At 40.3% G+C, this 58585-nt stretch overlaps 1 protein-coding gene across 1 annotated transcript; it reads right to left on the bottom strand.

The window, feature by feature from the left end:
- Positions 1-2110: 2110 nt before the first annotated feature.
- Positions 2111-38337, bottom strand: HECA (HECA ribonucleoprotein granule regulator). The gene is made up of 6 exons (XM_090279919.1): positions 38026-38337; positions 13748-14788; positions 8337-8491; positions 5417-5597; positions 4593-4620; positions 2111-4071 (listed from the first exon to the last, which is right to left on the bottom strand). Exons 1-4 carry the CDS (start codon positions 38294-38296, stop codon positions 5433-5435), a joined length of 1632 nt encoding a protein of 543 aa, XP_090136045.1. The 5' UTR covers positions 38297-38337; the 3' UTR covers positions 2111-4071; positions 4593-4620; positions 5417-5432.
- Between the last annotated feature and the right edge of the window lie 20248 nt (positions 38338-58585).

Raw genomic sequence — 58585 nt, 5'->3', positions numbered from 1 at the left:
GAGGGCTACTGTACCTTTTAAATGTACTGCATTGTCACAATAAGCCCCAAGTCATCTCTCAACAAAAATGAATATACCCATTCATTGATCTCATTTTGAGGACTAGGAGAGGAAATCTAGGCTTAATTCCCAGCTAGCTATTAACTACTTATTATTTAAAGTGCTCTGGGCCTCAGTTTCTCTTTAAAATGAGGGCAAAATTCAATGAAATCTTGAAAACATATTATTGTGAGTATAACAAAAAACTAGCTGTTGCTCTAAATTCTGGCATCTCTAAATTGTGACTATTACGGCTAAGATTTTTTAACTTTTAGGTTTATGAAGCATGTAATTAGGTTGTTCTAAACTGGATTTTAAATACGATCTAAATTTTCAATCAAGTTTTTCAGAACCACTTGGCATGGTGTCCATCACCAGGAAATGGTGCTGTCGTGACCAACCCCATTTGCACCCTGATAAATGCAATTAGTGTTGTTCTACTGAACTCCGTAAGACAAAGTGCTTTGTTTATTTTTATTTTTGCTCTACCTAAAACCTACCAATACCAGATCAAGCTTATATAAAGTAATTATCAAAATGCTAAAGACTACCATTAGAAAAAAAAAATCTGCCTTAAAATACGTTATTTCAAATAGTACTACTGTATAGCACTTTAGTATTTCCAAAGATACTTGACATTCATTAGATAAGGTTTATCCCAGGAGCAGAGCTGGGAGAACAAGAAACAAAAACTCAAGGAAAGCTTTTTCCTTCCAAAATTTAACTCTTTACTAGAGATACAGTGTAGCCTACATAATTAATCAAATCGCTGCCAAATTTAAGTCAAAACAATATAAGCAAGATTAAAGAAATGAAAACTACTAAGAACAAATAAGATTTTTCTTCCATTAAACTTAATTCTTAACAATTACTGTTTAACTGTATTTTCTCTCTACTACAATAAGAACTGTAATTCCCTTAGAACTGCAAAGAAATTTTGTTGACATGAATTACACTAGAAATCATAATATCCCAAGTCCTTGAGCTTTTAAACAAAATAAAATATACGCCTCAGATGTCTGTAGTAAATGAGACAGACTTCCAATCCACTGGAAGACTGGACTCTTTCCTCACCTACGTTTCCACATCTTAACCCGTGTTCTAATGATTGTGTGGATTTCGATCCATTGGCTGAGAATATTTGAAATGAAGGGCAACAGCATGTATGAACCTATATGATACTTTGGAAGTGAAAAAAAATCAGGCAGAGAAAGATAAATAATGTGTGATTTCACATATGTGTGCAATGTACAAGAACAAAATAAAACAGAAACATACCCATAGATAAAGATAAAAGGCTTATGACTGCCAAAGAAGATAGGGTGGAGGAATGGTTGAAGACAAACAAACAAAAACAACTTTTTGAGCCCTGGCCAGATAGCTCAGTTTGTTAGAGCATCATCCTCATATGCCAAGATTGTGGGTTTGATCCTTGGTCAGAGCATACAAGAATCAACCAATGAATCCGTAAATAAGTGAAGCAACATATTGATCTCTCTCTCTCAATCAATAAAAAAAATTTTTTTTAAGTTTTTGAGCATATATCTAGGCTTTAAAATATACTTGCTGAACGTTACTCAATGTCTCAATAACTCATTAGGGTTTAATATAAGAGAAATGAAGGGAACAAGGAGATTTGAAAGATAAACTACACTTGAAGTGCATAAAGTCAGTAAGAAGTTTAATTACAACTCAATTTCCGTTTTCTTATAATGAAGAAGCATATGATCAAATCTTTTCATTATAAAATGTTATAGGCCTAGAAAGCAAAGGAAACATTTGCAGAATAGAAATATATATTTGATAGAATTCCCTATAACTAGAACAATAATTTTAGATTATTCATAGGGAATCAACTCTTATATGGAATGCTGATTTTGTTGCAAAGGGAGTTCACATGTGACAAACCACTTTCAAACAGCATAAAAAGTTCATAGTTTTTAACTGGAGCAGTGACTTTGAAATGATTACCTGCATAGTGAACAAAACCTCACAGAGTCTTCTCTAGTATGATTCCTGACAACAATTCCAAGCTCAAACAAGAAAGTGACACACTAAAGAGAGTACAAGGTTAAGTTTTTGAAATTTTATTATTTTTATTACATACATTTCACAAACAGAAGCCTCCTACCACCACACACAATTCCATAACCAAATGTTTCAATTTTATCAACATTCTTTAACTATTTACACTGTCTTCCCTCCACAAAAGTGCAATCCAAGAGATCTTGACAAGAAACCTTTACTGACAAGAATATATTTTGAGATGGTTTTAAAGATGTCCACCCATTACATCTTCTTTCAATTACCTGGAATAGTAATAAAGTCAACAGGACATGGAGATGAGCTGAGTTATGCAGCATCCAGTTATAGGAACGAAAACACTGAACAAGAGAACTTTCCCCTCACTGCCCCCCGAACCTCCAGCTAAAATTACTTAACAGCTGCTACCATGAGACTAAAGAGAAAAGCAAAGGAGAGACTGACCCTGGCACAGGAGAACAGACTGTATGTTAAGCACTGGTTTTATAGGACAAAATTAAAGATTTTAGCAGGTTAGTTTTGGTGGTCTATCTGTTAGTTTTAGTGTTTAAACACCTAATATTATTATTTTCTGATTAATTAATTTGCCCCAAACAGATAGGAAAATACTTATTATGCTGAAAATGAACTTCTTTTACATAAACTACAAAATAAAGGCTGGAGAAAGCTCTTTCTTAATTAAAATGGGATACTTGACCCTAGTCCCCAATTCCATGGCCAATATCTATCTTTTAAGGTATAAACCCAGTATATTAACTGCATCAAATGTAACCAGAAGAAATTGGATAACTGAGCTGGCCTAAAGATAAAATGATGAGATGCTGAGAAATAATCTTCTCATTAAACTAAAGTAGATAATTTTATTTGTTCAAGGTATGTAACTCTTAAAAATAAATGAAAAATTGCTTTGAAATTCTAAGTCACTTAGGAGTGTTCCATAGTATTGAGCACTATTCATAAGAAAAACAGAAAATAGATCTCTTAGGTGACTGCTATGTTTTAATACACAAACCACAACAAAAATAATCATATTTTTTGACATGTTCCAATTTCCATCAAGGTATTCAGAGCAAAGTACTTTGAGGAAGCATGGGGAAAATATTAAGTTCAGCAGATTTTCAAAACAAGTCATATTCTTTACCTTATTGCATAATCAATTATATTTTATTCTCAGATCAACCAAATTTTCCATTTTAGAAGAATGCAATGCCTTGAAGGCAAAAGATATTCTTAGATATAATACCTATGCCTCTCCTTTTACATAACTGGAGCATCCACAGAATCCTAATTTTGTCATTAAAATAAAAGAAATAAAAGCCAAAAGCAAATTTTACCTAATTACAGTGAAACCTCATCATACTTATGTTTTAGGGAGTAGAAACAATGCAAGGAGAAAATATTGGATGCATTGGACACTACACTCACCACAGTTTTAGACCGAGGAGCTTGCTGAATGCGATCTATACATAAACTTCAAGTTTGAGAACAACAATAGAAACAGGTTTCGCTACAAAAATGTAGGTGGGTTAAAGAATAGCATTACAAGTATTTTACTATTTGGTTTAAATTCAGAAGTAAAATGCAAATGGTACTCTGAAGACAAGAGAAACTTTTGTACTTAGTTACATGAGAGAATCCATAGGGAACCAGTTAACTCACAATTACAGCTTTGCATATTAAAGACAAATGTACGAGGGGTATGTCCTATAGACCTCTTTCAGTTGCATCAAATACTGTCAGATCAGTAACAATTTTCTGCTTCTTACTGGCATTGAGCATTTCCCCTATCCTGAAATGTTTCAGATCATCAAACACCAAACCAGATGCACTAAACTGAAGTACAATCATCCAAACTAAAAGATGAAGATTAATATAATGGTTCTTTTTAAGGCTGTGTTGTTTCAAACAAAACATCAAATATTTCATGTAGAACTGAAGCTCACTTGCAATGATGCCTAAACACTTCTGAGAGGAAGAACAACTGTTTTTCTGAAGGGAAAAAGAAAATGGTATAAACCAAGTGAGTAACATAAACGTTCACATAACCCCAAATTTGGCTACCCATAAAATGATATTTTAAGCATTCATTTAACATGTATTATATAATCTTTGAAATTAATCTAATTCATTTTTAAGATATGGTATTCCAATTTCAATTCTATAAGGGAATAGGGTGTATATCTATTTAAATCCCCAAGACCTAATGAACAGAAAGCAGTATTTTGAAAAGCCCAATGCTCTGACGAATTAAGTATATAAATTATCATCTCAGTTATCACCAAGATCTTCTGAATGGTTTGTTTTCAAATCAGTGATCTTCCAAAATGAAATACACTTAAAACAGAAACATTAAAATTACTATTTTCCTCATATTCCAACAAATAATTTTTTTTCCTTTCCTTCCTAGGGTCAAATCTTTGATTTTGGAAACTCAGCATTAAATGGGTAAAAGGTCACTGTAAGTGCTTTTGGGAAAGATAAGTGTGGCCATGATTGGTTCTGAAACTCACCGGTGAGGTCTGTGGCTGTGAGATTTACCTGTAAAGAAGGATATGACATGAAATGGCACTTGGACAGTGCAACCTATTATAAGTCAGTGCCACCCTAATCATGTTATTTATGGAGTCTCCTTAGGAGCTAATGTGACCAAATTCATATCACAAGTTCTGCTTTTTTGAATCAGTGTGCATCATTTCCAAACTCACTTAGTAGTATTCTCTCTGTTACAGGTCAGCTTACCGAAAAATATTTGCAATACCAATAGCTTTCATATGTCTCATAATTTGGATATTGTTATGAAAACTGTTACAACAGCGATGGAAACAGCACTCATGTTCGCTTTCAAATACTCTGTCAGTGGGCAATGTGCGCTGCAGAAACTAAGCCAAGGTGGACTGACACACTATCAACTCCCCAGGCACAAACTTACATTCACTTGTCACATCTTCCCAAGGCCCAGAGAAGATCTAAACGTGGGTCTTTAAAACAGTTAACTGTTAATAAGAGTGTGCTCCCAACTCCTACCATGCTCTTAGTTTATAACTACATAACCCCTTTCCTAAATTCGCCCCATCCTCCCCACCGCCTTAAAAGCTGCATGAGAGACCCTCTGTGATGGCGAATCAATGATCCAGAATTCACAGGACCCCCCCTGGGCTCTGGTCATGACCACAGAGAACACTCAGGAGTCAGCCGAAGGCAAGGGCTGCCCCGTTTTAGTGGCGCACATACACAAAGGAGCCCTCCTTTACATTAGAAAAGAAGTTAATGTCACAGAACGTTTGCCTAGAAAAGATATGTAATAAAGTAATAATATCAATAAAATAGCTATTACCAAAGCAAAGCTTTCATCAATAAGCTTCGAGAACTTTAAAGGAGGAAAATGGCTTCACAAAATGGTAGTCCAGGTTCCCACAGTGTGGACACTGCTGGACGTTGCTGTACTCGGAGAAGTACTGCATCCCGACCCGCACGTCGATCACGGGCTTCCCGCAGTGCTTGCAGTTCAGCCGGGCCTGGGGGGAGACAGGGCACCGTGAGCCACACACCCTCCACGCCATCCCAACCCAAACACGAGACCGTCACAGCTGACCCTTTACTAACCAAGCACAGGGTATGCACAGCCTAAGGCTTGCATAAGCTGTATAGTCTAGTACTCATCATTAGTCTGAAGGGTTAAATCCTCATTTCTTTCCAGATACGAAGCACCACTAACTAGTTTCTCCTACTTGGAGGAAGAAAATGTAAACTTGTACTGCCCTGAATTTCTCCATTAAAGTCCCCCTAACAATAGGACATGCCTTCCTCCTGGATTTCAAAATGTGGCTGAAGCTGATTGCCCCCACCCAAATCCATATAAACTTCTTTGAAGATTCTTTTTATTTTAAAAATTCATATAGATTTTTCATTCTACTCCTCACTAAATTTTTTGTGTAAAAATAAATTTCCCTAAAATGCTCAAGCAACAGTAACAATCCAGGAAGCAGTGCTAGATTTACCCTGAGGCTCTGGAACCTTCTAGCATGAAGTATCTTGATCAATACCCGGGCACAATACTAGAGGCTTGCCCCAACAGGCCTTAAGTGAACAACCAGAAATAATAAATACAACAGACTCTCAATTTAGATTCATTCCAAATTGTAACAGAAAAGTATAACCTCATTTTGCCCTCAAAACACTCCTGGGAGGTGAGCAGGACTCTGTGAAGGCTTAGATATGAAACTGAGGCACACGGGGAGAAGTAAAATGTCCAAGATCACACAGTGACGTAGGAAGACTGAGATTTGAGCCAAAGGAACTTATTCCGGAGCCCATGCTCCTGGCCGTCACACAGACTACCTTTCTGTATCCTGAGATAACATAACCTCCCTTGCAAATGACTAATACCTCTTTGGACAACATTAAAAGTGAGAGCAAACAACTCTCTTTAACTCATTACTCCTTTATAACAACTAATCATTGCTTATTTTTAGCTCAAAGTTTTATCAGAGGACTTGGCTTAATCCCTTAGTCATGTCTGACACTTGCACCTCCACAATAAATACAGGTAACAGGGTTTTTTTTAAAGCCAAACAACACTCAAACATGTTTTCCATTTCACTAGGGAGGGGGCAGAAAATAAAGGTCTGGGCTTACATTGTTTTAAGGAAGAAAGACTGAGCAAGCACCAGCAGGCTGGGCGTGACAGGACGCCACTTTGCGTTTCTCTCTGAGGAAAGGAAATAGTCCCACTGCCTGTGAGCGGTGAGCTGGAACAAGCACCAGCCTGGGGGCCACAGGTTTTAGTCCTGGCTCTGACACATCGATGGAAAACATTCTAATTTTCTAGGCCTCCACTGTGTGTGGAGAACAAGGAGTCTGGGCTAGGAGTCCCAGGTCCGTCAAAGCGCTAACGTTCTAAGAGTCACGGGCCCAGACATTCTTTTATTTCCTTGTTTCTCTGGAAGATAACCTCTCTGCAGTGTGTGTGAAGAGAGAAGAGTCACTTCCTTTTGTTTGTCTCACCTCAAGAGCTGGCATTAAAGCACAGTGTTATCAAATGCTCCAGTAAATAACTAAAGACTGTGATATCTCATTTCCAAGGCCAAGTTTTAAAACAGAAATGTGGCCCATGTATTAGAATAGCATGAAAGTAGTCAATTCTATCTGGCATCCAATGACAGGCTATGGATGGCCATTTAGGTCTGTCATGGCTCCAGTTCACTTTTAAGATCACTAGTATAGAGAAAGTACAGCTGAAATACCAACTCTACCAACACTTAAATTCAACCGACACTGGGAAGCTTCTGAATAAACTGCGAATAGTAAGTACATCCTCTTTACAAAAACCAAACCATATGCCAAAGATGCAAAACTGGGTAGTACACTAATGAAGTGTTTATCACTGTATTTTAAAAGCAGGCTTGGCCACTGAAGAGCAAGGAAGATTTCTCTCCTATCCATAAGGATCAAGGAATTATGTAACAAGTGCTTGCTTTTTCCAAGCATTTGAAAATACAAATAAACCAACATATTTCAAAGGATTCTGTTGTCTCCTGTGTTTCTATGGATGTATTTAAAGTTCGGCATGTTACTATCTCCCTCTTCTCCTGATGACAGCTGGATTCCAGAGGCCCTCTCAGCAGTGCTGGAAGGGTTACAAATCTTTCACGTCAACCTCAAACACTGTGCAAGGCAGGCGGTTCCTGTGTAAATGTACTGTCCCACGGAAAGGAAACCAAAAGGAAATCTCATCTATTAAAGAAAGTGAAACTCTCTGCTTCCTTTTAAATAACAACTTTTGCTTATTAAAAATCAGTATATGTTCACCATATAAAACATTAGAAAATAAAAGTAAGCAAAAAGAAAACTAAAGAACCACTCAGCATCCCACATCCAGAAACCACCTGATAACTGGTTAGCAGATCCCTTTTCATGTTCACTTTTTACAAATGGAAGGTTTTTAATCTATTTATATGCCATTTGTAATCACAATTTTTACTTAAAATACTGAAAATATTCCCCACCTAATTATACATTATTCTACAATATCCCTTTTCATGACCGCACACTAGTCCAGTAATAGCTGCACCGCCAACCGCCATCGGTGGACTGCGCAGGAGCCTCAAGGATGCTCACTGCTGAAGCACTGTCCCCGTGCCCTGCACCCCTGCCTCCCCCACGGTAACTGCAATGCTGATTCAAACTCCTCTGTGTTCACTTGGGGACAGAAGTCTGATATCACCCACTGCTCGTTCTGTGGGGTCAATACCAACCTGACAGCACGGAGAGGCGGCCAGGATGTCGTAGGTGTACATGGTGCCCAGCTGGTGCCAGCTGCCGTCCCACCGCGACTTACACTTGATGCAGATGATCTTGTGAACCCCTTCCAGGCAGTCCACACACACCGCGTACAGGTGCATGAGTCTCCCTGTGCACAGAAGACACAATGCAGAGAGTGGCATCAAGGAAATCACGTATGTCTCCAAAGGGGATTAAAAATTGGCTCATCTATCAATTGTAAGCACACATTTTTATCGCTTGGATAAATATAAAAAGCAAAACAGGTATCATATATTCCCAAGTTGTCCTTCTAGAATAATGATAAATCACAACTACTGTCAATGAAATATGTACCTTAAGTTCAATCTTATTAAATATTGCTTTAATTCACTTTTCTACAAGTGCTGCCAGGTTTAAAATCTGGACATCCAAACTCAAAGGAACCAAGCCTCAGGCGCTCCAAACAGCCTGTGATTATGCAGGACTTTCTGCTCAGAAGCCTCTGTGTGGCATATAGAGACTGAACCAGCAACCTTGGTCTGTATTCATGGGATCTCTCATCTAGTAACAAGCCCCATGATAAAGTCAAAAGTCTCTCCTGGTATTGGTAGCCCAGAATTATACGAGAGCCAAAATTACTATGTTAACTATCCTTGTCTCTTAAAATTTGCTCAGCCAACATCATGTCTAATTTAGGAAGCAGAATTACATCTTACTTGTAAGCGGTATTTTAAAAGGAGTCTAAAGTTTTGTTAATTATTGGGCTCTTAGAAGTGACACCCCCATTCCTCCATTATTTATTAACACCTAAGGAAAAATGCCACCCAGTTTATATGGAAGGGTCAGGGTTCAAATCACGGGGAAAGTCAGAACGATTGGGATCTGCCTGGACAATGTATAACAGCAATAATGCTGCTCTCTGTGTGGGGATCACGAAGTCCCACTATGCTAAAAACTACTATCAGAATATATAGACTCCTAAGTGGCTTCTTATTCAAAATGTGCTGCTCACTGCCATCAGCCAGACCATGGCTCTTCACCTTTCGGTGCTAAGGACCAGCATGCTCCTTACATTGGAGAAGGGTATACAGTACTTCAGAGATACCTTTTATAGCATTTTCTCTCCCTCTTCGAGGACTAGGTCTTACTCATCCTTGTAGGCTCAGAGCCTAACACAGTGTCTGAAATGTGGAAAGCACTCCATAACTGTATATTGGATGAATGGAAGGGTACGAGAATAGCCAAAGACACTATAGCCTTGGGGGCCACTGTGTCAAAAATGGGAAGGGTGACAAGAGCTTCTTGCATGACTGTCCACCTCCGCCCTAGGGCACTAACAGTAAAAAGGTCCCACTTTCAGGGTGTCAAGAATCCAGAAGATACTAGAAAACACCTCATCTCCAGTCTTCCTCCTGGACTTACTCACGACAATTCTCAAATATTCAGACACCCAGGCAGCAGGCAGGAAGTGTCCAGGCAGGAAGAGACGCAGAGGTCAGGTGCCATTACCATCTGATGAAGTCGACAAGAAACCTTTACTGAGGGCTTACCAAGGTCCTGGCACTGTGCTCTGAGCCTATTCAAATCATTTCACTCACCCCTCACAGCAACACTATAAAGTAGGTACTTCTGCTATTCTCACCTCAGACAGAAGGAAGTGAAACTGAGAGAGACTTCAGTTCATATCTGCCTCACTCCTCACCTCTAGCAAACTCATGGGAACTACTGGTGTGGACTGAGTCTCTAGATTTGTTTCAGTTACCATTAAACATTGTCCTAAATACAGAGAAGTATACAGTTCTGAACTCTAGGGTTATGAGATCAAACAAAAACCAGATTCCTAAGAGAACAGTCATCTGTGGTTCTAACTTAGATCAATCTTAATAAATCATTAAAATCAAACAAAAACACCTTAATCAGAACTAGAGTCAGAGAGCAGAGGCTAGAGCTGGAGGCTGGGGTGGGCAGTGAGACGTAAAGGGAATGGCAATGGAGTGACAATCCCCACAAGCCAGCCCTGGAAGTCAGAAGTTATTTCAGCAGCACATAATCAGCTGCAAGCTGCAATCTGTGGCCTGGAACATGGCCTTTCTATTAGAGTTGAACATGCTTTAAGGACTCCGATGGGAGAAATGACCTACACTAGCTTGCGATAGAAAGGACTGCATGGCCTTCTCTGAGATGTGACAATGAAAACCCTGGCACATGTCAAGGCCCCATAAAGAACTTGGTCAAGCTCTTTATCATGGCTCCAAAGTCATCTACTATCTGTTCTCCACCTACCCATTCTTCATTCTAGAACCTCTGCTCAACCGAATGGTTCTCTGCCATTTTCTCACTATCTCTTCCTTTGCACACTGTTCCCTCTCCTCTTATAACAAATGCCTGGTGTGGCTAGAATCTCTACCTAAATATATGCCTTCAGATTGCCTCTGACTACTCAGGCCAAAGTGGCCCTTCCTCCTTGGAAATTATAGGACCCTTAATGTACATAATATCCTGATGATACTAGGTCCCCTGGTGGTACTAGGGTCATATGTCTGGGAGTTATACTTTTATAACAGCATCATACATCCTAAGATCATAAGCTAATGAACCCAGCACATGAAATTCATAAATCTGACTGGTTGATGAGTGGATTAAAAGAAAAAAGTTTGTCCATCAAGAATAGAAAAAGAACACTACTCTCATGTACCCTCTTACACTTGTAGCCTCACATTCATCTTCATAAAGAACATTTCCAGACTAAAAATGGTGAACTAAAGGTGTTTCGACTTACTACCCTCTAAAATTATCCCCAAACAGTACAAAGCATGAGAAAAAACCCCACAAACTCCACCTTCCATGGCCTCGAACCTCAGGCAGAAGATGAGATCAGAAACTGGAAGACTGGTCAATGATTTACCTCTCAAACTAGACAGCAAGCATGGGGGCAGTGGGCAGAGGTGCTGAAAGGGGAACAGTGGGGCAGCAAACAAGTAACCACACATTCTGTGCAACTTTTTCCATCACGAAGCAGTCTATTTTATCAACCCCTGAATCTCAGCTGGTCTTACAACTCATTTTGAGGAACAAAATGTGACAAGCGACATTACTCAGGTCCAAGCTTAAGTTTCTAGAGAGAGAGACTCCCACCCTCCTGAATGGTGTCCTAAGAATGCCACATGTAGCCCGGGCTGGCCTGGGAGGTAAATGGCTGTAGAGGACAGAGACGAGCAATTCTAGCTGAGGCTCCTGAGGCCAACTTGCCTGCCAGTGCCAGAGGTGTGAGAGAGGCCATCCTAACCAAACAAGCCATAGAACTGTGAGAAATTATAAATCCTCGCTGCTTTAAACTGCTAAGTCTTGGAGTGGTTTGCCTTATAACAAAGACTAAAAAAGACACAGAGAATGAGGTGAAACACTAACAAATGAATGAGACCACTCCCTGCAACTTCAGCTCTCTTTCCCTGCTGAGAAAGGGAAGAAACTGCATCCATGAAATAAACAAGAGCAGAACATTATTAAAAAGAGCTCTTGGAAATTATGAGAACAAAATCTTTAAATTAGGTTAAAATACTGGAATATAAAGTCAAAGAAATCTTCCAAAAAGCAGAATTAAAATAGAGATAAACAATAGGGTCAAAAAACATATAATAAAGATAAACCAAAAGGAAATTTCCCCAAACTTGACCAAAGTCAAAAAGCCAAGAAAGCACCCTGTACAATGAAATAAATAAATAAATAAATAAATAAATAAATAATAATAATCACCCATATCATGGTGAAATTTCAGAATATTGGGGACAAAGAGAAGAGCTTAAAACCCTTGGGGGACACAGAAGATAAAGGAACAGGAACAGTATTATGACTTTTCAAGAACAACATTAGAAGACAGTGAAAAAAATGCCTTAGAACTTCTAAGGGGAAAATAATTGTAACTTGGAAAACTATACCCATCCAAACAGTAATCAAGTGTGAAGACAGACTCAAGATATTATCAGACTTTCTAAGTATTAAAACATCTATTTACATGCTCCCTTTCTCAGAAAGCTCCTAGGGGGTATTTAACAAATTAAGGGAATAAACCAAGGGGAAAAAATATGGGGTCTAGGAAACAGAAGCAAAAAAACAGAAAAGAACTGAAGAAATTCCTAGAAGGACAACTATGTAGCATAGCAGGACAGACAGGAGCAGGAAGATAAAAGATTCCATGAGGGAACTTTGTGGGAAAAAAATTCATTAAATGTTATAGGTATGTGGAAATGTTTTTGAAAGGTAGTTTGTATTGCTGCTGCAGAGTGAGAACCACCAGCCAAAGATTCAAAAAAAGGCTAAGCAAACGAAATGTGAAGCAATGGTTAACTTCAATAAAAACAAAAGGTGGGCTAGAATATACTGTACTCTTTACAGGAGATATATGCACCTATACTTCTTGGTTCAACACTAAATATTTCTACACTAATATAAAAAGAAAGAAATTCCAAGAATTGCAATTATTATCCTGAGAGAAAAGGAAAGATGAATGAAAGCATAGTCATCCACTTTAAAAGTAAGTTGACAGGTAATACCTAAAATCAGAAAGAAGATAACAGTTTTTAAATTATGGTGGTAAAAACCTAAAGAATCAGCTAAGATTGGAAAGTGTTTGTCTCTGGAACTGAGACAGCAGGGGCCGGTGGGAAGAAGACAGGTGGAGATGTATCATTTTCACTACAGGCTTTTTTAAGCACACTTTTAAAGTTAAAAAGATATGACATGCATCCCATGTGGCCCATCTTGACATAAATTCAATAGTCACAGATTGCTCCCCCTCTGTCATTCAACTCATGGTTGAAATGTCACTAAGTCCTTCTATGTCATCCACAGCATTAACAAGCTCCCACCCTTCACCACCAAGGTAATATATTGAGTTTTCAATAATCCTCCATTTTCCTTTTGTTGTTATCAATAAAGTCTCATATATCATAACTGTCAATATTAATTCAAATAATCTAAAAACACCTTGGCCCTCCCTGACCCCTACATTCATATGCTTACAAGGATCAAAGAGAATACATAGCTTGCTGGGCACATTAACACAGGTTTCAAAGGCAACTGTTTTACAGTGAGTAACATTTTCAAGCAATTTCCTCCCAATTATGAAAAATTCTACACCAGGAATCCTCTCTTCTAAGTAGAGTGGAACAAAAACAAACTTGCCCACCAGGACAACTATACTATTGGTACAATGACATCAGGGTGAAGCAGACCCCCACCATCTTCACCACCTCACTGGGCAAAGCTGAAATATTCAAATGGTACCATGCACCTGACTAGAACAAAAAAGCACCATCAGCTAAAATTGAGCCAGAAGAGAGTCCCATTGCGTTTGTTTTCCAGCTCTCAACAAACAGAAAGCAGGCAAGGTGAATTACACCTGTACCTTGAAGGTGACAAGGAACATCGTATTCAATCTCATCATGTCTCGATGGGCTTAAGAACAGAGTTCCATCCACCAGTGGAAACTGTTCGAACACCGGGAGCGCCCGGTGGCACAGGGCACAGTTTACAACATTTCTGTGGCTGGCACTGAGGGCCGCAAGAATGAACTTGCGCAGATCCTCGCCCTGGCCCATTTGGGCATCGTCTTCCATCCTCACATGGAAAGTGTTCAACTTATGCCTGGGGATGTGCGTGAGGAGCTCGGAGAGGTCCAGCCGCCGCAGGAACTGTACAGGCGTGTCAAAGTGGCCACCCCTGTGAATTGATAAACCGGTCGCACTGTAATCAAGGTGGGTGTTTCGGAACACGTGGCCCCCAGCCATGGCCTTTTTGTGAGGCTCAAGATGAATGGCATTCTTTAAGAATTCCCCAAGGTATCTGGAGGAGCGGGGGCCGCTGAAGTGGGCAGGGGAGAGAATGGAGTAGCCAGTGGGCGGGGACTGGCCAGGGGAGCCACAGGGGGAGCGGCCCCCGTAGGCCCCAGCGCTGACGGCCTTCTCCTGGGAGTTCTGGCGGTCCATGGAATGCCGGCGGGGGAGGTCGTGGTTCAGGCCTTTCTGGGGCTTGTTCGGAGGCCTGCACTTTTTTGCTTCCTCCACCGCCTCGCCAGGGGGCCTCCCTGTGTTCTTCTCTGACCCTGACTTCTTCTTCTTCTCATCCTGCATCCGCTTCACCTGGTACCAGTCTGTGTCCTTCTTTAAGTGGCCCTGTCCACAGCGGCAGGAGCAGAAGCGGAAGGCCAGGTCGTAGCCTTTCTTGGTCCACATGTTCTGGCGGCACTGCTTCTCGTTCCAGCTGCGGGCGCGGCCGATGCAGTTGAACTGGACCAGGATGCTGCTCTCCCACTCGTAGAAGCACTGCAGGTGCATCCAGGTGCTGCAGGGGCAGTGCTCGTTGTTGCACACCACCTTCTGGTAGTCGTCCTTGTCCAGGTCCACCGGCCTCCCGAAGCTGCAGATCAGGGGTGTGGCGCAGGGGGCTTCTGGGGAGAAACACAGAAGGAGAGAGATTCAGCACCCAGGACGTGGGATTCCAGCTGACACAGTCAGAGAGCAAAGCTACCATCCCACATCAGCCCATTCACGCCAAAAGTACAGTCTTTCTGGTGTCAAGATTTCTACCACTGGAATAACACCAGGCATGATTAGAAAACATTTACCATATTCTCCTGGTACGATGTTGCACCAAGGGAATTTATTGTCTGATACTTGTTATCTGCTGGAAAACACACCGCTAAGCTTGGAAAGTTCAAATCCTTCACAATGGAATTAGCTATATGTCAGTATTGGCAACAGAGCAGTATGAGGTTTTCCTAAGATGTGGGTTAATGACAGGCAGTTCCAGGGTTCATTTAAAAACAAATCACTCCAGTGGACTAAGGAAGAGTATGATGCAGCTATTTAACCAAAAAGTTCATGTGGTAGCTCCAAAAAGGCCCTCAAAGCCCTTAATCATGGAGCTTAGGTCATCCTGAATACCACAGAGGAACTAGAGAACAGACTGGCTTCACCCCAATCTCTTCTAGAATGGTCTGACACCTAATGGCAGGGATGTTTGGTCAAAGTAATTATTGATCTAAAAGACGTACACTGTCAGGTCATGAAGGAAAAACAGAATTCACCAAAGTGATCAAGACAAAGTGGGAACACCAAGATTTTTCTACCCCATTTAACCATATGCCCAACGGGGTGTCCATAAGGCCAGACAGGTTCCCAAAAAGGAGGGAAAACTTGGTGACACAAAGTAGAACTCATAATGGAAAAAAAAACTCAGAAGAAAAGAAAAAAAAGAAGCCGATAGGATTTATGGAGATTGGAATTCCACTGATTCCTGTTACTTCAACAACCATGACATTTTCAAAAGGCCCCTTGGAGGTAAGTACTCCTCCCAGTTGGGAACCACTGGGCTCGATCACAAAGGTTCCACAAGCCACGCTCAGTTTAGACTTTATCTGTGCAGCTGAGAAGCTAAATGAGGACTGTGAGCCGCAGAGCCCCTCAGTCCGAGTTGTTTTAGAAATCTCACCCTGGTGGCAGTATGGGACAGGAAGCTGGAGCAGGGAGGCTGGGTGGCTGCAGGAATCCAGGTGAGAAATGACAAGTGCCTGGGCTGCGACAGCAGCAGCAGATGACTCTCAGTGTTGAGGCGGCAGACACTGACAGACTGACTGCAAGAGACGGGTTGAGGGAAGACCTGGGGCTGGCCCTAGTTTGAACTTGCTTCATCGGAAGTTCCTGTGCACCACCAAGGCAGAGAAAGCTGTGACAGGAGCATAACAGAGGCGGAGCCACGCACCCAGATACAAAGATTGAATCCCTGGACTGATGAGCTGGCCCAAAACAAATGTGGGGAAAATCCTGGGAAGCGGCGCTGAAGAGGCTGGAGAAGAGTCCTCTACAGAGACTGGTGAGGAATAAACTGAGAATTCACTGGAAGACGAGTCAGGAGAGAATGCTATCAGGACAGCTGGGAAAGTTGTAAGAAGAGAGCACTTGAAATGGCCCCGAGTGTCAGGTAAGATTAGTGTTTCTCACCCTCTGCACTGCTGACATTTTGGGCTGGCTAATTCTTTGTTCTGGGAGGGTCCTGTTGTGCACTGCTGATGTTTAGCAGCACACCTGCTAGATCAGTAACACTACTCCCTCAGTTGTGACACCCCAAAAGGTCTCCAGTCATTGTCAAATGTATCACTAAACCAATACTGAGCACTTCCTGCATACCAGGTCTCAGTAGCTGCAGGGATGGCAAATCCTGCTAAGAGCTCTAACAGAAATGTGAGATATGCCTGGGTCACAGAACAGGTATAGTAGCTCCAAGTCTCTGTCCCTTTACTCTTGTCTATGGCCATCACAGCCCTTTCCACCTGCTTTCTATCCTCCAAGACTCAACCACAAAGAGCTCCCCCTCCAAACTGGCGGCACTGCTTGTTTACATCTCAGCCACTCTGATGTGGCCTTGTGGCTAGGCCTCAGAAACAAATGCGAAGCCAAGGGCTTGTTTAACACCAAACACTAAGTGCAACAGACACTTCCCCCCACTGCACACCTCCGGCCTGAAGGCAAGGCTCCTAGGAACAGGTGAGTAACAGGGTGGGCCTTGGCAACAGTGGAGGACTTCCGACACGGCTTCTAAAGCTCACATGGCCTTCCGAGTGGTAGGCTGGCCTCTACACCCAAAGACATGATTTCCTTCAAGGCCTGGTCCAAACTTATCTCCTGGCTGCTTCCCCTCCCCCTCCCAACGTCCACATTGGAAAGGCATCTAAAAGGTGCCAGTTCTGCTCTGACTGGTGTGGCTCAGTGGGTTGGGCATCGTCCCCCAAACCGAAAAGTTCAATTCCTGGTCAGGGCACAGGCCGGGACCCTGACTGGAGGCATGTAAGAGGCAACCAATCAACGTTTCCCTCGTACACTGATGTTTCTCTCCCTCTCTTCCTCCCTCCCTTCCCCTTCCTCTAAAAAGAATATATATGAAATACCCATAGACATGGATAACAGTGTGGGGATTGACTATGGAAGTGGGGTGCAGTCTGGGTGGAGGGAGGCGAAGGGGGAAAAATTGGGACAACTATAATAGCATAAACAATAAAACATTTAAGTAAAAAAATAAAAATCTGAAGAAAATACCAGTTCTGCTGACTAGCTGTGTGACATGGAGCAGTTCCCTCACCTGTGAAGTGAGGATGAGAAACAACCTGCTCTCACACACTTCAGATACACGGGTGGGTGGGCCAGAGTAGGTCTACAGTTGTAATATAAATAATACAAGAATAAACTACGTTTTTCGTGAACTCACAACTGCAAACCTACTTTTGCCTACTCCTGTATATGTGGAAGCACACTATAAACTGTAAAGATGTATAAAAACTTTGCTATGCTATCCTTACCATAACTTTATACCTGTGTACCTGGCTCCCCAACTAAACGCAAAGTGCTCCAATATATTTCCTACTTTTTCTATCTAATGTTTTAGACACACGATAGGTGTTTAGATAAAGTAAATGAATAAATGAATAATGCCATGTCTCTTTCTTAAATTAACTGCGTCTTATAATTAACCAAAACATATAGGAAAAGACTCTGTAACTCTAAGAAGCTGCACTGGTGTCATTCAAAATGACAACTATAAGAAATCAGCAGTATTTCAGAAACTTTTGACTGCTTCCTGAAAGTTGTCTCAAAATTTATAAAACCCCTAGCTCTTGAGAACAGCTGTACCACAATGGTATAAATGGAATACAGGCTGATATGATACAACTAAACCTTTAATGGGAAGAGGGGAGAGAAGGGAATCCCACATCCACCAAGGGCCTGCGTCACACACATCCCTTGGGACGTTAGTCTAAGCCGTGAGAGCTTAACAAGTCTTGCCGGGAAAATGTTCCTTTATGCAGAGTCAGCATTGTTTTTAAAAAGTGTATATAAGCCCTCCAGTGCCTGTGTTTACAGCTTCATCATCAAATATCCAGTATTCAACTTCCATTTTTCTCTGCCCAAGTGAAAATAATCCGGTTTCACCTCCTTCTGGGCAACAATTTCAAATAGTTTTAAGTCTAGACAACAGGCTAACGAGGCTGAGGTCACTGGGGCAAAGTCTGTCCCTCCCCTCAGCCTTCACATCCTGTATCTCAGGCCCCACTCAGAACTCAAGCTCCACCTGTAAAAAGGGAAGTATCTGACAGCGACCACTTGCGCTGGCTGCCAACAAACCAGACCCCTTGACAAACTGACTTACCCCAACAGGCGCCCCATAAACCAGGCTTTGCCATCTTCAGCTTTTTAACTGTGAAGTTAAATGTTTTCACTCTTCTTAAAGTAGTCGTAAGCATCACAAGCATGTGGGGAGTTTGGAGAGGAGGAGGGGTGAGGTAGGGCCTTGGTTCTATTCATCCTTGTAAACCCATTACTGTGAAAGTCATATTAGTGTTTAACAGATGTCCAATTGAAGGGACGCATGGCCCAATCAGACTCAGCACTCTGTGTGACAGAGTGCTGGAGGAAGAAGGGAGGAAGGCTGAACCCCCTGCAGAGCACAGCCTGGCTGCTCAGGTCCAGATGAGCTCTCAACAGATTTTCTAGACTCAGCCCTGGACTCTCTTTGTGGAAGACACTCACTTCCTCAAGCTTACCATAATCTATTCCACCCTCCTTTGGCATCCAATTACCAAATGCAAATGCTAGGGGTCCTGAACAACTATTTATTACATGGATCTTTGCCATATAGTAATTCCTCTTACATGGGAGCATTTCCCCTTGTTTGCTGAGCAAGTTCCCCTTGGAGTCTGAAGATCAACAAGAGGATCTTCACCTCCAGCTTCCTAAGAAGCCACAGAACGTGGTGACTGAGGATACAGACTCTGGAGCCAGCAAGCCTAGATTTGACTCTCAGATCTACAACTTACTGGTTTTCAGATTTTGGCAAGTTACTAACTCCCTATGCTTCTGTTGCCTTATCCTGTAAAATGGCAGAAAGAACAGTACCTACCTCAAAGGCTGCCGTGAGGATTAAAGGAGTTAAGGCCATTTGAACAGTGCCAGGTATATAATAAGCACTATTTAAATATAAGCAATTATTAGAAGCCTTATAACTTTATATTACAATACAGTGGTACCTCGGTACTCGTCTTTAATTTGTTCCACAACTCATCAGGAGTGCCAAAACTGACTCATGCAAGTTCTAGCAAGTGCCAACGAGTCCCAAGCAAGCGCCCAGTCCTGAAACATTTTCTCATCAAAATGCAACAAGTACAGGGTTTGACTTCTGAAGCCAACAAGTACCGAGGTATGACTGTACTTGATGTGAAAACCAAATGACTCTGAATGCATTGAAAGCAAAGCTACAACCAGAAAGTGACCATCCTATTTCTTCCCCACAAGCAAGCACAAAATAATTTGCTAAATATTTACTAACAAGTTTTAAAGAAACAGAAGCAAAATTCTCTTCTTCTAACCCCTTACAGGTGTTCTACTCAATGTCAGACAAATAAGTATGTTGCTATATGTAGTTTTCAACCTAAACAACCTTTTCCAAGCCTAGGTAGCCGGAATTCATAAAGCATAGCTGTATCTGATTCATGGGACATGTTCCTGAAGAACTTACATAATTCAGACTGATTACCCCACAGTCCGGGAGTAGAGTGTGGGGAAGGCATCCTCAGAACACATAAATCTGCAGTCGGTGTCGCATTGTTGTTTACTGACGCTTATGTTATAAGCACTATCTCTAACACTTCTCAGTTGCATAGCATAAATTGACAGCATGGCATATCATACTATGTGATCACATTTCTGTTCCAAAGTTACTGACATTTCAGGATGTTTTTCAGCACCAGTATTAGTACACTTGGATATTTTGAAAGCTAGAATAATGATCTAATTTATAAGTTATTTTTAAAATAACAAATTTCACAAAAATCCTTAAAGTTCTAAAAAAACAAGAGTTTATATAATATTGCCAAGGGTTAGCAGGTTTTTCTTTATAAGAAAAGGTGATACCACTGAGTAGTGAAGCATTTTTATAATGCAGTTGACCTGCTAGCTTTGAAAATATGAGATGGCTTCATGCATAATTTGGGGGAATGTGTTCACTGAAACTTTGCACATAACTTAAAGCTTCTATTAACATTATTTATGTCATTAGTTGACATTTGCATAATTCAATTTGCATGTAATGGGCTCCCACTGTACTGAGAAGTAAATCAGCAGGCTGCATTTTCTCCTGCCCAAGCATGACCTTGAGGCTGCAGGATTACGGAGAACTACGCCACACCCTAGCACTACACATACGGCATGCACTCGCCCTGAAGGGAAGGTAGGTCCAGGAGCTCTCAGTACCAAATCACAGTCTCTTAAGATGGGAGCAGAACTCCAGATATGTCCCATTTTTAAAGGCTCCAGAAAAGACTCATGTCATCCTTCAGTACTATATTCCAATTTTACAGAGTTTTCCCCTTCTTTCTTCTGAAACACTACAAAACTTGATTTATTACCCTTGTCAACGTCCTCCCCTTTGCCAGCACAAATATTCACAATGTGGCCATAATCAAAACTCCTAAATCATATTTTTATATGTGATTCCCATTTGTCACTTAAGTCATAGCACGGCATCCCCAAAACATTAGCCCGCTGCTTCTCCCCTGGTGGGCCCAAAACCGTACCTGGACACCCAAGGCCACAGTGGAGCCAGGCCCTCCCCCTACCTCTGATTCCCAATGGCCTCAGCTAAAAAGACAAATGACTTTACCTCCTCAATAGTCTGTCCAATAGATAAAACATATGGCTGCATGATTAAGTGGCAACACGGGTCATCTGCAGACCAGGTACCTGTCACAGAATACAACCCATAACTCACCGATGTTCAATACCTTCCAAAAGCTCAACTGAGAGAAACAATTTTTAAGAGAGATTTCACAGATGACGTCCACACACTCCTCCAGATCAGAGGTCCAGTGGGTGTCTGCAGTGTGTCCTATTACAGCAGTTCACGGTTTTCTGTTAGGAAATAGAAACCCAAACGCCTTTGAGGTGCATCATGTGCTGCCTGGCCATCCAGGTCTCCATCCCGGGGAGTGTGCCACCCCGAATTCACCAGGGGGCTGTGTGTGTGTGTGTGTGTGTGTGTGTGTGTGTGTGTGTGTGTGTGTGTGTGTTGAGGCACGCCTTCAATGCTTCAACAGATTACAAGTCTGTTTCAGCCGCAACTTTCCTGCTTCTGCAGAGCCTCCAGGTCCAGCAGAGGAGAGGATGCCGCCTCCTCAGGGCTTTCCTGGCCTTGTGCCTCTTCCAAAGCACCAGGAACGTGACAGCTCTTCAGAGCCCGTAGGGACCTCTCATTCCCAAGATAATCTTTTTAAGTTTTTGGCCCACTTCTCGTTTGCCCCACTGTTACCAGCAGCTGCCATATTAAACAATTACTGTTGATTGTTTTCAACAGACACCCAAGAACAGGGCTTTTACCACAGGGTGAGCTGAGTCCGGTCAAATGAAGACAAGCCCTCTGAAGGAAGCTTTCCTGCGGAGCTTCCAGACAGCTCAAGCAGGGACAGTTCTCTGGGTCTAGGGCTTTGGGGAACCTCCAAACTTGTTTTTCCCCCTCTGAAGACTACTAGGCTGTTTGTTTTAAAGCTACCCAAAGCTAAGAAGAGAGAGTGGGAACAGAGCAAGCTATAATACAACAAAATTCACTGTTCTTTACAATCCAGTCATTTCCCTTGAATGAACACTCCCAGGATTATTGCAAGTATTTATTTGTTTTCTAGAGTTCTGAGAAACCTGATTTTGATCATTTTTGCCAGTGTTCTCATTGCCTTTATGGAGAAACAGACTTCTAGAGGTCCTTATTCTGCCATTCCAGAAGTGCGTCTCAACATAAATTTAAGTTTATATACATTTTCATAGAAAAATAGGATAGGAGAATCAATAAAAGAAGTGAACAATACTCCATCTTAGGATCAAATTCTGGGTAAGAACTGAATAGAAATGAAGAAAAAAATGTAGAATTTCTCACTATTATTTTTATATGGCTGATAATGGTTTTCAAGTTAATGATATTTGTATTGTTTAAATAATTTGAATGACAATATTTGCAACAAACTGAAAACTGTATCCTCTACATTTATGTAAACCTTTAAAAAAAACTGATATGACAATGTTAAATGTGCAAGAGAGACTCTGTTATATTAAATGCTTTTAGGGGATACGCAAACAAAAAAAGTCTGATCCCACCTTTAATAACAGCCTTCCAAAAGTCATACTATGATTATGTCACACATGCATCAGGGGCCTCAGAAACCCCCAGGCTAGAGTCCCAAGTCCTTTGGAGATGCTCAAGGAGCTCTCATTTAGGCCTCTTCTCCCTTTCCACCTGATCGCCCACCAGGCCCAGAGGCGAGGTATCTGCTTCAGCAGTGACTTCTCCCTGAGCGAATGAGAGGGGGGAACAGACACAGACTGGCTGGGAGATGGATGCAGCCCCCGGTGCCCACACCACACCTCACCTTCACTAGGTATTTGAAACTCATTTACTGGTTCCCTGATGAATATTTTTTAACTGAAAACCAAAGAGGTTCTTAAATAAATTTTCCCAAATATTTTGAGACCTTTTTTCTAAGAACTCTACAAAGATATTAAGTCTGACATAAAGAAAAGTTAAAACAAAAATGTTTTGTCAACTTGTTTCAATTACCATAAGAGCTACAGTAAGCTCACTTAAGCATATCTGTCTTAACCTCTGATGGCGCTTATCGTCCCTTATGTTATTTTAGTGTATAAGACTGCTCCAAAATGGATAGCAAGTTGAGTACATGGCGATTATATTCAGCTAAACATGTTTTTTTATGCTTAGAGTAGTGTTTAAACACAAGGCTTTTACTCAGACAAACCACTTTATCCAAATAAACATGGGAGCTTCACATTAAAAAAAAAGGAAGGGGGGCCTTCAACTATATTTCACAAGTTGGGTTTTTAACACTGTCTCAATATATTTAGTTTATTCTTCTACACCTACATTTTCCTTATTTTCAATTAAAACACAAAGGCTACCCAGCCTCAAATTCAAACTAAACAGAAAGCTATAAGCTTCTATTTTACCTATTTTTTATTTCCAGTCTGACCTCAACACTCTGATAACGATGTATCAATCTATCAATATTAATTGTAAAGTAGAAACTCATATTTCCCTTGTCTAGCAGAGGCCATGTCAGGGCCCAAAAGCACATGGAACCAAAATAAGCCTGATTTAGGCTGAATATCAAGATGAAGATAATGGTTTCATAGTTTTTCCTGAATGTTTCTTAAAAATACTAATGTTCCACAAACAGAAATAAGGCAACGCCTTGGTTCAGGGTCTACAAACACATCCCGAGCCCACTTCCAGAAGATCCTTTAGTGTTCTGCCCAAGGTCATTCAGCTAGTAAGTGGCCTTCCTCTTCCATTCTCACCCATGCTGCACACAGATTAATACAGAGACACAGCCAGTGTATAAAGGAGAGGCAATGACCAATAACTGTGTAACCAGATCATAAGTAGTGCTATAATTTGTAATAGTGCCTTATTTGAAATTTAGAACTGCTTACTATGATCTGGATGTACAAGTTTATTCAAAATGTTCAATGCCCACATGAATCCTCAGAATTACTTAAAATCTACGTATAAGGAAAACCAAGTTAAAGAAGCACATGCTTAAACCCAACTACAATATAAATGTTTCCCGAGCCAATCTTTGCACTCCTTAAAAACAAAGGAAGATAGACAATAAGATAAATCCACTCTACCTAATAGACTTGCTTTAAAAAGTTATGAGCAAAGGGTCTGCTTGTCAATCAATGAGAAAAAGCAATTTTCCTTGGGAATAACACAAAGAAAAACATTCTATCAGTATAGAGACTATCAAATTGGGCAGCTGACATTGAGAAACAGAACCTCAGCCTATTGACTGGACTCTGTTTGGGTCAACAGACTCCTCAACATACCAATTTCCAGGATGATTTTAAGACTACTGTATTTAAATCAATACAACACCAGCACAAAATGGTTAAATTCATCTTCGTATCTTTGCTTTCTGTGCACCTTTTCTGCCCTGCCAAACTCCCTGGAAAATACATTCTTTCTGCTCCCTTGCCACCTCCTTCAAAATAAACCCGGGAAAATTCTTTATAGCAATTCTGCTGGGATCTAAGCAGAAAAGACAAAGCTTTTGCCTGGAGGCCACACTGCTGGCCTGTGCCTCAGCGATCAACAAGCATATTCCAGAATCTGCTGCAACAAGGAAAGGCTTGTCCACGGAGAACGCATGTCTAAGTCTTATACGTACATTCTTCAGTAAAAATGAAAACTAGACTCAAGGATCAGTCATATCTGTGTCCTGGCCCAGCAGTGTACCACCTGAGTACACCTAACACAGCCTCTTATATTACGACTTGTTTTCAAGGCAGTACATATCTCATAATATTTCCTACTGCAAAGTAAATTCAAAGTTTAGAATATTATTAAGCCAGTGATGTCATTTTAACTAGTTAGTAATCCCACTTACTAACTCTTGTGGAACACAGATATAATTTCACATTATGACCATTCTTAAAGACAAAGCTACTCATTTCTAAAGGGAATACATAATATTTTTTAAAGTTACCAAAAATATCTAGAAATTTTGCCATAAGACAATTTGTCATATTACATATAATTCTATTAAAATATGTAAATATACATACACAAGTGAATATATGATTATATTTCAAATGAGTTCTGAAGTATTTCCAAATCTGTCTGGAAAAGAACATTTCAAATTAATTCTTTAAAAATTATTCCAAGTGATTCTTAGGTTACATATCTCATACAATGTTAAAAATAAATTCCATCTCATAGAATGTTAAAAAATAAGTTATTCCGAAGTCAAAATTTTCAAATCTCAGTATCTCAAGGAGGACGCTTACAAATTGTTTTTAATCAACCAAATCCCAAGAAAAACAATGACTCAATATAAACATATAAACACATCTACATATATATGCTAATACACATACATACGAAGTATCACATGCCTATAGAAATTACTTCTAAAAACTCCATAATACAATTTGATATATTCAAAAACTTTTTATTTTTGAGGTAACCGTTGGTTTATAACATTATATAAGTTTCAGATGTTCCACTTTATAAATTGCCATCTGCATGTACCAAATCATGCTCACCACCAAGTCCAGTTTCCATCCATCACCATACAATTGACCCCCTTCACTCATTTCACCCTCCCTCCACCTAACCACCAATCTGGTGTACGCTTCTATAAGTTAGTTTTTGTTTTGTTTTCTTTCTTCTTTGTTTTTCTTTAACCTAATTTAAAATGCAAAATCTAAAAGGGAGGTAAGGGAACAAATTAAAGTCATATGTAAGCATTTCAATGCTTTTACAACACTTAAACTCCCACTCCATAGGACCCTAGAGGCAGGTAAAGAGCAGAAGGCAGAAAGGCCTGAAGTGAATCAAGATTCAAACTATGTGAGGCATGATTACAAATACAGGCACCTACTCATAAATCACACAGTACAAGGGGCCAAAAGCAAGGCTCTGTTAATCAAATGGTTAAAATCACAGTGGAATCTGCTGTTTTAATGAAACCTGGGGACAGGGTGATTCACAGATCACAACAAAACAATTCCCAAGTCAGCTATACTTACACTGGTAAAAGATCCCTCCCCAAGGCTTCAGCTGCCAGCCCTTCCCTACTCTGGGATCAGAAAGGTCTTTTGCAGAAACTCCAGAAGAGCTCAAAACTCACTCAAGGAGCTGGGTTTGCATGGAGAGCAGCAGGCAAGCACTTCAGAGTCTCTGGGGAAATCCACACAGCAAGAGCTCCTGGACTGGAACTTAAAGAGAAACTAAAGACTCCCCCAAGGAGGCAGAACAAGGATTTTAGAGAGCATTCACCGCAAACTGCACTGGAGAAAGCAAAGGTCTGCCCGGGTTCTACCAGCTCATCGGCGTGTGCATTCCATCACTACTTGGGAAGCAGCCACACGACAGCATGACACACTACAAACCAAAAACACAACCAGAAAACACTAAAAACCCCCAATCTTGACACAACTACCTGCTTTTTCAAACAGCTTTTTAGTTTGTTTGCAAAGATTTAATCACACACACACACAAAAACATGTTATCCTCACTTTCTAAAGATAAGATATGTATAAACACACAGACACAGACAACAGTGTGGTGACAGCCAGAGGAGGGTAGGGACAGGTAGAGGTGGGCAAAAGGCAGATAAATGTGGTTGGAAAGAGACTTTGCTTTGGGCAATGGGCACCATGCAGTGTTCAGATGATGTTCTGTTGAGTTGTACACTTGATACCTGAATGGTTTTGTGAACCAATGTCACCCCAATAAATGCCATTTTTTTAAAAAACTAAAAATTTGAGGGTGCTCTACTCCCAATATTTTTACTCACAATTGTTGACTTTTTTTATTCTTTACCAACTAGAACAAAATGTCAGCCCTCTTGTGCGCTCTTTAATATCCCTCATGTTACATATTTTTTCTCATACTAGTCTTACAGACTTACAACTCTACAAATAAATCTTGCTCATTCTTAAATAAGTAAATAAATAGAAACAAGAACCAAAAAAAAAAAAAAAAGCTTAGAAAGGTTCATTGTTCTTGTAAAATGCCAGATCTCAAGCTATAACCAAATCTCAAATCTCACACTCCTCGGAATAAGCAATCAGTCTGGGAACGTTTTCCAAATCTCAGACATTTGAGAAGACACAAGGGCTGACTGAATCAGCATGATGTATGGAGTGCGAATAAACTCTTGTTTCAATTGAGTGCTACGTTCTCCTTTTATTAACATACAAATGCAATTTCAGTCCAAGTGCCAAAATGTGAAAAATGAGAACTTTCTCATGAGTCAGCATTTAAGTTTGCTATCACAAAGAGGTTATGGGCAATTTAGCCTAGAAGGGGCCTCCATTTGCAGCTTGGTTCCTGAGAAAAGGCGATAAGAAAATAATGGGCCTTCATCTGCAAGTTTCAAGGTCCCTGGAACTGGCTGGAACAAAAACTGCAAGGGATTTTAGAAATGTACAAAAAGCAATAGGTGTTGAGCAGTGAAGCTCAGCTGTCAACTGGACAGCAGTGGTCAGGGGGGCCAAGGGTCGGGGAGGAGCTCAGGGAGGGTGGCAGGAGTTGGAACCGACTCTGTGAAAGAGCCTCCAAAACTAAATACACAAGGGAAACAGGACCTCACAAGTATAACAGCACTGCTGTGCACTGATACCCAAATGAACTCAGTCACCAAGCTTAGGCCATCTATGCCCAACGACTTTTCCTACAAGCAATTTCACAGGCAAGGTCCCTCACCTCCCCCATCTTCCTCTTGAGGTTCCATCTCTACGTGGATGTTCTGGGATCATACGAAACTGCAACATTTCTAACCAACACAAACATTTTAAAGAACAAAAAGACAAACCATAAACCAGGGGAAAGGACATCAAAAAGTATCCTGAATATACGAAGACTTCGTGCAAATCAACAAGAACCCAAATATCCCATTAGTAAAATGGACAAGGAGCACAAACAGGAAAAAATGCAAATGAGCCATATACATATAGTCCAACGAGTAAAAATAAAAATAAAAATAAAAACGAGATGTGGATTTGTTCATCTAACCAAAATCCACGCTGAGGAGTGTGCAGAAAGGCACACGCCACGCAGGACCCGCGCTGGCATAAGGAGACCAAACCCTTTCTGGAGAATGGTTTGGCAACACGCATCAAAGCCTGAAAAACCGCAGGCCTTGTGCCCAGTGAGCCCTCTTTGAGGACTTTAGCCTAATGAAGATAATCAGTTCTTAGTTATGAACTGTGACCCACTCAGAACAGAAAGCGTTAGTTCAAATGTTCACAGGCTCCACCATTACCAGAGCAGGAAGTCCTATTATGAGAAGGAATCAGATCAACATGAGTGTACAGGTGTGGGCAGAGCACTTCCTTGCTCAAGTGTTTTCTTGTTTTACAAATTTAATTTCACTTCAGGTGCCAAAACGATAAGCATGGGGCATTTTAAAAGTAATTTTAAACAGCTCTGTTGTTTCCTTGATGTTTTTATACTGAATTTAAGTCCTCTACTTAAAAACTTGTTCATACTTTATGCACATGTGTGTGTCAGTCAAGATGAATCCAACATCAGAGAGGATCCAACTGCGGCATCAGGCTGGGCCCATCTCCCTGATCCAAGCGTGCAAAACAGGAGGCCATCTCGGAAGCATAGTGGCCTTGTCCTCAAAGGTAAACTGCAGAGTGCTGGGTGTCACTTGGTGTAAACTCTCAGTAAAAGGCAGGGTATTATCATCATTGTTCCTATCGCTGGGAATGGCCACTCCTCCTTTCTTTTAATTCTATGGGTTTTGCAACATAAACACACCTACCACCCAGAAATCTAACCTCTTTGCTTCTGTGCTGCAAAACTTCATCTGACCCTCTAAAACTGAAGGCCTAACAGAGTTGGACCATGTCACTAGAGGGCCAATGTTACTGCAATCTGTTAAGTACTGCCAATAAGAAGAGATCTGAGAAGTCGGAAACCCTTTGAAGAATTCTTGGAGCTGCCCCCTGCAAGATGTGCACATTTTTGCCTCTACCACTGGAGGACACCGCCCATTCTCAGTGCCAGGCTCTCTCCTCGGCTTCTGGCAACAGTGTCTATTCGTTAACAACTGTCACCAACCACCCCAGGCTCAGTCGCTCAGATTACAGACTGCACCTGCTGCCAATCAAAAGTAGCCAGAACTTGCTTCTGTACATTCCCCTGTTTCCACTTCTGCCCAGACATTGAGTTTTGTCAGGCGTAACAAGTGGAGTGTCACTTTTAATAAGAAATTGTGTTATAACAGGGTTCTACTAAATAGTATACTGAAATCATCATCACATTCAGGAGTGCTGATTTAGAAACCTAAAACAGTTTGTGATTCAGTTTCAACATTAATGTCAAAAGATTCTCCTGAGTGCTTTAACTTGAAGAGACATGATCTAAAGCATCAACAAACTTAGGCTTACCCTTAGGGAAAAATATACATTTTAAATTAAGCAAATATCTCCCTTACTTATATAAGCAATTTGATAACCTGCTAACTATGGTCTAAAGTCATCCACTTTATCAGCTTTATAAAGTCATATACCTTAATGCTGTCAATTTCTAATAAATTTCCAATAAAATGAAAAAATAAAAATCCTGAGCTATGATACTGTCTTTTGCTATCTGACTAGCTATAATTGCTATAATGAGGGTAACGTGATTTGAGCTGCAATATATTTTGAAGGAGTCCAGAATATGCCACTGTGGCCTATGAATTATTTTGAGCTTAAGGTATTTGAGTTCCTGAAATCTTATATCTGCCTAAAAGCAAAGCCTCTCAAAAGAACTCAAATGTCAAAAACCCATTCCTAGGAGCACCCAGGGAAGACCGACTCTCATGACCAGAGATAAGTCTCCACACCCCACTGAAACACACATTATCACAAAACTATGATGTCTCCCATCTATTCTCTAAGAACTCATATGTCTTCAAAAAGCCATTTGTTTTCCCCTTTCTCCCCTCTCATTCTCCTATTAAGACAGTATATAAGCTACAAATTCTAACCTCTAGCCCCTCTGAGTCACAATTTTTCTGTGATTAAATCTGACTTTTCTCTCTCTAATCTACCTTTTGTCAATTTAATCTGCAGGCCCCCAAGTACTGAACCTAAGAGGGTAGAGGAAAAGTTGTTCTCTAACAAATCAAATCTATAAAATACACTGTATTATGAGTGTATATGAGAGCTATACTAACTTTCTTATTAATTGCAGTCTAAACAATTATGATTAACATTAACACTTCCCCTTTAAGTCTTCCTCTTTCCTCACTTTTCTTTAAACTTCCTCTTATTCTTTCTTGTTTCTAACTTATTTTTGTTTTCAAGTATTACCCTCGTAAGTATAATTTAGCAGAAATAATTTTTCCCTTTTTATTTCTGATAGAACATATATAATTATTAGAAATGCTACTCACTTTTTGCCAGTTTATAAAAACCTCTCAAATACAATCAAGCTAAAACATTATGTGGATTAAACAATGCAAGTTGCTATTTCGCCAACCACTGAAAGCTGGAAGCTTTTTCTGAAACATACAGAATTGAAACACACACACAGTGACTTTGTACAAAACAATGATATCCCCCTCACTAGAGTTTATTGTTTTAGAACTGATTTAATGATGATAAAATAAAATGACAAACCAAGATAATTAGTCCAACCTGGCTCAGAGATACACACTTTGTACCAAAGTATGAAAAATAAACCATAGGAAAAGCCCCCACCACCACTACTACTCCAGAGAAAAGGCCAGCCCTTCTGCTCAGACGGCCCAACCCGTCCCTTGGCATTTGGTTCTCTGAAGTTAACCTCAATTAGCTAACCTTCTGTGGCTCAGAAGCACAGGGGTGCCGGTGCCCACAATTAAGACAGACTCTCCACACAGAGCCTTACGAGCTGGGACACTATCATCCCGCTGTGCAGAAACAGCAGTGTGTGCAGTCTGCCTGCTGCTTTACTGAAAAATCACAATCCAGGGTCCAAGGCAGGCTGGGCTGCCAATGCCTGACTAGCTGTATCAAAAGAAAAACTGCCAAGATACCCATTCTGTTAAAATGCACTGTAACTTTACAAGCTTGTCAACAACCGATGTTTACTCCCTTTTGCAGGCTCAGCTGACCTTGTCCCTGCTGACAAACTTCAGGGATAGTTCTGCACCAGCTACAAAACATCCAGATGCGACTGCCTGCCTGGCCCCTTTCCTTTCCAGCCGCGTATCCTACCGCAGCAACTCGAACCAGCCGCAAAGTCCTGGCGGCAGCCTGAACTCAAGGCTCTTTCCCACCTTCCTCAGCTTGAAACATCCTTCCTCTGTTTTCAGAGCTAACTGCTTCTCCTCCTGCAAGACTCAGTTCAACTGTCCCTCCTCCAGGAAACAAATTATTTTTTTTCCACTGGGCACCCACAGTCCATTTTCATGGCTCCTGGTGTGTGCATACATGTCTCTCTATTCCAGCTTCACCATGAGGCCGTGCGGGTGTAGATTCTGATACCTGCAAGTACAGTTCAACATTATACTTCCAATTGTAGAAGAGAGTAAGCACATAATAAATGTGTAGTAAATGGATGAGTGCATAGATGGACAAAGCAATGAACAAGTAAACTAATGAATGAATTTTCTAATTGTTACCTGGAGAGGGAAGGGTATTTGTTTGATCTCTGGCAATATTAAGCCCTGGCCGATCCCTAAAGAACACAGTGGGCTCCTTAACTCCTTTCCACTTTCAACTCCACATGCTCATTTCACTTCTCCCTATCTTCCAACCCAATTCCCACGCTTAAGCCAATTATTTTACCACCTCAGAAGATCCTGCACTGTATTTCATAGCTGCCCTGTGTAGTATATGTAATTTACCTACTTCTACTTGTTTCTATGAAGTCTCCCAACTAAACCAAGAACCCTTGGGCCCAGTTCTTTTGCCCTTGTAATCCAGAGTCTAGCACAGTGCCTGACAAATAGCAGACACTCAATATATACAAGATGAATAAGTAAATGAAGAAGGCATAACAGTTTTCACAAGTTGCTTTTTATGTTTTCTTTTCTTTTTAAAGTATATCATCTGGTTTTTCCAGGTAAACTATGATCAGAGAGAGATAATGAGAAAAGAACAGAAGGTCATTTGCACTTAAATCAGTGCTTGAACAAAAAACCTGTATATACCAGTCTTTTTCTCTAATAATAGTCACAGATCCTTCACCACCAACTTATGGTCTTTCAGTGTCTGGTCTCAAAAGTGTAATAGTTTAACAAGTTTTGTTACTGAATAAGATTGGAAAAAACCACAAAACTATAAGGCTATTGTTGATAGTGACCATATCTGCCAGGCCCTGTGCCAAGGTCTTTCACATATATTTTTCTTAATCTTCAAAAACACTCCAAAGAGTTGTATTTGGGAAATGGAGGCCAAAAAAGATTAAATAACTTGCCCCAAAGTCACTTTGCTAGTAAGCTGTAGTACAAAGGTTTACACCCAGGTCTGTTCATGCCACATGGTTTTTGACTAAAACTTTAAAAATACTAGGCCTTACTTCTGAAGATTAGAATAATGGTACAAACAGGATTTCAAAAGCCAATGCTTTTATCTTCACTATTACCAGCTGCTAAAACATCATTCACCATTATTAGATGTTTTGTTGAATCCTTGTTAGCCACCAAATCACTAAAGAACACACAAATCCCCAGCAGAAATAAATGCAGCCTTGGAAAGTCCCCCTAAGAGTGGAGGCATCTGCTCCAGGCTGTCTGTCCAAATGATGTCCTCTGGCTGAGACGTTTTGGGGTACTAGCAATTCTCCAGCATGCCTTTAGAACAATAAGAACCAGGAACTAGAGAGGCCATAAGAAAAGGCACTCCAACCACAGCAGGGTCAAACTGGTACAACCTTTCCACAGGGCACTCTGTTGGCATGTATTAAAAGTCACAAAAATATGCATATCTTTGGACACAGCGAGTCCACAGGTACGGATTTACCATAGGAAGCAACTGGATAATGCCCAGGGATGTAGAATAAGAACTTAAAGATCAAACAGCAGAAGGATCAAATTATCTAAGATGCAGACATATGATAGCATATTATGCACTCATTAAAAGTGGCGATACACCAGTAAATTTACTGCTTTGCTAAAATGCCCACAAAATATGTATGTATAGAAAGCAGATTTCAAAAACTGTCTAAGAAAAAATTTACAGGCTATAAGAATATATATTAAAATATTAACAATGGTGATCTAACTGCTGGGATTTTGTGTTTGACTAGAAAGTCAAAAAGAACTTTACCTATCTTATTTTTCTTTAATTTTCTTCCATAATGCCCATTTTATGACTGGTAAAATAATGAAATGACAAAATATTTTTAATTAAATCAACCCCTTAATAATACTGAAGAGCTAGTGATAAAAATCAATCAGGAGAGTTTTTTCCTCCTAAAGGTTTCCTTTTGATACCTTCAAGTTCCTTACATTGCTCATAGGAGGACTAAGCAGCAGAGAGTTCCCAGTTTTATCTCCTGTTTTCAATTTTTTACAGAAACTATATATTCTTGGACTTGAAGGAAAGCTAACATCAAAGGTTTAGTTTCTAGAATTTAAGCTCAGGTCTTGGAACAAGTCAAGGGAGAAAAAGGGAGGCCTGTGTATAAAACACCATTAGCAGAGCACAGAATAGTTCTTCAGAGCACAGAATAGTTCTTATTATAATATACAAAGTACACAAGATGAAGCTTCAATGGATGAGGCAGTATTTTCTACCAATGCCTATCACAAAGATGGATTCAAAAGACAAGATCCAAAAGTAGCAAATATTTTTAAAGATGTGACAAAAGTAGTATCTAGATAAGGCAAAAAAAAATGTCTTCCAACACCACAATGGTTCTCTACATACCTCAGAGCCTCAATAAATATTCCTTGATTAAAAAAGAAACAGGAGGCAGGCAAACACTCTTCCTTTTCCTTCCAATTGATAAAGATAATTTAAATGTAGTAAGAATTCAAGAAAACACCTAAAAAGAGAAACTACTTAAAACATACTATAAACCTGGGGTTATAAAAAGGGTGTTTAGTGGCCTAAGTATGCCAAAAATTACAAATCTTGTTTATAGTTTCTCCAAAATATCTGTTTGTAAACAGATGTATGCATTCAGAACACATATGCCCAACAAAACAATGTCATAATTGTGGTTAACTCCCAGCCTGGTCCATGAAGACTCTTTAGTCATTATAAGAACTGTTCCACACCTGCATTTTAGGTGAATGGCACTCATAGTCTAAGTGAAGAAACCCATAATGCTAGGGGAGTAAGAGCAGCTGTCCACTCAGAACCAAAGGATCTCTCAGCTGAGTCCCTCTCCACACAGGCTCCCCAGCTAAGAGACCTCCCCAGGTCATATCCTCCCTCCCAGGGGGCCAACCAGGCCAAATAACCAGTCAGTAGGGGAGGGAAGGTTGTAAACTGCAGGGCCATGCCTACTCCTGAGCACCATGATAGCTGCATCGCAGTTCAACTCCTTCCCCTGCCCAAGCCTGCCTCCCTCCCTCTGCCACTGTTAGTGATGTCAAGAGCAGCCCCAGTAAACCTCCTGCGTGTAAATCTCCATCTCAGAGACTATTTCCAGGATCTAAGACAAAGAGTTGACACAGTATGCGCATTTTATAATTCAGGCACTGTTTTGTATATACATACATATACATATACATATATAATGTATATATAATGTTAATATATATTACATATACATATAATAGGTAAACAGAGGTAGATATTTCACTACATATGCATGAGTAAGTACTATAATCCCAGTTCAAATATGCAGAAACTGAGGCTCAGAGAAGTCAAATGACTTACCCTAGATCATATGGTAAGTAATTTGAGGAGCCAGGATGTGAATCTAAGTCTACCCAATGCAAAGCCAATCGCTAGGTAAACTAACTCCATGTCCTAGAAATAGCTGTTGAATGAGTTAAGGCCCGTTCAGCAGCCCAGGGGTTACGGTAGCAGTCAGGAATGAGTGGAGCAGTGAACCATGATCATCCAGGAAACAGGAAGCTAAAAAAAATTATATATATATATATATGTATATAATTTTATATAGACGGGGGAGGGGGGACAAGCAGGAGAGAGATCTAGTAGAACCATAATTCCAGAATTAAACTACATAATAATAATCAACTGCATGATTACTGGATCCTAAAAGTAATGAGTGGCAAATCTTGTCCACCTATAACCAAAATGCTACAATACGGGCAGACTGATGTTTACTGTGTAGGAGGAGGACAGTGCTTCCACATCTTTTACTCCACTCCCTGCAAAAAGCTTCATAAACATATATAAAATTATCTGAAAATGTGCTAATAAGTTTCTTTGGGGTACAAAGTCTTTACCATTAATAGTCAACCTACACAAGAAGCTCAACAGCAACCGGTTCAACTTCTCTGACTACAACCAGACCAAGCTTCCCCAAGCTTTCCCTAGCTAGTAATCTGCTTTTATAGAGTAAGCAGTTTTTATACCTACTGACAAATAGTGAACAACTAAGAACTAATATTACCCCGCCCTGGTGGCCACACTGTCCAAGAAATTACAAGACATAAAACCATTCTATGAACTCCAAATAACTACTCATACAAATAAATGTGTCAACTTTAAGTAAAGTTATTAAGTTTGTATACTTGTGATGTAGATCACAAATGACTTCAACAGTGAGAACAAACCTTCTAAAGTTTAATAGAACGTAGTTTTACTACATCCTTGAAAGAACTGTTTAATTTGTAGTATTTATAATCACAAAATCTAATATCACGGTAAGTAAAAAATTGAAATATACTTAGAAATTCTATAACAGTCCCATTAACGTCATTTTAAAATTCAAAATAAGTGGGCTTTATCAGTTGATTTTGAGAGTTGTCACATATCTGTTGTCCCTTTAAAAATTCACCAATGCCATTTCTCCCATTCCTACCTTATAACGGACAGCTTTAAATGGTAAAAACAAAAAGCATTGGCAATTTTCTCATTTATCTATTTTGCACACAAGAGGCCTCAGCATGTTAAGTTCAGGTATCATCAAATTAATCTGAGTTCCTCAAATTAAGGTGGATCATTCACTGAGACTTGACACCATGTCAGCACCAAGAACTTAGCATCATAAACTTCAGCTCACAACTCTAATATAAGTTGTTTGTTGCTTCTCTAACCCTGATTATGGCAATGTATGGCCCATTTCTTCCCTTTTTCCCCTACTCAACAAAACAAGCTCCAAATCAAAACTAATTTCACAAAGATGTACACAGAACTGCTAAATATACTTGAGTCTGCCACTTCAGAGGACAGTAGTAAAAGGAACATCATAACCAGATTAATGTTTAAAAATGAGGAGATACCTCCAGCCTAAGGGAAAAATTTCCTCACACCTCCTTCAAGCGGTCTCATCTTCTGGACAAAGAAGAAAAGGAAATAGCCAACGTGAAGCTTCCTTCCATACAGATGAAAACAGCAGGGTAAGCCACAACGGCCCCCAGAACTGGCACACAAAGACTCCATGACGACCAGGATGCCCTCTCTCTTGATTACCACTGTATCCTTTACTGCTTAACATGGTACTTGTAACACTGCCAAGTGCTTAATAGTTTTTGAATGAATGAATGATTACTATCATTGTTCATCACTTACTTTTCTCAGGAAACTGAAGCTCTTACAAATGTAACAAGCCTTTAAAACGACAAGAATTAGAGACCAGGTAAGGAAAGAACACTCTGAGCCTCACATAAGATTATAAGAGGGGCAATATAATCAGTATTTTTTTTTCAACTTTACAGGCGAGGAAACTGAGGCTCAGAAAGACTGACCTTCCCAAGATGACAAAGTGCTAAATGGTGAGCCAGCAGTCTGTCTTCCTTCCCCTCTGTCACATCAAAACCAAAATGAAGTTTAGAGCTAGGAAAACAAAAGGACATGGAGAAGACAGTCTGGCCAAATGTTGTAGTATCGAACATTCTCATATGCGATAAATTTGGGAAACTTCCTATTTCCATATTGCAGAGACACAGCCAACGGGGCCTACCATTCAGTTTCTAACCCCAACACTTCATTATGGAGTTATTCTCAGTGCAGGCGTCCTGTTTAGAAAAGTGACCGTCTACAAGTTAAAAGCCAGAAATTAAGATCTTAATCTCCTTCCATTATAAGCTACCTATATTCCCTGCCCTGAAAAACTGGCTGACCAGAAGAATTCAAAGAAACTGTCCAAGTAAAGCGCTTGCGCCCTCCAACAAAAACCTTGACTCTGTAGTGACATCAGCCAATACTGTCACATCTTCACTATTCCATCAATGCTCCCCAAAAGGTGCATTCAGGCACTACCTAAGATTCTTAGGCTTCCTTCCAAAGATGTGAAGCAGTATTAAATAGAGGATTTTTTTTAACTCCGGCTGAGAACGGAAGTTCAGATTCTCTTCCTTCCTCAACCGAGCAACAGAATTAAAGAGCACCCCCACCACACCCACACACACATATACACACACGCCCTACAGTAAAAAAAAAATGTCTCTGGGGCCTTTTCACCTGTGGTGATCGACACAGCCAGCCCGGAATCGCTGCGATTTAAGGCTCTTCACTTGGGGGTGGGAGTGGGGGTGGGGTAGGTGAGGGGATCACAGGGAAGAATGAACTGATGCCTAAGTTTTCAATCGGATCATTCTTCTCAACTTGGGCAGCTCTTTCTTTCCTTCCTTCCTTCCTTCCTTCCTTCCTCCCGCCCTCCCTCCCTCCGGGCCCGACACACACCCATGACTTAGGAAGCAGAGATTACCACGGGCAGGGCCCGAGGGTAGCGCTGCCGCAGACGGGCACCCGACCGACCCTCGCAGTCTGGGCGCAGGCTGCCCAAGGCGCGCGACCGCTGCGCAGCGCGGACACACGGCAGGGGCCGCAGATAAAATCGTCGCCGTCAGGAGTGGGGACCGCGAAGGGGCAGCCGCGGTGGGGCAGAGAGGCGGGGTGAGCACTTCCTGACTCGCATTGTCCACGCATCGCCCGCGCCACCCGGAGCCCCGCCACCGCGCCGTCCCCGTCGGGGAGGAAGTTGGCATTCGCCCCGTCTTACCGTTCTTGGCGTCGCCCGCGGCTGCAGCCCCCGCGGCGGCAGCTACATTGGCTGCGCCAGTTCCCGTGCCTCCGGTGCCTGCCGCGCCCCCGGTGCCCGGCGCGCCCGCCGCAGCCGCTCCGCAGCCCGCCGCTGCCGCCAGGGCCCCCCCGGCCGCCGCGCCCGCCGCGCCCGCTGCTGCCAGGGCCCCGGCTCCATTTTCCTGCTCGTCCCCGCTGCTGTTGGCGCGCTTGTTTTTGCGGCCGCCTTTACTGTTCTTGGGGTTGGGCATCTCGGGAGCGTCCAGGTGCCCAGCGTCAGCGAAGGCGACTCCGCGCGCTGCCGCCTCCGGGACAGAGAGAATGGAGGGCGCGGGCCAGCGGCTCCTTCGGCGCCCGTCTAGCCGCGCGGCCCGCGCCGCGCCATCCTTGCCGCCGCGCCCTGTCCGGCTTCCTGGAGCCGGCGTGCGGCCATCCGAGGCTTGTAGCCGCGCGGGCACCACGGGCTCCGGGCGCGAGCGAGAAGCTCTCGAGCTGGAGGGAAAAGGCGGGTCTCCGGCTTGTTTTGATTCGGCTTCGCTGACACGCTCTGGCCCTGCCCCTGCTCGTGACGACACTGGGGATTCGGCCTGGCCGCGCCCACCAGGTGACCTCACGGCGGGCCGTCCCGCCCGCGTGACGTCACGCCCCGCGCGCTGAGTCGGCCACCTTCGGGTGATGTCATCCTAGCGACCTCGCCCTGGGCCTCAGGAGCTCGCGGGCGTCTGGGAACCGCCCTTCCTGAAACAGCCCCGAAAGCCAATCCAAAGGTATCTGAAGTTATTCAGTGGCCTCCTGACCTTCATGTAATTGAGGCTTAGCACACTATGGTCCGGAAAAATAGGCGGTGAGTAGAACAGGAATGGGAAACAAGCGATTTCGAGTTTCGGGTTAATAATCCATTAAAAAGAGTTGCCATTTGGGAACAGCCTTAGATTCAGTAATTGCAGAAATAGGGTGAGTTCCTAGACAATGGGAGTGAACTGCAGGATCCCCAAATTGGAAGCCATCACAATCCAGTGGTGAAAGAGTTCATAGGAACAAGACTCACCATCCAGGGATGTAACTAAATGTTACCTGTGACCTATAAGCAGGCCCTGCCTGGGGGGAAACCCAAATATCCCTGCAGATAGAACTGAGTCATCCTGAAAGATAGGGGGCCACGTGGTTCACAGGGGGAGGGTAGAAGCTGACGCTCGTGAGAAGAGGCAGGGGATCCCTGGGAAGAGTTGCCATGGCCTTTTCCTGCAACCCTTTTCTGCCTTTTTACATATCAGCTCCTTCCTATCCCCCAGGTTCCAGCTCCAACACATGACTGAGACGCCTTCCCAGAAGAGCTCTCAGAAGTACGACCTTGTGTATTTTCCTCTTCCCTCTCTTAATTATTTTGTATATATATATATATATATATATATATATATATATATATGTATATATATATATATATATATTTAATTATTTTCTGTCTCCTCACTCAAATGAAAACGCCATAGGATTTTTTTTTCCTATCTTGGGCACCTCAGGGAACAGCTGACCATAAACTTGGCTGGATGTATAAATTAGCACCTTTTCCCATGAGCTGTGTTGGAAAAACTATGTTAGCTGACAGTTTATAGTTTTCCTCTCCTATAGCTGATCTTTAATTAACCCAGTTCTGCGGTAAAGGCTCTGTGGCTGTGCTGGTAAGCATATAGGGACAGGCAGGGAAGTGCAGGGGAGAGGATCCATGCTCACCGAGGCAGGGATTCTAATAGGGAACTCTAGGCATTCACTGCAGAGTTCATAGCAGTCTGGAGCTGCAGGGAGGAGCACTGGATACTCAGGAGTAATTGCTGGTTGGATAGTTTGTGCCGATATTGTCATGTCTGTTTTTCCTCCTCCTGACATCCTCTAAGCCATTGGTCACCAACCTTTTTGGCTCCAGGCACCGGTTTTGTGAAGTGTGGGGGGAGGACAGGAGGTGGGGCTCAGGCGAGCTTCAATGGAGGCCCGGTTCCTAATAGGCTGAGGATCAGTACTGGTCCACAGCCCAGGGGTTGGGAACACGTGCTCTAAGCTCTAGGAGAGCCAGGATTGTGTCCACCTTTCTAACTGCGGAGTCCAAAGTAAAAGCCCGGACTACAGAAAGTATTCAGTAAAATTTTGTTGAATGGAGAATGCTTGAAGCAGTCCTCTCCTGGCTACATTTTTATGAACCTTAAAGCCTCAGCAAAATCATCAATTCTCTAGGAAGTCTTCTCTGACAACCCAAACCTAGATTTGTCCCCATGTGTTCCCTCTGTACCTTCCCCACCAGTATGTGCACACAGTAATGAAATGGCCTATTTACTTGTCTCTCGTCCAGGCTCCCACTAGACTGTAAGCTCTGTAGTGACAGAAACTTTCTTAGTCGCCATTGTATCCTTGGTACTGTGCGTGGTACAGTGCATGGTACACAGTAGGTACTTAATAAATGCATGACAAATACATGAATAAAGGAATGGACAATGCTTTGAGAGTAGATGCAGCAGAATTTGGTGGCCACTTAAATATGAGAGATAAAGGAGACAGTGAAGCCAAGAAATTCTGAAAAGTGGAGGAAAAGATGATGATTGTTAATTAAATGGAAGCTTATGGGGGAGGACATGTTAATTAAATGGAAATTTCTTGGGGAGGACCAAAGGAGCTGTGGACAAAGATAACAAGTTAAACTGGTCCATTCAGACTTAATTTCATTACTGATATTCCTCACTAGAGGTAGCTGAGAGATCTCAAAATCTTTTGGTGACTTTGGCTTTGGCCTTTCTTCTTCTTTTATTTTCTCTGTGTCTTTCTTAAGTGATGAGGATGAAGAAGCTTCGGTTAAGAAAACAGATAATTATTTTCTTGAATAAGCACGTTGCTGTCGTGCCATATTGGATCAGAGTAATTGTGCATGTACCCTGCAGACAGACATTCACACCAGCTGCCTCCCACCTCTACATAACTGAGACTTAAGAATTGGAAACTTTCCCACAAAAATATCATAATTGGCTCAAAGCTCACAGACAGACAGCCAGTTGCTGTTCTTGTTCATTGTATGAGCCACCCCCTTCTCATTCAAACTGAAACAAAATGAGGAGATGCTGGGCCACTTCTTCTTCCATGCTCAACCTTGCTAATCTATTTTTAGCCTTAGTCAAAAGTTCTGATTTATTGTTACCAAAAAAATTACTAAAGTCAAGATGTTAATAACAAAATTTAGGTGGAGTTAAAGCAGTCCACTTCCTTCTTCTGTAAAATAATGTGAAATTTCATAGCAATCCTGCTGCTTTAACCCTTTTCTCTTTCCCTTTTTACCACCATTTCTTAAGGGAAGAGAATGATAGAGAGAAAACCTTACCTAAAGAGAAAAGATGGCAAATGGTGACAGAAAGCCCTCCCGCAGATGCTTCCAGAAGGAAAATACAACAAGGTATAGGAACCCCATGAGGCCACTATGCTCTGTATATCCACTCTTGGCTTCTCTTTCTGTAATTACCCTGATCAACTCATGTGCTCTGAATGAACTTCAAAAAATTCATACCCTACCCAAGGTTTCTTTCCCCCAACTTCATCATCAGGTCTGTGTACAATTCAATAAAAGATAGCAACAAATAAAGGTCATCAAAGGTAAATAATTTATACCCTTGAGAAGAGGGACAAGCTAATCTTAAGGAATGGAAAGAAACAAGTGGTTATTGTTTCAGTATTATTGTTCTGTTTGGGTTTTTGCTTGATATTTGTGCCTGTATTCTGAACTCTTGGAGGTCAACTAAGTCATCTGGGCTAGTGTTAGCCTGATCTGCTAAAGTCACTTCAAGTAAATATACCTTAAACAATGTATGTTATCTCTATGTACCAGTTTCTTCTTCTGGAAATAGGGTCTCCTATGCCCACAGGATTACTTTGAAAATAATGAGAATTGTCATTATAAATAACTTTGACAAACATGGAATACTAATACAAATAATGATATGGATTATTAAATGCCACAAATCTGCTCTGCCATTCAGCTCTTCCCAATTATTAATATTTTTCTCAAATAGCTACCCTCAGAATCTTTTTTTAGGCCTTTAGTTTACCTTTTACATTATTTTCTTAATCCACAAAAAGTCAGAATTCTGTTCATAGAGACCCCTGAATTTGCTGCTTACTCCCTCCTCAGTGCCTCCTTTGCTTATACTGCTGTCCCGCTCAGCATTAACACTGCTCTGGACCCCAGTAATCTAAACAGGATGTTCCTTTCAAGAAATAGATCAAGTATAATTTTTCCCAAGACAGACTTCCCTGCATTCATTCCACTCAATATTCTCTCTTTTACTTCACTCCTTCACATGCTCACCAACCAGCTATACCAACATTTTCTAAACTGTGGGTTATATTCTCTTGGCATATTGTAAAATCAATTCAGAGGACTTCTTTTTTAATGGAAAGCACTCTGATAGTTTATATCTTATTTTTTCTTTAAAAAATGTTCATTTTGACTCACAGAACTGATTTCATGGCCTACTAATGGGTCACACACATAATGTGCAAAACATTGCTATAGAGACATTTTCCACTGTTGTGTTGGCAGCTTGAGTCTATCTGCCTGATGGCCAAAGAAACTAGCAGATCTGTTAGACTGCTGGCTGGTACTTTACTGATGTGGTAGATATGTATTTCAGATGGTCATTCCTGATACTTTTTGATGGGAGAGTTTTTAAGAGTGCCGGTTATGGTCTGATTCAGTGAGGCTCCAGGGAGGTTTTCCACAGCGAGGTCAACGATCAGGTTCGAGCTGGTGATATATTTTTAGTACTTTCTTGGAATGCATCCTTGATCTCCAGCCCAGGTCCGCAAACCTCCTGTCTCATCCGTCGAGCAGCAATTCTGCGTGTTCCCCATGGTCTCCCTAACACCACTTCCGGCCTCACCTCCGCACCCACGAATCAGAGGATTTCTATCAGCATTTTTTAAAAACTAGAACAGAATAGAAATGTCAGAATGCATTGCATATAAAAATTAAGTGTTATTTTGGGAAACATTATTTTGCAAAATTTAGCTTACACACATATAGACATCGTATATATATATCATATATATACGCACACTGAGTCATGATGTAAAGTCCATTTCTTATTGTGGTACAAATCCAAAAAAAAAAAAAATCTGGAAGCCGCCTGCTATACCATACCATGCATTTGATTATATAGGCTGTCTTTCCATAGTCTTTCTCACCTCAGGGAGAGAATTTTCTTTCTCCAAATATGTTTTAAGTTCTCCAAAGACAAGCATCATATCTTCCATCTTTTATATTTCTTCCAATGAACCAATCATCAAGAGTACTTGCTTGCAAGTTCCACACATATGCAAAAACAAACCAAACTCAAAGACCTGAAATCCCGATGACAGAGGGAGGAGCAACAAAACAACAGACAAAAATTAATCAGCTTTTAACCTGAAAATTTTAAGGAAATTTTTTTAAAAAATGGGTACATTGTACTTTGTTTTGTTTTGTTTTGGAGTTGGAGTGAAATTTGCTCAGATCCTCCCAAGATTTGAGGGGTTAGTGGAGGCTAGAATTGTCAAAGAATGTTCTATGGGAAAGCCGTGAAGTCTTTCTGGAGTCTTTTTAAAAGGCATGAAAAGAAGAATGAGTGTGGAACATACAGAAGGGAAAGAGGAAGACGTAAAAACTCTGGTGTTCGTTGGATAGATTTGGAAAGCTGTCAGATCATGTTGGGCCCAGAGCAGCTGTGGACATACTGCCCAGACCTTGATACCTGGTAAGGAAACTAGAACTCACCCTCCCTCTCTCCCTTCCTTCCTTTCTTTTCTCCAATAGTACGTAATTACTATGCTATGTATTTTTTATTTTTATTACTGTGTGATATACTTTATTTTTATGATTATTCACTTTGTTTAGTGTTTTGTCTCCTCTCATTAACATGTAGATTTCAAGAGGGTGAGGATTTCTCTGTTGAATCCTCAGTGCCTAAAACACCATCCAGCATATAGTACTGTTCAATACATATCTGTGGAATAGAAGAACATACAGAAGAACACATCAAAGGAATAATCCAAACCAGACCTCAAGAGGAAAAACAAGCCTTCTAAAACCACATTACTATGTTCTTGGTAGACATAACATCCTTCCCCAGTAGCAAGCATAATATTTAAACCAAAGCGGGTGGCTCTATTAGAGGCTAGTTCTTTATAACAAGGACACATATGATAGCAATATTTTCTTCAGGAATTGCAGGGGCCATGAAATTATCAATTTTTATATCCTGTATTTCTGGTATCTCCTCTAGGAGTGGCACTGAAAATTCAAAGATTGTTATCACCCAGGTTTCATCCTTACAATTCTCTGTGCTTCTTCCCAATTAAATCACTATTTTTCTATGCTGCCATTCTAAAGCTCAATTTAACTGCCATGTTTTAGTCTCTCCTTTAGCTGTCTGCGAAGTGTGATTTAGATAATACAGCCTTAGCCTTCCCTAAATACCTCTTTTAATACTGTGCTGGTTACCCATTGCTGCCTAACAAATTACCCCACAATTTAGTGGCTCAGAACAACAAACATATATAATCTCACAGCTTTTGTGTCAGGAATTGGGGATGGCTTAGCTGGGTCCTCAGGCTCAGGGTCTCTGAAGGCTGTAGTCATGTCATGTCGAAGCTCAACTGGGGGTGGACCCATTTCCAAACTCACTTGTGAGGTTGTCGGTAGCATTCAGTTCTGCAGGGCTGCTGGCCTGAGACCTCCCTAATGTAAGCCTCTGCATAGTGAAAGTGGCCTCATCCAAGTGAGTGAGTGAAGAGAGAAGGAAAGGGTAAGGAAGGCAGGAGCCAGTCTTTTTTGTAACCTAATCTCAGAAGTAACATCCGCCACTTTTGCTGCACTCAGTTCTTTAGAAGCAAGTAAGTCATCAGGTTCAGCCCATGCTCAGGGGGAGAGTTTTATGCAAGAACATGAATACTAGGGGACAGGGATCACTGAGAACCATCTTAGAAGCTTCCTACCACCAATATGTTAATATATTTCTTGCAATCTAAATTCTAATTTCTTAACCACTTCAAGTTTAGTTTATAAGACAAGAAGGGTGGATTATAGTAATTATTTCACAGTGTATACATATACCAAAAAACATTTGCCTTGAACACCATAAATATATACAGTTTTTATTTGTCAATAGGACAAGAACAGCTAGAAAAGGTATAAATCTATTCTGGTTCTTCCTTTCTAAGTTACTGTTTGAACTTACCAGTTTTTGGTGATGTTGACTGATTAAATTTCATTAATTTAACTTTTGCAAAATGAGTTTTGTAATTGTTTCAGTCCTCTGTGTTCAAAATGCTATTGACACTTAGAATGAACACAACAGTACAGAACATTATTGGATCCAAGGACCTGCTTCAAGGGCATTTTTTTAAGTGCTAAGGGTACTGCTATGCCTGTTTCTGGAGTTAATTTTGATTGAGCTGGAATAGAATTCTCTCTCAAGATTCCTCCTCCTCCATTATTTCCACTTAGAACAGTTTCTACCAAGAGTATCCTGAGGAGCCCTTGTTATATAAGACATGCCTCTATTTCTGTGGTTAAACAAGCCTAGAAAACACTGTATTTTTATGAGTCATAATATACATTATCATAGTAAAGACCCTAAGAAGTCCAGCAGTAAAGAAACCTGCTTACTCTCAACTTAGAATTTCCCAAGTGTATAAAACCTGTGAATCCCTTTAGCTGTAAGGCAATCAACATCTGCGAAACTAGAGTCTGCTAAATACATTGGGGGGGGGGGGGGGGGAATAGTGCCTTAGTGAAAAAACAAACAAACACTACCAGCATTAACATCCAAGTGAGCTGATGCAATGGTGAAAATTCAAATGAAAAGGCAGACACCGGATCCCTCTTGCAAACATCCAGTTCTTTAGAAAATTCCTTGGGACATATCTTTAAAACTCAACTCCAATCGGGGAAGGGGGCTGCTGGGCGGAGGGGAGCAAAGGGGAAAAAAATTGGAACTATTGTAACAATATAATCAATAAAATATACTTAAAAAAAAAAAAACTCAACTCCAACTATTATAATGATATAAATACATTAAATACTAGTTCTAAATATGTAAAACAGTTGAACATTCACAACATTGCTTCTAATTTCAGAAACATCAATTATGCTATCGTTCTGTTGACAAAAATTAATGTCAACAACCTAGTGAGAACTACTTTTTTTAAATACAAAGACATCTTTACCAATATTATAAACAGAAGCAACTTCCAATTCTTGTTCAGAATCTTTGATACAATAAATACTGTAGAATCTAGAAATACATTGCCTTGTAACGTCAATATGATGCGTTGTCTTTTTTTTTTTTTACTTTATATCACATAAGTAATCAGTTTCACCTTTAGTCCAGTCATAAGAACTGTTATGTGTGTTTCTGGACTTAATTTTGATTGATACTCAGTAGAATTCTCAGGATGTTCTTTCCTTCTGCAAAATATGGATCCTGAGTCCTTGCATGCAAATACGGTCCTGCATAGATTAAAGATGGACGCAAACTTGCTGCTCCTCTCTTTAAGTGGCGTAGTTTTCCCCTCCCCCTGAACCTGACCTGGCTTTGTGACTTACTTTGGCCAATGAGAAGTGCAGCAAAAGTGGCAGTGCTCCCGTTCTCATCCTAGCTTTTGCTCTTGCTCCCTTGAAGCCAGCCACCATACTGTGAAGGAACTTGAACTAGACTATGGAATGATGAGAGGCCATATGAAGAAGGTGAGAAAGACTCCCCTTGATCAAACCTGAGTGAGGCTTCTCTGGGTCCTCTTTTTGATGAGGCCCTCACTTTGGGCTCTGTCCTTGGCCTGCTTGGTCCAATTTTAGCAAGAATTCTGCCAAGCCATTCTATCAAAAGTACCCACCCTTAGCATCAGATCATCCTTGATATCTTACCACCCTGGTCTGCCTTCAGCAAGAATCCTGTCAAGTCATTTTAACCCAAATCTCTCTGCCTCTGATGTTTCCTCTTTGTAATTTTCTACACACTGTCCCCGACCCTGCTCCCTAGCTATAAATTCCCACTCTTCCTTGTTGTATTGAGTTCAGCCCAATCTTTCTCTCCTATTACAAACCCCATTGTAGTAGTTTCCTAAGTAAAGTCTGCCTTACAATCGTTAACAAACATCATGAATAAAAAAAATTTAACAAAGGATTCTAAACATCTGGAAGATGAGAGGCTATCTTTGATGTTCTAGTCTCAGCCAAGCTCCTAATTCAGCCTTGGCAATTTTGCCCCTTGGGGACAATTTTGGTTGCTACTACTAGCATCTAATAAGTTGGGGCCAGGGATGTTGCTAAAATCATACAATACACAGGACAGCCTCCACACCAAACGTAGTGCCAAGGTTGAGAAATCCTTTCCTGGTGGAATGCAACCTCGTGAGTCACCATACGGAATTTCACCATATGGAGCCAATTGCAAAGATGAGCCCAGTCGATCCACAGAATTGTGAGAAATAATACATAGCTGCAGTTTTAAGCATCAGTTAGGGTAGTTTCAATGGTATCCTCTTGTTAAACCACTGGGGGGGAGGGGGAAGCTGACTTACAGTGTTTACATTTGCCCGTGGTATAAATACTCCTGCCACAGTCAGTTTGAGGCTACCAACTAAGCCACCAAACTCAAGGCTGGGAAGAAATGTGAACAATTGGTTCTGTGAGCCAGTCGGACCTGGACACCCTGCCACAGGCAACTGAGGCAGTGTCCTGTGTACACGTCTTTTTAAGTCTGAATTTTAGGTATGGGCATTCACCATCTTTAGCTGGCCCCCTAGTCAGGGCTTCCTATTTGTATATTATGGTCACTGCTTTTCTGAATGACAAGACACTCCAGGATTTAGTACTGCAGCAAACGGCCTGATCAGGGGTAAATATTGCCCCCACTAAACTGAGTTTTCTTTGTGAGATGAAGCATCTGAACCATAACTGAAGGAGCTACGCAAAAGTGAAAGCCGAGGGGGCGGGGGGCAAAGGGGAGACAGTCTATGGCGAGTATGAGCTAGACTATGCTTTGGTTCTGAAAAAAAGGTTTGCCTTCCAGATAAAGGGAATTTCTTCTAGCACACAAGTCCAAGACATTCTTTGTTATTTTCTAGAGCAGCCATTTCTCAGGTTTCAGGGTGGACACTAGATTTAGGTTCCATTAACAGTTATTACAATTTTGTGGTTAGGTGTCTGTATGAAGCCAAACTTCCTGGGTTTCAGTTTTGGCGTACTAGCTGCATGACCTTGGACAACATATTTGTGAAATAAGGGTAGTAATGGTATCTATTTCAGAATTAAGATAGGTAAGGTTTGTGTAGTGCTTAGCACATAGTAAGCTCTCAATAAACAGTAGCTATTACCATTATTAGACGCATTTTAAAGTTTAAATTCACTATTGCTATTTAACTTTCCTCCTTTTAACTGTAAGCATGTTTTTGTTTTTGTTTCTTCAAAAAGCAACGCTAGTTCTAGGCCAAGGATAAACTGTTTTTAGCACACCAGTCTCCTCTCTTCCACAGCAAACCACACCCTACTTCCTGTTGCATGCAAATAGGGGTACCTTAAAGGAGCAGTCAAAACCAGGCACCCATGCAGGGTGCTAAGATTGCAACAGAGCGCACTCTGGTGGGAAGCCAGGGTGGGAGGAGATTATGAAAAGCAATGTTTTGCCCAAGAAGTCTACGTTGATTTGTGTGGATATAAAAAGTTATTGCAAGCTACTAAATTTTTTTTTTAATGATGTGATAAAAACAGCATTTTTGGAAGAATAATCTGGCAGAAACATTCAGGATCGATTTGCTAGAAAAAGTGGTGACAGGGAATCCCGCTGGAAATTGACTGTATCATTGCTGGAGTGAGATCACGAGAGTTTTGGACTAAGGGGTGAACAGGGAAGAAGATGTACACGGCAGACTTTATGAAAGAAGAAATCATAGGACCTAAAGATAAAACTCTGATTTTAAAGAAAGACGATTTCAACATCTTATTCCATTTAGATGAATACCATGAATTTCGATACCCACAAATAAGCTGTTAGCACCTTCTATTCTAGGAAAGTCCATATGGGTAAAAGAACCCAATATTTACTATGTTGGTTTATTTGCTCTTAAAGAACAAAATTAATTAACTATTAATCAAGACTTGAAAATTCTAAGTAAAATTGGACACTTCGTCCTTAAAACACATTGTCCGGTAAGCTAGGTATCTTTTGTACCAACTCTGAATTTAGTCGACAATCCAGGGTTTAAAGGTTTACAGGACGTTTTTAGGTCCTAGTCAGTGATATAAGAAGTGCTAGACATTTTCTGCCAAGCATTCTAGATATCTCTGTTTTCCAACCCAGTATCCAGTGAGGTAGATTTAACTCAACATGTGTTTATCCAGTATCGATTCTGTGCAGAGTTCTGTAATAGATGGATAGCAAGCACCTTTCACTTTCCTTGGTTTATAAGCCACAAAAATGTCATGACCTTATGTTTATAGCTTCAACAGATGAAAAAGGAATTTTTACATAGTCCATCTGTTCATCTTTGACTCACATAAGGAGTATCTTATGCCATCTTTTCTGTAGGTGACCATTTGATTCAGTCTTCCCTTTGTCTTGTTACAGAAAAGAATACTGGCTTTCAAATTACCATATTTATTTTCATTTGGTTCATTTTCAAAACTATTTACTGAGCATATAATGAAGGTCTTTGTCAGCTCCAAGTACAAAGTGATGAAGAAACAATCCTAGTCCACTCTCTTGGAACTCACAGCCTAGTGAGAGAAAGGTGCAGATATGCCTGTATTCCCATGCCTTTCTTTGAAAGGATTTATAGTAAGAACAATGAGATATGCAACACAAGAAAATGAAGTTTATAAGAAGCAAGTGAGAAAGATAAAGCAAAGGGAAAGCAATGATGGGATCAGAGGTAGGTTAGTGCACTAAATAAATACAATGAAGGCCTATATGCATTTGCTAAGGATTCGCCAGGAATTTGGCTTTAAGCCTTTTAGCAATCTCTGTACAAGGAAAAACATGATCAGTTACATTACCCACAGGTTCCACCAGATAAGAGCAGACAAAAGCAAACCAACTGCTCGAGATACACTAGTCTGGATATAAGGCCAAACAGACAAACCCATGAGGATCCTGCAAATGCAATAATATGTGACATACTGAAGAACATCTTCAATAATGTCCTTATAGCAAAGGGGCTATGTCTGCCAGCACCTCTCAATGTGGGCTGATGGCTTATCATCAAAGTGAAAGCAATTTTACGGGGATTCACTTAAGCAGAAAATTTCATCATACTGTGTAAGTACAGTGACAGAAATATGCATCAAGGGCTGTGGGAGAGAAGGGGACACAACTGCATCGTCATTATTCAGAGCTGGCGCAGACATCGTTATCAAGGAGAGAGGTCTGGGGACTTCTGTTCAGTTTTCAAAGGGAAGAGGCAGGTTTTGCTGCGAACACCTAACTCTTGGAACTCGAATTTTTATTATGGATGGGATATTGTTTTGAAATGGATTTGTTATCACAGAAAACTTCACATTAAAAAATTAAAACATACCTTATTGAAAGATTCTCATTTTCTTTGTAGTTTGTGTCAGTTCGCCCTTAAAATTAAATAAAATGACAAATACTTTAAGAATATAGAGTCTGCCTACCTAAAGCGTAGTTGCCCAAAGAATCAGTGAGGGTTCAGAGTTATATTAAGTTTAAAGTAGTCTTCCTCCAGAAATCTAAGCACAGAGCAAAAGGAGCTCTTGGGGACCTAGTTCTGGCTTCGTGTTAAACTACATTTTAAAAAATAATACCGTCCACTTATATTTCTGCCTAATAATAGAGAAAGCGTAAGGAGGAAAAAAGTTCTCAAGCTAAAATAATCCACACATCTGGTTTCTAAGAAAAAGTGTTAGATTTCTAATCCACTTAATAAAGGGGGACAACAAAATTTGTTTTGAAGGGAAGGAAAAGCACAGAAAATGTAACATGCTCCTGTGGTTGGTTTTATGAAAGTAGTATTTTTCTGCAAGAGTCACCCAGGTGTTAAAGGGCAGTAGTCCCATCGTGACTAGCTGCTTCAGTGATGGGTACGGAGCAGCCTCCATGAACCATGCAGATGAGTGGCGGAGAGGCCTGCCCAGCACTATGAGGAGGGCTAACACCAGATAACGAAGGATAATGTTAAATCTCCACGGATAAAAACGCACGAAATGAGAATGATTGGCAGAGAAGAGAAATCAGATATGATCCTACTTGCCAGCCACATCAGAGAGCATTCAGAAACATTTGCATTGACTTTATCTCTGAGTACATGTGATGAGTTGCTGAGATTACAAAAGGATATTTAAACTTTTTACCCAGTAGTGCTTTATACACTATGGTTGACAACATCTTTGTGTGGGACAGAAATAAAAACCAAGTATTTAAAATCCATCTGCCACCGTGTAAAGAGGGTGAACCTTTTAGACTACAGATCTTTTGTTTGCTGAGCACAAATGAAATCATCCTCAGAACTACAGGCACTTAACAGTAATAAGTGATGGGTGAGGAGGAGCTGGGTGAGCTACAGTTCTATGCATAAGAGTGGAAAGGTACGTGTGGAAAAAACAGGAGGAAGCTGGGGGGCTTGGGTTATGAAAGGGAAGGAAGAGGAAAGACAGTAAGACTCATCAAATGGGGATAAAGGGATTTGGGGGACAAAAGAGATTTGGTAGAGAACCCCTCATCCAATGAAACATCTTGTCCTGTAACTACCTTTCACTCACCCCAGACTCCACATGCTCACAGATACGAATGTAATACCACACGTAAAATACCATCCTCTCAACACTGGAGTGGCTTGTCTTTGGGGCAACCAGTAGTAGTGTTCAGTCCTACTTCACAGCTGGCGTGAAGCAGGAACAGAGGCTGCTCTGCTCTCTTTAACTCTGTGAGGAACCTGTAAAATGGAAAGGTTGAAGGCACCTTTGACTCCAGCTCACTTTTGCCCACTTTATTCACTGAATTTTCAGACCCTGTGGATTCTGCTTCCAAAGTCTGTCACAAGCAGAAAACCCCCTGCCCCTTCTTTATTCTGTTCCTACTGCTACTTCCCCTTGATGCCCTTCCCTGACTTTTGGCAGAACAGAAGCAAACTCTCCCACTCCTCAACAGTCATCACATGTTTCTATCCTCAGCTCACCCTGTTGGGCCCGTGCTAACATGGAGAGTTATAGCAGAAGCCAAAAGAGGGCTGCTTCGCTCTGGTATATTTGACAACACCTTATACACAAAGAGTGTTTAGGAAGTCTTTGTGAAAGCAAAGGGGAAAGAAGGAAGAGGGAGCTAGAAAAGAATAGAAAGGAATGGAATGGGAGAGGAGGGAAGGGAAGGGAAAGAAGGGAGTAGCAGAAATTTTATAGGTTATTTATTTGAGATATATAATAGATCTGCACTACAGGTCTAATTTCTTTTTTCTCAAAATAAGCTTTTCCATGCTCTTCTTTTCTCATAACCCTTTTTTCAGATGCTTATTTTATTTGGAATGGGTGTCTTAGTTGCACCTTCTAAGAACAAGTCACGCAGCATTTATACATATTCAAATAGTCATGTTTAGCCCCAGATTTTTCTCTTGCTCAAATATCTCTTCTATTTTATTTTATTTTATTTTTAATCAATGGTTGTTATTTTTAAGATAATAAAAGAGTAGACTAAATAGTTTGGAGACTGCTCAAAATAATTTTACTTTACTGTTTTATCCTTTCTGTCTGAGGTATTTAATGGAGGCTAGTATATTATATGTAACTACAGTGATTATTTTTCTCATTTCTATGGCTCAGAAAAATCTGACAAGAACCTCTGCAGCTGCACTGGTTAGTGTCTCAGATTGTGATCCTCAGCCAGGTGCAAGGACAATAGCTGCCTGTGGATACCCCTCATGCCAGCTGTTATCCCAGCATGTGCAATGCCCAGCATAGGGAGAGGACTCTGACTTATCTGTCTCCTTTTTGGTAAGGAGTAAACTTTGCTATCATTGTGAAATAGCTTCTAATGAGTTAAAAGAAATAAATTGTTTTATGCAGTATATTTCCCACCCAAAACCCCAATGATAGGCCATTTTAAGCCATCCTAATGTCTGGCGTATTGTAGATACAGAGCCCAAGACTTCAGCTGCAAAGGTTATTAATAAACTGATGTGGGTGATTTCACTTAAGTCTGCAATGGAAATCAATTCACCATGAAAGTACCCTGTAATCAGATATAATTGACATAATGAATGGGTAAAACATAAAACGGGAGAACATATTGGCAGGTAAGATGTAAGTGAGACCAAGGGAATATATGTAAAAGGAATCAGAACCAATAAAGGTGTGTGATATTTCAGTTTTTAAAAGTACTAACAATGTTGTCTAACAAATCCCCAATATAGCATGAAGGGGCTCCAACTTACAAGTAGGCCATAGTCTTCATTCTCTCACTTTTAAGTTAGTGTGTTATTCATAAATGCTTGATAAACCAAATTATCATCTAAAATCAGAAAGGTGGCAGAAACCGAAGTATTCTGTATCAGATTTACTTTATTCAAAGTTATATAATCTTATATAGGGGAAAGACCTTACAGTCCAACCTAGAATTCCTTCTGCAGCATACTGAAGCAAATGATCATTTAGTCTTAACCTGACTTACTTGATCATTTAAACTTAGCTGGAACTATAAGCAATAGAGGCTTACCTCGACAAACAAGAAAAATCTCAAGTAAACAATCTAACCTTACACCTAAAGGAACTAGTAAAACAAGAATAAACAGCCCAAAGTTAGTAGAAGGAAGGAAATAATAAGGATTAGAGCAGACGTAAATAAGAGACTTAAAAAGCCAATAGAAAAAAATCAATGAAACTAAGAGCTGATTCTTTGAAATGATAAAATTGATAAACCCTTAGCCAGACTAATCAAGAAAAAAAAAAGAGTGGGCCCAAATAAATAAAATCAAATGAAAGAGAAGTTTAAACTGACACCATAAAATATAAAGAATCATAGAGAATACAATGAACAATTATTCATCAACAAATTGGACAACCTAGAAAAAGTGGATAAATTTTGAGAAACATATACTTTTCCAAGAATGAATTAGGAAGAAATGGAATATCTGAATGGAGCAATTACCAGTAACAAAATTGAATCTGTAATCAGAAAACTCCCAATAAACTCTAGTCTACACTAGATGACTTCACAAGTGAATTCTACTAAACATTTAAAGAAGAGTCAATACCTATCCTCAAATTATTCTAAAAATTGGAGAGAAAGTAATGCTTCCAAACTTATTCCATGAAGCCAGCTTTACCCTGATACCAAAACCAGACAAAAATACTACAAAAAAAGGGAAAATTACAGGTCAATATTTCTGATGAATATAAATGCAAACCGAACTCAACAATACAGTAAAAGGATCATAAACTATGAACAACTGGGATTTATTCCAGCAATGCAAGACTGGTTCAATGTCTGCAAATCAAAAACATGATACACCGCATTAACAAAACGAAGGATAAAATCATATGATCATCTCAATAGATGCAGCAAAAGCATTTGACAAAATTCAACATCCATTTATGATAAAAACTCTCAACAAAATAGATATAGAGGGACCATACTTCAACATAATAAAAGCCATACATGACAACCCACATATAACATACATAAAGGTGAAAAACTGAAAACTTTTTCTCTAAAATCAGGAACAAGACAAGGATGCTCATTCACCAATTTCTTCAGCATACCATTAGAAGGACTAACCACAGCAATCAGACAAGAAAAAGAAATAAAAGGCATCCAGGTTGGAAAGAAAGAATTAAAACTATCACTATTTGCAGATGACATGATACTATTTATAGAATACCCTGAAGACTACACCAAAAAAACTATTATAACTAATAAATGAATTCAATAAAATTGCAGGATGCCAAATTAATATGCAGAAATCTGTTGTGTTTCTATACACTAATAACTGTCAGAAAAAGAAATTAAGAAAACAGTCTCGTTTATATTGTATCAAAAAGAATAAATACCTAGGAATAAATTTAACCAAGGAGGTGAAAGATTTGTACTCCGAAAACTATAAGACACTGATGAAAGAAATTGAAGATGAAACAAATAAATGGAAGAATATATCAAACTTATTAATATTGTTGAAATGTCCATACTACCTAAAGCAATCTACAGATGCAATGCAATCTCTATCAAACTATGATTGCCATTTTTCACAGAACCAGAACAGATAAACCAAAGATTTGTATGGAACCACAAAAGACTACAAATAAGTAAAGCAATCTTGAGAAAGAAGAACAAAGTTGGAAGTATGATGCTCCCTGAATTCAAACTATACTACAAGTCTATAATAATCAAAACAGATGTTACTGGCACAAAAACAAGCATGCAGATCAATGGAACAGAATAGAGATCCCAGAATTCAACCACACTATATGGTCAATTTATGACAAAGGAGGCAGGAATATGCAATGAAAAAAAAAAAAAAAACACAATCTATTCAATAAATGATGATGGGAAAACTAAGAAAATACACACACGGAAAAAATGAAGATAGACCACTTGCTTACACCACTTAAAAAAAAAAAAGAAAACCAGCTCAAAATGGATTAAAGACTTAAATGTAAGACATGAAACTCCTAGAAGTAAATATAGGCTGTAAACTCTTTGACATTAGTCTTAGTAATATTTTTTAAAATATATTTCCTCAGGCAAGGACAGCAAAAACAAAAACAAATGGGACTACATAAAACTAGAAAGCTTTTAAACAGCAAAGGAAACCATCAACAAAATGAGAAGGCAACATACTGAATGGGCATATATTTCCTGATAAGGTCATGTGTTGATATATTTAATAAAGGGTTAATATGCAATCTGAATAAAAAATGGGCAGGGACCCTGAACAGACATTTTTCCAAGGAAGACACACAGATGGTTAACAGAAACATGAAAACATACTGAACGTCACTGATCACTAGGTAATGCAACTCAAAACCACAATAAGATATCAACTCACACCTGTCAGACCATTATCAAAAAGACAACAAATAACAAGTCATGGTGAGGATGTGGAGAAAAGTGAACTCTCACACACTGTCAGTGGGATTGTAAATTGGTGCAGCCACTACGGAAAACAGTATGGAGAGTCCTCAGGGAATGAAAAATAGAACTACCATATGACCCAGCAATTCCACTTGTGGCCATTTATTCAAAGAAAACAAAAACAGTAATTTGAAAATATATATGCACCCCTATGTTCATTGCAGTATTATTTACAATAGCCAAGATATAAAAGCAACTAAGTGTCCATCAATAGATGAATGGATAAGGAAGATGTGGTATAGCTATAGAATGAAATATTAGCCATAAAAAAGAATAAAATCTTGCCATTTACAGCAGCATGGAAGGATCTAAAGGGTGTTATGTTAAGTGGAAAAGTCAGATAGGGAAAGACAAATACTGTATTATTTCACTTACATGTAGAATCTAAAAAAACTAACAACAAAAATAGACTCAAAGAACAAATTGATGGTTGCCAGAGGACAGGGGAGCTGAAAGGGTGGGCAAAAATGATGAAGGTGATTAACAGATACAAAACTTCCACTTATAAAATAGGACACAGAAATGTAATGTACAGCATAGGGAATATAGCTATAATATCATAATAACTTTATATGGAGATAGATGGTTTAGACTCAATGATGATCACATTATAGGTACATAAATGTAGTATCACTGTGTTGTCCACTTGAAACTAATATAATATTGTATGTCAACTGTACTTTAATAAAACATGAAAAAAATTTAATGTATCCTAGGTCAAAAGGGTAGGGAATTAAGAAAGGTGAAATAAGATACATACTTTTATATCCAACAATGCCTTTTGGATCAAAGTAAATAATATAACTCATTTTTCTTACTTATATTCAAGGTGTTTTATAATTTAAAAAATTAGTATATACAGTTGAGACTTAAAGGTGTGTCACCCCTAAGTACAATGTGATACTTTTAACTAGACTCCACTGTCACCATTCAATTTCTCATGTTATAATTTCTGTAATCTCCCCAGCCTACAATAGAATGAGTTAAAGGCTTTGCAAGTAGGATACACAGGGAAATGAAATTTCCAAGATTTTTTTCCTTGAAAATATTAAAGAATGGCATTTCTTTCTGTTTTATTTTTAACCCAATAAACTTGATGTTGAAATTGTCACTTATAATCAGAGGCCTTGGGAATCATCTGCATTGCTCTAGCCTCCCACAGATCTTCAGACTTTGCAAACATTCTCAAACTCTACCACTTCCCCCTGATTCTGAGGTTTAAAGCAAGTGCTTGCCCTCCTTACTCTACTTAAGATCTTATCTTCCCTTGTTTTTCTTTTTCTGATAGGCTGCCCTGGTAGTTCTTCTAAGCAGAATAGAAAAGTGCTTTAATATTTGCTTTTCTTGAGGCTGAAACTGAAAGAAGACCTTTAGGAACATACAGTCACACACACACACACACACACACTCACTCACTGCAGTACACACACACACTCACTGCAGTACACACACACACTCACTGCAGTACACACACTCGCTCACTGCAGTACACACACACACTCACTGCAGTACACACACTGCAGTACACACACTGCAGTACACACACACACTCACTGCAGTACACACTCACTGCAGTACACACACTCACTGCAGTACACACTGCAGTACACACACTCACTGCAGTACACACACACTCACTACAGTACACACACACACGCACTCACTGCAGTACACACACACTCACTGCAGTACAAACACACACACACTCACTCACTCACTGCAGTACACACACACACCCACTCACTCACTCACTCACTCACTCACTGCAGTAGTCCGTTCATCTTCCCAGGGCCTGGAGGCTCACATTGCTACTGCATTTCTAACTATGCTTCCTCATCTGTGATGAATATATCACCATGTCTGTCCTATATCTGCTTTTAATTTTTGTAACCCTCAGTTTACAAAAGAGATTTGTTCACTTCAAGTAATTCTTTCTTTTTCTTCCTCTAAACCAATTTTGAAAAAATATGTTTTAAATACGTTAGTTCTCTCACAGGTTCCTAGTATGCCAAATTTCTTTTGAACAATAATGGTGCTTATATTTATTTCACAGAATTCAAAAAATATGACAGAATGAATTCTAGGAAGCATGCCAGATATACATTTTGTAATTCAAGTTGTGAAATTAGGCCAGATTATGCTGGGACTCTTTGAGCTACTTAAAAATCATTAGAATTTTATTGGAATTAAGAAACACCAATTCAAATGCAAAATTGTTATTTCTCTTTTTATCTTCTGAGGTCAGTGAAAGAAGGTTCTCACACTATTCCAGATAAAAAATTTTTAAAAAAAGACCTTTGCATTTGCTCTCTAAGTAGTTTTTTTCCCAAACATCTTCAACCTAATACATCTTGAAATTTTTCAAATGGTTCTCCATCTGTGGGTGAGTAAGCC

The sequence above is a fragment of the Furipterus horrens genome, unplaced genomic scaffold (genome assembly GCF_987537825.1).
Source record: "Furipterus horrens unplaced genomic scaffold, mFurHor1.1.pri manual_scaffold_6, whole genome shotgun sequence".
Lineage (NCBI taxonomy): Eukaryota > Metazoa > Chordata > Mammalia > Chiroptera > Furipteridae > Furipterus > Furipterus horrens.
Note: the sequence above shows the minus strand (reverse complement) of the source record. Positions and strands in the feature narration are given on the sequence as shown.

Bases quoted from the DNA above. Each gene is read 5' to 3' on its own strand.
- HECA (XM_090279919.1), bottom strand. From the start codon at position 38,296: ATGCCCAACCCCAAGAACAGTAAAGGCGGCCGCAAAAACAAGCGCGCC. The intron at 14,789-38,025 runs GTAAGACGGGGC...GTTTCTCCCCAG, and splicing joins CGCGGGCGACGCCAAGAACG to AAGCCCCCTGCGCCACACCC. The intron at 5,598-8,336 runs GTTGGTATTGAC...GTCTCCCCCCAG, and splicing joins CCGCCTCTCCGTGCTGTCAG to GCCCGGCTGAACTGCAAGCA.